Here is a 67,659-nt window from a genome sequence, read left to right on the forward strand (position 1 = left end):
GTCAGGCAGGGGCAGGAGGCTCTGGCCCCTGCTGCAGGGTGGTGTGTGTGTGGGTGGGTCACCCCCCTGCAGTCCAGCAGCCCCCACAATCTCGGCCTCCCAGGGGCCCTGCCAGAGCTCCCACTTACGGGTGCCCAAAGGAAGCTCAGGGTGAGCGGGAGGTGGGCATGGGCTGCCAAGTCCTGTGGTGGGAGCCCTCTCCCCCCGCTATGAGGGCTCTTTGCTGACCTGCAAACACACCAAATGGGTCAGGGATGACAGTGGTAGGGGTAGGGCTGGAGGTGGGGTAGGGATGAGTGACAGTGGTAAGGCTGAGGGGAGTTATTATGGGTCTGGCACTTTCCTAAGGCTTTGCATTAACTCAGTAATCCCGAAAGAGCCCTTGGAAGTCGTGCTGAGTATCCCTGATTTACAGGTGAGGAAAATGAGGCACAGAGAAGTGGAGTTAATCCCCAAAGTCACAACGCCGGGAAGTGGCAGGGCGGGGATTCCGACTCGCACCTCGCATTCCGGAGGCCGGCGATGGACACATGGGCGCTCCCCTACACACACGCACACGCACACGCGCTGGGCACGCCCCCGGCGGCGCCAGGCCCTCCCCTCGTGGAGGAGGTGCGCCCCGGGGCGGGGCGGGGCGAGGCAGGTCCCGGCGCCCGGAGGAAGTGGTGGTCCGCTGCCGGACGAGACCTCCGGCTGGTCCAGCCATGGAGGCGGAGCCGCCGCTCTATCCGGTGGCGGGTGCCGCGGGTGCGCAGGGCGATGAGGACCAGCTCGGGGTCCCAGACGGGCCCGAGGCCCCGGTGAGCGGGGACGGTGAAGGCATGGCGGCGCGGGGACCGGGAGGGCCGGGGTCTCCCCCGCGGGAGTGGGATGCGGCCCCAGGGCTGGGGTGACGGGGGCCGGGGGCCGCCGAGGATGGACGCGGGGCTCCGGGGGTGCAGTGGCCGGGTGCGAGCGCCGTCGTGCCCCGCAGCTGGACGAGCTGGTGGGCGCGTACCCCAACTACAACGAGGAGGAGGAGGAGCGCCGCTACTACCGCCGCAAGCGGCTCGGTGTGCTCAAGAACGTGCTGGCGGCCAGCGCGGGCGTCATGCTCACCTATGGCGTCTACCTGGGTAGGTGGCCCGCTGCGCCCCGCGGGTTGGCGGGTTGGACCTCTGGCCACGCCATTCCGCCACGGGCCAGGCGAGGTGGCATGGCCCGGCGGGTTCTGCGCTGGGACCCATGTCTTTCCCCCTTCACTCGCGTTCCCCTCCCCAGACCTGAGGTTTCTCAGGAAAAGAGAAACCTTGGGGCCAGTCGGCTCCCTTCCTCTTTCACTTCTCCGTCTGCGCCCTCACAGTTGCAGCTGCGGCCTCCGCACATGGGGGGACGGTGCAGTGTCCCCGGGGCCCAGCCACAGGCTTCGTGAGTGTGTGGGCGGGCCCTGGGCGCCTTGGGCAGGTCTGCTGCCTTCGAATCAGGGGCGCTGGGGTCCAAGTGGCTGGCGGAGGGACGGGGGGTGGGGGGGCGGGGCGGGGGTCTGGATTCAGGTCGCTGTCGTGGCCACTGGCAGGTAGGACTTTTGGCCCAGCCTGGGCTTCCCGTCTGTCCTCATAGGCATTGGAATCGGGGATCCCTTTGCTGCCTGGAGCTCCCTGCCAGGCTTGCATTCCAGCCTCTGCTTGGCTGCCCCCAGAGCCAGGTCGCCCCCTCCATGCCTGCTCCCTGTTCCCAGGCCTCCTGCAGATGCAGCTGATCCTGCACTACGACGAGACCTACCGGGAGGTGAAATACGGCAACATGGGGCTGCCTGACATCGACAGCAAGATGCTGATGGGCATCAACGTGACCCCCATCGTGGCCCTGCTCTACACACCTGTGCTCATCAGGTGCGACGCTGCTGTCTCTATGAGAGCTGTCTCCCTGATCTTGAAGGGGTGCAAGGGCTGTTGGACATGGGGTCTCCAGCTGCCCTGGTGTTCTTGGGGGGTGGGGTGGGGAGAGAACTTGCCTACCTGGAGGGGTGAGAGAGAAGGGGTGAAACCAGGTTTGGGGAAGAAACAAGAGCTTTGCAACCGAGGCACCTTGGGTTTCAAGCAACAGAAATTCACTCAGGCTCCTTCCCTCAGATTGCCCATACACCATGTGGCATCATCTTCATGCCCTCCTTTGTGGCCTGGAGCTACAATGACCTTTTGAGATCAGGGCTGTGGAGTTTCTGGAGAGAATCTGATCAGCCAGCAAAGCCCAGGAACGCACCTTGAGCCCAGTCAGCTGTGGCAGTGTTGAGGGACATTTCTCGCTGAAAAGGGTGTGGCTGGGCAGGTGCCCCAGGGGGTCTACTCCATACCTGAGCCTTAGTGGCATCTGGTGCAGTGCAAAAAATGCCCTCCACAAGTACCCTACCGCCAGGCAGTAGATCTGTGCACAGATGGGACCCAGAGATCAGTGGACACATTAGATGAGTTCCCCTGTCTTTCCGAAACAATAACAACCCCCTCAAACTCTTTTATCACAATCGCTCAAACGACATTAGAATCATAATTGAAATCAGAAAAAAGAAAACCCCTCCCAAGCCCTCCAGGCAGTCGGCTGACTTTGTTTCCCACACATGCATGGATAACGTTTCTGTCCTTGTCACCTGGAGTACGTGTATGGGCGTGCATGTGCAGTGTCACTTTTGCTTTCTTTTCACCGCACACATCTTGGCCTGCTTCACAGTGGGGACTTTCGTGATGTGAGCATCTTCTGCAGACGTGGGGGCACTGAACTGTGGCTCAGGGCTGGACATTGCGGCTCCCTCTCCTTTTTTGCATGTTCTCTTTATGCTTCTGGCTGTTTCCTCATCTTAAAATTAAAGAAAGAGAGAGAGAGAAAGAAAGGGAGGGAGGGAGGAAGGAAGGAAGAAGGAAAGAAAGCAAGCCTCCTAGAATAAACTCTCAGAACTGCCCTTACTAGGTCAGAAGCATATAAAAGGCTTTACGGCTCTTGAAACCTAGCAGTATTATTAATGGCAAACTCATTTCATTTCCTATGTGCTGGGCGCTTTATAAGCGTATCGCATTCCCTACAATCCAAGGTGGATGCTCTGATCTGAGACACAGGGAGACCAAGAGGTTGAACCCATTCCCACAGGCAGCAACTGGCAGATTGAAGGTCTGAACCCAGGCAGTGACTCCAAACCCCATGCTTGCCCCCCGACCCAAACTACCAGGCTGACTTTCCAAAGGGCCGTACCATCTGCGTGACCTCTGGCTGTATGTGTCATTTTTAAAACCACAGCCTCACCAGCAATGAGTGCTAGTATTTTTACTTTTTGCTGTTTCAAAATTTACAGTGCAGTTTGGGTGCCCTTCCCCAAATAGATCTGAGGAGGCTGCCTGTCAACTTATTATATGGCAAGATAAAGATAATTAAAGAACCAGGACCCTGCAGTAGAAGAGAAAGTAATTGTATCAGAAAACCAGAGTCATTGAGCTTTGAGCTTCCTGGAAACTCAGACAAAGAAAGGAAATAATGAGCACAAATACTCAAAACAAACCCAAAGATAGCAATGGTTGTGTCTAGCCTGATCAGCCTCCAGTGCCCTGAATGGGGCCTTATCCTGTCACTCGTCAACCTGCCTCTAACACAGCGCAACATTTTCCCAGAGCCAGTGAGCCCGTTGTTCTACAAAAAACTCCCCGACTGACCACAGCGGACTGAAAGGGCAAAGTGCAGAGGGGAAGGGGCGCCAGGGTTCCTCTCTCTGGTCCTCAGTCCCAGCTTGGGACAAGTCCCTCAGCTGTTCACCTGGGTCCTGCAGTCACTGCACATGGGTGGAGAAGGGGGGCTGGCGAGTCAGCCCAGGACACAAATGAGGGTTGCATGTGCCCAAGGGCCACTGACTCATGACACCCTCTCCCCGCTTTATCTCCTCTATCCCTGCAGTGGCCGTGAGAGGCTCAAGGTTGGGGCAGAGCCCACGTTACAGGTGTCTGGTTAGAGTGGCTCCCCTGAGGCCACCAGCAAGTCCATGTCTCTGAGACTCTTATCTTAGGACCCTCGACTCCAAGGCCAGGGGTCCCTCCCCACCTTATACAGCCTCGGGAGCTGGGGCCTGGAGTTGTGGCCGCACTGCTTTCGGGCTGCAACAGTCTGGATGGGCCCGTGGTGCCCGCATCCTCATCCTCCCTACTGCTCGCAGGTTTTTTGGCACCAAGTGGATGATGTTCCTGGCTGTGGGCATCTATGCCCTCTTTGTCTCCACCAACTACTGGGAGCGCTACTACACGCTTGTGCCCTCAGCCGTGGCGCTGGGCATGGCCATTGTGCCTCTTTGGGCCTCCATGGGCAACTACATCACCAGGTGAGCCTGGTGGGCAGCAGGGTGGGAGACTGGAGACCTGGCAGAGCCTCTCCTGTGTTGCCCACCTCATCTTGGGGACCTGGGACCAGACCCATCCGCCCTCCGGGCCTCAGTTTTCCCATTTGTGAGACATTGGCTGGCCAGTCCATAAGCCTGGGTGCAGAAAGTGGAGGCATCTGGCAGACATTGGGCTGGGGAGAGCCTTCTCTCCTTTGTGGTCCAGGATGGCCCAGAAATATTACGAGTACTCCCACTACAAAGAGCAGGATGAGCAGGGCCCCCAGCGGCGCCCGCCTCGGGGCTCCCACGCACCCTACCTCCTGGTCTTCCAGGCCATCTTCTACAGCTTCTTCCACGTGAGTGCCATGTATGGGGACACTGCAGGGGCGGGGGGTATTCCAGGCCCAGAATCACATATTGGAGCCCATTCCACAGTCCTTTCAGCCCTCTAGTCCCACTGCCCTTTCTTGGGCCGACTCCTGTTTGCTTACCTCTGGTGACGGAGACCTCATTCCCTCCCTGTCTACAGTGCTGACCAGGAGGAAGTCTTCCTGCACTGGCCCCCCCCCACCAGGCTGACCCCCGAGAGGTGGGAGGGCTCCTGTTCCCCCAAGGCTGTGCCCAGACCCCCTCCCAGATTGTGCCTGTGCTCCTTGCCCGGTTTCATGCCCCAAGCCTGACCCAAGCTGCTCTCCTGCCCACAGCTGAGCTTTGCCTGCGCCCAGCTGCCCATGATCTACTTCCTGAACCATTACCTGTATGACCTGAACCACACGCTGTGCAACGTGCAGAACTGTGGTTAGTGCTCATGGGGGTGGGGTCCCTAAGGTCTGCTCACCTCCCCCACTGAGTCACCCAGCAGACACTGGGCCCTCAAGGGCAGAAAGGATGCCCTCGCTCACAGGGCTCAGAGCTGAGAGCCTGGTGTCCTACAGCTCTGATGACCGAGGCACAGGGCCTTGTCATTAGGACATCTGATCCAGCCTGGGGTGGTGGTGGGGTGCGTCAGGGAAGGCTGCCTGGAGGAGGCACCATCTGGGCTGAGGCTGCCTGTGGGATCTCTCAGGGCCAAGTATACCCTCAATGCAGGGCAAATGTGTGGAGGTGGGAGGTGGACTGGCTCCCACGGCAGCCTCGGGGCAATAGGGCAGGAGGGAGGGGAGGTGCTTTCAGCCCCAGTGGCCCTCACCTCCAAAGTGCTTTCCAAAGGAACCCTGCCTTTGCCGACAGGGTCCTCACCCACCCCCTCTAACCCTCCCCTCACCCGCCTGCTTTGCTGCATTTCTTTGTGGCTCAGCTGACAGTGTGCCCTGCTCCCTGCCTCACGATGCCCCCCACCCTCCCCTTTCCCAGGCACTAACAGCCAGGGCATCCTCATCGGCTTCAACAAGACGGTTCTGCGGACGCTACCGCGGAGCCGAAACCTCATCGTGGTGGAGAGCGTGCTCATGGCCGTGGCCTTCCTGGCCATGCTGCTGGTGCGGCCCGGGATGGGCGTGTGACGGGGTCAGATCTGGGGACCGTGGCGGGGAGAGAGGAATGCGGGCTGGGAGCACGGAGGGCGGGCTGGAGGCTTGTTCTGAGTCCAGAGTTAGGGCTGAGTCCTGGGGAGGGGGCCTGAGCCGAGGAGCTGGGCTTGAGGCTCGGAGATGTGGCTGGTGCCTGCGGGCTGAGAGGAATTGGAATCCCAGAGGCCAGTAAGAGGGGCTCCAGGCCCGGTCTGGGGTCGAGCTGAAGACAGAGTCCTAGAGGATTGGCTGTGACCCAGGCTGGAACTAGGGCCGAGGGTCGGAAGGTGTGGCGCCAACCTGGGGGTGGGACCAGGAGGCAGCGCTAAGGCGTTGGGGGCGTGACTTCGGGCTGGAGGCGGGGCTGAGAGGCTCATCTGTGGATTTGCCTGGGGGCGGGGCTGGGGCTGAGGGGCGGGGCCAGGATGCCCGGCTGCTCGCCCCCACCCTCACCTCCTTGCCTGCAGGTGCTGGGCCTTTGCGGCGCGGCGTACCGGCCCACGGAGGAGATCGACCTGCGCAGCGTGGGCTGGGGCAACATTTTCCAGCTGCCCTTCAAGCACGTGCGCGACTTCCGCCTGCGCCACCTCGTGCCCTTCTTTATCTACAGCGGCTTCGAGGTGCTCTTTGCCTGCACTGGTCTCGCCCTGGTAAGGGCAGCCTGAAGAGCGTTGCCAGATAAAATTACACGACGTCCGTTAAATTTGAATCACAGAATAACAACGAATAAGTTTTGAATAGATAAGTATAAGAATGTACAAGTACAGTGGGCCCTCTGCATTCGCGGATCCGGAGGGCCCACTGTACTACCCCATTTTATATAAGGGACTTGAGCATCCGCAGGTTTTAGTGTCCGCGAAGCGTCCTGGAACCAATCCCCCGCAGACACCAAGGGACAATTGTAGGCCCAGATATTCCCCTCCTTCTCCTTTTCCCTCTCTCCCCCCATCCCGCCCCTACCTTGGGAAAGCTACTTTCACCTCTCTGAGCCTGTTTCCTCCTCTGTGAAGTCTCTAATGACTATGCTCACTTCCAGAGGAGTTACACTGTTGAGATGGGATAACAGCCGTAAAGTGTTTGGCTCCATGCGGGTCTCAGCCTTGGTGTCTGGGGACACTGTCCAAGCATTTTCTCACTGTCTGTCCCCGAGGAACCTTCCCACAAGCCTCGGAGGAAGCTGGCCCTGTGGTGGCCTAGAGAGGGCAGGACGTGGCCTGAAGTGAGACCTCGTGGTGACGGCCAGAGCCTGGGCCGGCTGACCTCCAACCCTCACCCCTGTTCCCCCAGGGCTATGGCGTGTGCTCGGTGGGGCTGGAACGCCTGGCGTACCTCCTCGTGGCTTATAGCCTGGGCGCCTCGGCCTCCTCTGCGCTGGGCCTGCTGGGGCTGTGGCTGCCACGCCCGGCGCCCCTGGTGGCCGGCGCTGGACTGCACCTGCTGCTCACTCTTAGCCTCTTTTTCTGGGCCCCCAAGCCCCGGGTCCTGCAACACATCTGGATCCTCTATGCAGCAGCCGTGCTCTGGGGTGTGGGCAGTGCCCTCAACAAGACGGGGCTTAGCAGTGAGTATAGCCGTGGGCCCTGGATTGCTGGGCAGGGGACCTTGGGGCTACCTCAGGGCGGTTGAGGGGAGCACAGACATCCCAGGGACAGACAGATGGGGTTGATGGGCACACTGGAGGGCTGTTATGGGGTCCCGTGCACTTGGTGGAGGTAGGTGGGGATCCCTGTGCGCACTCTAGGGGTGGCAGGAAGTCCCGTGGACACTGAAGGAACAGATGAGGAGGGCTGTGAACACCCTCGAGGCACGTCATGGACATCCTGTGGACCCCCAGGGTGGGCATGGGTGTCAGGGTGAGATCTTGTGGCTCCATGGGCTGGATATGGGGCTCTGTGGACACCTCTTAGGGACAGTGGAAAAAAACACATTGGGGATGCCTCATTTCATACTAGGGGATAGGGCGCAGCCTGGCATAGTTTTCATGACACTGGAAGCAGATGTCAGGGTGTGTGCCCCAGGGAGCATGGGACGCAGCAGGTGGCCCTGTCCATACCCCAGGGGGTAAGTGCAGATGTGGCATTTTTATGGAGAGGAGCTAGAAGCAGGCTGTAAAATCCCAACAGCAGTCTGCAGAGTAGCGGAGTCCAGGCCCCAAGTCTGGGCTGCTAGGGAGGAGGCACTGGGGCCTGGGGCCCTGCTTGCAGAAAGGAGGGGGTGGGACAGACTTCATCTGTGTGATGTTCTGGGCCCACAGGTGAGCCTTTGCCAGTGACATGCAGCTGGCACACATGGGTGCAGCCATTTGGGTCTCCCACATTGGCATCTGTTTTGATGGGCCGGTGCCGTTAGCAGTTTTGAGCATCACCCCTATATGGCATGGTGGAGGTTATGCCTGCTGCGGGCTGGGCAGGGGATGGTTCAGGCAACCCCAGCACCCAACATCCGAGAGAGAGAGTCAGACACTATATCTGCCATAGGGGGTGGAGCCCCACACCCTGGACCACACTGTCTTGGCTGTTTTGCCTCTGGACCTTGAGCCCATGATATGTCTGGACTTGGGCCAGATCCCAGCGTCCTCTTCTGCCCAGCTCTGCTTACTCCCTCCTCATGCCCCACCCCCGGGGGGGGGGGCTCCGTGTCTCTTCACAGCACCCGGATGGGGTACAGTCGCACTGCAGGACCTCAGGATGGGAGTGTCAATGTCCTGAGTGGCTGGCGAGGGTACAATTCGCCAGGTGCCGTGCAGGCTTTCTCCCATTAAAACCTCACAGCACAGCATATACGTGTCATCTCATTTTACAGATGAGAAAAGTGGCTCTGGGGAGTTCACTTACCCCGAGTCACCCACAGACCCAACATCTGAATCCACATCTCTGTGCCAACTCTCTCCACCTTTCAGTCCTGAGAGTGGAATCTGAGTCTCCTGATTCCCTGTCCGATGCTCTTTCTGCCCCACCCAGGGGAGGATGCTTTGGGAAACAAATTCCTCCCTCCCAGCTTCAGGTTTGATTTGCAGAAAGCTTGTTGCTACAGCGATTTGCTCTCCCTGAGCCCTGGGTGAGGAAAAACAGCCCCTGCAGGCCTGGCACTGCGTGCCTGGGGTTCGGAAGAAGGCAGCATGTGACTGCTCACAGAACTTCCCACTTCTGAGGCCACAGATGGGTCCCAGAGCAGGCCCATTGCATCCCAGCAGGGGGGCCCGCTGCTGCAGCCTCTGCTCAGCTCCCAGGCAGCGTGATAACCAGTGTGTACACTAGGGGGCCAGCCAGGACCGGTTTACAGCGGCTTTCTAGGCGCTCCTGCCAAGGGCTGGGACCGGCACAGGGCATCGGGGGGTCACTAGTGGGAGGACAGCAGCTCTGGGCCCCAGCTGGCACCTCTCGCCTTTCTGCCCTGTCCTGCCCACCTGCAGCACTCCTGGGAATCCTGTACGAGGACAAGGAGAGACAAGACTTCATCTTCACCATCTACCACTGGTGGCAGGCCATGGCCATCTTCACAGTCTACTTGGGCTCAAGCCTGCCCATGAAGGTGAGTCCCCCTCCCCCACTCGACCCCCTAGACAACAGAAACTTCCTGAGTGCCCGCCCTGGCCTCACAGCCCCTGAAGGGCACCACTGCCCCAGGCCAGGCCCTGGGCCAAGTCCACTGGGCGGCCCCACACCCATCACTGGCTTATTACTTACCGCTTCACCTCCTGCAGGCCTCAGTTTACCCATCTCTGAAAGGGTTCACAGTTTGCTCTCTACTTGTGGGCACATCCCAGCCGCCTTGTGGGTAGTTTGGTAACCTGTTCTCTAGACGTTGGGCTCTGAGCTGGATGCCGAGGGTCTGTCTCCCTTCTTGGCTCTCGGGTCCTCGTCCTCTGCTCTCACCTATTGGTGGGTCAGTTTAGCAGGTCCTGACCAACTTTATAAAAAATGAAATGGAATAGGGAGTAGCAGGGAGTATGCCTGTGAATATGTGTGTACGTACTGAGTTATGATTTAAAATTATTTCTGACTGCCTGTTACAGTCAAAACCTCTAAGAAGCATTACTTATGATCCCACATGTAAGGGACACAGTATTCTAAGCTCTGGTAAGGGAGGGCCAGGCCTCCCTTCACATCTACCCTGTGAGGCAAAGGGATTATCATTACAGTTAGGGAAACCGAGGCCCTGATGGATAGGGTGACCATAAGGGACAGGGCTGGGCAGGAGGGTGCCCAGGAAGCATGGGCGGCTCCCAGGAGGAGGGAAGAACAGCAGAGGAGCTGCAGGGCTCGAGTCCCAGATGGGAGTGGGCCTATCGGGGCGAGGGGCTGGGCGGGGAGGGCGCAGGACTGGCCGCCCGCGGGTCCCCTGCATCCCTCCCTGTGTGCCCAGGCTAAGCTCACGGTGCTGCTGGTGACGCTGGTGGCGGCCGCAGCCTCGTACCTGTGGATGGAGCAGAAGCTGCGGCGGGGAGTGGTCCCGCGCCAGCCCCGCATCCCGCGGCCCCAGCACAAGGTACGTGGCTACCGCTACCTGGAGGAGGACAACTCGGACGAGAGCGACACGGAGGGCGAGCACGGCGGCGGCTGGGGGGACTGCGCGGAGGAGGAGGCGCCGCCCGCGGGGCCAGGGCCCGGCCCCAAACCAGCCGGTCTTTGCCGCCGGCCCTGCCCCTACGAACAGGCGCTGGGAGGCGACGGGCCCGAGGAGCAGTGAGGGGCCAAGCCTGATCGCCGGCCTCGGTTTAGCGCGTCTCGGGTCGGGGCCCCTATGATTCCGCGCCAACTTCTGGAAGGACCCTTGGCGCACCCCGGGTTCAGGAACGGCCCTCCCAGAGCCCCGGGGCACCGGGAGCTTGGGATCCTCCCCGCAGCCCCCTCCAAGGGAGGGTGGGGCCTTGAGACCTCTTGGCCAGGCCCAGGGTGCGAGGGACCGACCGCACAGCTGAAACCCTCCTCCGACCCCAGGGACCGCTCTCCACGACCCCCTGCCGGGCCCAGCCCCGGGTCTGGGACCCCGCCAGTCCCGTCCGAGCTCTCGGCTACAGGCCTGGGCCGTGCGCGTCGCCCGCTTTGCACATCCTATCCCCATGGTCCGCCAAGAGGTACGACTTTGAGAAAATGAGCAATAAAGAGATTTGTATATTGTCCTGATTGGGAAGTCTCCTGCTGTGGAAGGACATTGATCGCCCGGGGTGTATGCCTGGCTGACCCTGCCCATTGGGCACTGTGGCCGTCTGCCTTGATTCGGAGTTGGGGAGGCGGGGGTGGGGGGGCGCGGTGGTCCCTTAAGCCCCGCCCACCAGGCTGTCCTGGCTCCTGGAGGCACCGCCCCTCCCCACACCCGCAGGCTTTTGCCAGTCGCACCAGATCCGCTCAGGACAAAGAAGCGCTCTGGGTGGTCTGTAGGGACCTCAGCGGAGTGTGATGGGGCTGCCAGTCCCTCGTCAGTCTAGAGGATGGGACGAAGTCCAGAAAACCAGGTCCCGCTGCCCCTTTCTCAAGCGTCCCCAGCCCTCCTGCCCACCCCCATCCTTTTTTTTTTTATCCCTTGGGACGCTTCTGCCCACAGCTCCCCAAGGGACTCCTTTGGGGGCCAAGTCCACTTCTGAGCCGAGTGCAGGTCACCCGTGTCCAGTGTGGGCCTGGGGCATATAGACGTCTGAGCCCAGGTAAACTTGGCGACTGATGTCTCTGGGCTACAGCCTCAGCTGTGATGCCTGTGAGGGATGCAGAGGCTGGTGGGAGGGGCAGACCCCTACAGCCCGAGGGCGCCCCCCACCGTGGGGAGAGGGAACTGAGATCCCACTGCGAAGAGCGGGGTGAGGACAGGCAAGGGGGCCACAGGAGGGTCCTGGAGCCCCCAACTGCGCCCCAGATCCACACCACAGAAGCTGGGGGCCACACCATCCCTCACTCCTCACACGCCCTCCATCCCTGGCTGACTGCCAGACTAGTCTACACCCACTTCAGCGTCAGGTCTCCTAGGTTCTTCCACCTGTAAACGGCGGCCCCCTCTCTCTGCCCCATACAGTCCTCACTTGAGTTTGGTTCCAGAAGCCTCAGCGGGGGCCCCAGAGCCAGGCTCTGCGACCTCAGGCAGGGGGTCGGCCCGTCTGAGCCACAGTTTCCTCCTCTGTAAAGTGTATCTGTGGTGGCACCAAGGTCCCCAGGCCCTGCAGGAAACTCACAAGGGCACAGAGGATATTTGAACTTTTCTAAAATTTGGACATCTACCCACTGTGAGCAAATTAATAGGTTCAGGTGGTTCACAGTTTCACTGTTAGATCACACCACGATCCTTTCATGTCTATCTTTGAGAAGCTGGGTTTCCTGTGGTTTGGGGATAAAAAGTGAAAATCACTGTGGAATAGGAAGTGATAGGCTGGGCGTCTCCAGTCTGATTCCAAGGCTTGAGAAGCTGGCCGGTGCACACAGCCAATTATTAAGTCGTGGTGGTTATTAAAGAATGAAGTAAACACCGGTTTTCTTTCTCTTGGTGTGTGTTATATTTTCTAAGTGACTACTAAGTTATTAGAACCTAAGTACTTATTGGTTGGACCTAGAATAACTCACAAACAGAACTATTAGATATTTCTTTTGGCCTAGGAGCACCATGAAAAAATTCCTGAGACACTGAGGGTTCCATGAACAGGGCAAGTTTGGCTCTGTTAGCCCAGGGCTGGCGCAGAGTAACTTACAGTGAGTCCCTCGTTGGACCCCGTGCCTCCGTCCCCACCTTGTCCAGAGAACCAGCGGGATCCTTTTTGGACCCAGCCTAGGGAAGGTGATTAAACCTATGGTCTGTGATGCCTGGGAAGGGAACCCCCAGGGTCCGCTGTGAACCAACATGAACTAGTTGCCAAGTTGTTTTTGGCAGATTTGGGGGTCTTGCAGTCATGGGGGACAGTGAGGGCCACAAGTCTCCTCTCCCCAGCCTCCCTACCAGGTGGTCTCTAGACTCAGACAGATGAAGGGCTGAAAACTGCCTGCCTCATACACAGACTTTCAATGACAAGCAGACCAAGACTGGTCATGTGGTGTGACCAGCACTCTGTGCTTCCCGTTCCCCACAAGCCTCTGGCATGGAACGGAACTTCTCTGACGGCAGATGTGGCAACATTCTCCTGGCAGTTTTCCAGCTAAATTCCGGTCAGAGATGGGCAACGAGATGCTTGGGTAATAGGCCTCTGAATGCAGGGCAGGGTGCCATTTGGAAGCGTGTGGGCCCCTGGGCATGCCGGGCAAGGTGGGGGAGGGGATGAGGATGGTTCTACAACTGGTCTCATTTCAAAGTCATTTCCGGTGATGAGCAAATAAAAGGGTGGCCCAGGCACACGGAGGGAGCATGGCTTCTGATCACATGCCTCACACCAAGGTAAGTTCCCCATCAGAAGACTCCATACCTCCTCTCGCTGCTCCTGGCACATGGACAAGACCCACAGACAGACACACATAACAGGCCACGCCCATGACAAGCAACACACACACACACACCCCCAGGACAAGCAGGGTAACTGTCACCGCAGCAAGCCCCAGCAGGCCGGTTCTTTTGGAAAGCCTAATTAAGCCATCAGATGTGAATGATGGAGCCCCTTGGCAGCTCCAGGCCTGGTTGTAAAGTATGACATTGATGTCTCTGTCACCTCTGGATAAGGTGATTGGGCAGAGGTCTGGATTCCTAAGTGGAAGATCAGACTCTGTGTCATGGTCTCAGCTTCTGTGATTTTGTCAATCTTCCCCAGGGTAATTTTATTTTATCTTTTTTTTTTTTTTTTTTTTGTGGTATGCGGGCCTCTCACTGTTGTGGCCTCTCCCGTTGCGGAGCACAGGCTCCGGACACGCAGGCTCAGCGGCCATGGCTCACGGGCCCAGCCGCTCCGTGGCATGTGGGATCTTCCCGGACCGGGGCACGAACCTGTGTCCCCTGCGTCGGCAGGCGGACTCTCAACCACTGTGCCTCCAGGGAAGCCCTCTTATCTTTTTTTTTTTAAGTGAACACTTTTGTGACAGTTAGTACATTCACAATGTTGGCATTGAATGTTTTTTTTTTTAATATTTATTTGTTTGGTTGTGCTGGGTCTTAGTTGCAGCAGGTAGACTCCTTAGTTGTGGCATGAGAACTCTTAGTTGCGGCATGCATGTGGGATCTAGTTCCGTGACCAGGGATCGAACCCAGGACCCCTGCATTGGGAGCGTGGGGTCTTAACCACTGCGCCACCAGGGAAGTCCTTGCCCCAGGGTAATTGTAAAATTATCTGATTCCAAGACTCTACAGTGTAAGATTTTAACTATCTTTAACTTCTCGACGGCGTGTTAGAGAGCCTGAAAAGTCTCCTGCTAGAAACACCTAGAGATCCTGGATCAGAAACAAACTGATTTTCAAATACATAGCTGAGCTCTCAAGAAAGTAAGCAGTCGCCCAGGGGAGGGGCTGGGCTCTGAGACTGAAAGATGGCCCACTGAGTATTTCAGTCATGAGCAGGGTGCCCCGATGCGTGGCAGAGTCCCAGACCCAAGACGTATTGAAGGAATAGCCAGAAGGCTGAGCAGCGGTTCTTGTGTAACCGCCTGGGTTTAAAGATCTGAGGAAGTGGAAGGCCTGGACTTGGAATAGTCCTTGTTTGGGGTGTGGGTGGGGGCTTGCTTAATATCTGCATATTCAGGACTTGGGAGCACCTCCTACTGGAAGACACTTTATGATGTGCTGATTTTGATTCTCACCTGTACTGTGAGAAATTTTCATTAGAATTGTTAATTATGCATTTTATATTTTTGATAATTTTTTTTTTTTGCCACACTGCACAGCCTGTGGGATCTTAGTTCCCCGGCCAGGGATCGAACCCGTGCCCCTGCAATGGAAGCTCGGACTCCTAACCACTGGACCGCCAGGGAAGTCCGTATTTTTGATAATCTGCAAGTTAGGTTGATCTATGTCAGCAGGATACCAAAAGTAAAAGTCGATATTTAGAGGGTCTTAGGGTTTATATTTAGAGGGTCAGTCTGGTCTCCATCCCTTACAAGATGCGGAGCAAGCTTGTAAACGTGGACATTTTCCTGAGTGTCTTGTTCAGGCTATGAGACTTTTATGAGAAGGTGAGACCTTCTGATAGTTGTTGAAGTTTCAAAATTTGGCACACAGGCAAGTCATTTTGTGTTGTATATTACGGCTTATGAGGCAGCAGATGTTGTGGTTTTGCTTTTAGAGACAGCCAACCCATCAGCACAGCCCAGGAGTCAGGAAAAGTGCACATGAGACCCCGGCTGGTCAGGGTCCTACTCTGGTGCCAACAGTAGCACCCACTTCGTCCAGCTGAGCAGCCCCATGTTGATCAGGGAAGGCCCACGAGAGAGGGAACCGCCGAGCCCCTCAGTGAGCCCCTTTCTTGTTTACTCACTTATTCCTAGGGGACCCCAAAGTGGTTAATGACTCTGGGACAGGGGTGGCCTCCCCCAGCATCATAGTCTCGGGCAAGGGACCAAGGGCGGGGGTGGGGATGGGGAAGGGGTGGGGAGAGACTATGCCAGATGACCCAGGTCTGGCTTTATCCTAAAGATGTTGTCTTTACTGTAGCAAGGAAGCTTCTGTGGCCCACCTTCCTGACCCGACATATGCGCAACTGTCCGAAAGGTCATCAGGTCAGAACCAGCGAGCTGTTATGACTTGCTCTATTACGATACTTGCTTCCTTGTGGGGTCTGGAACAGAACCTGCAGGGTCTCTGAGGTCTGCCTGTAGGTGATGGCATGGCTGGTCAAGCTCATACCCAAGACAAGGCCAAACCAAGGTCAACCTGACTGGTTTGGCTGGTAAAGGCCCAATGAGCCACTTTTAGATTCAAGGCATATTATTTCCATGGACAGTGAAAAGGAGAATAAGCCCAATCTTGTAGACTGGGGTTCCCACCTACCTCTTACAGTTGGTGTGAGTGTTAATGGGCTCATATGTGTCTGGGGCCCAGGGGCCCCCACCCCGGACATAGTAGAGTCCAGACTCTCATGTAAGTTAAGCCAGCATTGGGCAGAGGCCCTGGCTGCAGAAGTGCCACTGGCCACACACATCCCAGAGCTTCCCAGGGCTCTGTCACAGTCACAGTTTTTGTGACAGCAGCCTCTGCTTGTCCAGCAATCATGGCATGCTGCTGTCCCAAGGCTTGGGGGTGGTCCCAGGGTCCCTTAGATGCTGGTTCCACTCTGGGAACAGGTCACAGTCCAGAGTGGGTCATTAAGAAAAACAACAGTATGGGGTGAGTCCTCCTCGCACCCCCACCCCAGGACACTAGGCCAGCAAGAATGAGTGGGCAGGGTGGTCCTGGGGGGCATAAAGGAACACCTGATATGAGGGCGCTGTGAAAGGCGGACAGGAGGGGGTGAGCAGAGGCCAAAGTGGGACTCAGAACCCGGTCAGGATGGTAGAGGGTCAGGCAGGGGCTCCAAAGCCCCTGGACAGGGACTTCCCTGGAAGTCCAATGGTTAAGACTCCATGCTTCCACTGCAAGGGGCGCGGGTTTGATCCCTGGTTGGGGAACTAAGATTCCGCATGTCGCGGCGTGGCCAAAAACAACAGCAGCAGCAACAACAAAAACCAAAGCCACTGGACAGTGGCCCTTGGGTGTGGCTCCCAGGTCACGTGGCTCTCCTGAGCCAAGACTTACAATTTTGTGGGATGGTTCAGGTTCTGACCCCTCTCTGGGCCTCAGTTCCTCAACTGCAGTGAAGAAGTTGGACCTTTGGATACTCACGATGCCTCTGCGCTCCATCAGGCTGGGGTCTGCTGTGCATGTGTCCGTTCTCCAAGCTTGCACCTGCCCCTTTGCTCCCTCACTCCTCACAGCTGCCTGGACCCAGGAGGGAGCCTCATTCCCATTTCACAGGCAAGAGCCAAGGCCCAGAGAGGGCACTGACTCCCCAAGTCACACAGCTTGTCAGGGAGGGGTGTCAGAGCCAGTGGGGGCTGGGGGTCCCCTCTACTTCCTGGGGCTCAGAGGTGTGACTCAGCAGGCCCACCTCCAGACTGTTCTCACTGCTGTGGCTCGCACACACGTTGGTACACACAGCACAGACATGAATACACAGATCCTCAGACACACAGACACCAGCGCACACACGCACGAGCTTGCACACTCAGTTGGGATTGGGGGCTGCTGTTCCTGGGAGCTCTTGCCCCGGCTCCCAGATGCCCTTCCATTCTATAAACACTTTCTGAGGGTGTGGAGAAAAGGGGAGCCTCCTATTCTTTTTGTGGGAATATAAATCAGTGCAGCCACTATGGAGAACAGTATGGAGATTACTTAAAGAAACAAAATAGAGTGACCATATGATGTAGCAATTCCACTCCTGGGCATATATCTGGAGGAAACTTTAATTCAAACTAATATATGCACCCCAATGTTTGTAGTGGTATTATTTACAATAGCCAAGACATGGAAGCAACCTAAATGTCCAACGACAGATGAATGGATAAGGAATGTACAATGTAATGTACAAATGTACAATGGAATATTACTCAGCCATAAAAAGAATGAAATAATGCCATTTGCAGCAACATGGATGGACCTAGAGATTATCACACGAAGTGAAGTAAGTCAGCGAAGACAAATATCATGATATCACTCATATGTGGAATCTAAAAATTAGTACAGGGGCTTCCCTGGTGGCGCAGTGGTTGAGGGTCTGCCTGCTGATACAGGGGACACGGGTTCGTGCCCCGGTCCGGGAAGATCCCTCATGCCGCGGAGCAGCTGGGCCCGTGAGCCATGGCCGCTGAGCCTGCGCGTCCGGAGCCTGTGCTCCGCAACGGGAGAGGCCACAACAGTGAGAGGCCCACGTACCGCGAAAAAAAAAATAATAATAATAAATAAATAAAAATAAAAATTAGTACAAATGAACTTATTTACAAAACAGAAGCAGATTCACAGACATAGAAAACAAATTTATGGGAACTTCCCTGGTGGTCCAGTGTTTAAGACTCCGTGCTCCCAACGCAGAGGGCCCAGGTTCGATCCCTGGTTGGGGAACTAAATCCTGCATGTATGCCGCAACTAAGAGTTCGCATGCCGCAACTAAGACCCAGCACAGCCTAAATAAATAAATAAATTTAAAACAAAAACTAAAAAAACACACAAATTTATGGTCACCAAAGAGGAAGTGGGGGAGGGATAAATTAGGAGTATGGGATTAACATATACATACAACCATATATAAAATAAAAAACAAGGTCCTATTGTATAGCACAGGGAACTATATTCAATATCTTGTAATAACCTATAATGAAGAATTAATTTAAAAATCAAAAGAATTTTAAAAAGAATATATATATATATAACACAATATTGTAAATCAACTATACTTCAATTTAAAAAATAAATAAATTAAAAAATATATATATGTATATACCTTCTAAGACGGGGACGCTGGACCCCAGCCAGGGGAAGTGAGACTTTCCAGGACCCCCTAAGGCTGTCCTCCCCAGAGCTGGGGGCCCACCACCTCCTGGCAGGAAGCATTCTGGTCTCCAGCGACCCCCCAGATAGCCAGGGCTGCTGCTCAGACCCTTCCTTCCTTCCCAAGAGGCCCAGCACCGAGAGAATCAGCAGAATCCCGGCAGCCTGGGAGGGCCTCTCAAAGACTGCGGCTTCTGCCTTAGAAAGCAGGGCCTCAAGGCCCCCACCCTGAGCGGAGCGGGGAGCAGGGACCCAGAGGGAGGCAGACACCCCACTGACTCGCTCCACCACCCCTGGCCAGGGGATCGGCCGAGTCACTCAACCTCCCAGAGCCCAGGTCCAGCCCCACGAACAGAGCGAATGACGCCAGGGCCAGTTGCCCATGAAGATTCAGTGACCCCACCCCCCCAGCTACCCTCCTGAGGTACCAGCAGGCCTGACAGGTCCCATAGCTCCACCTATGAGGGTGAGCAGGAGAGCAGGAAAGTGCAGGGTGAGCCCAGCCCTCACGAGCAGCTGCAAAGAGGGCTGGCCTGGAGGGAGCCCCAGCTGCTGGGCCTGGTTCTGGAGCAGGACTGATACCCCCTGGGAGGACTCAGCCTGGTCGTGAAGAAGGCCTGGGACAAGACGCCTGGGGGAGGCCCAGCTTCAGGGCCCCAGTGCTGGCACACAGTAGGCACTGGTGACATGACGGTCACTGCCCAGCAGCGCCTCTCTCCTCAGGGACCACTGGACCGCCCTCGGCTCCTGGGGAAAGGACAGGACTTGGGGCCACGTGCAGGGGACTTCGTCTTCATGCTTCCCCCCTTGTCCCTTGAGAGCAGCAAGAGGAGAGTGCGCTCAGATTGGACACCCCCCAGGTTCCAATTCCAGTTCTGCCTCTAGTGTCCTGGGTACCCTTGGACATCCGATCTGAGCCTCAGTTTCCACATCTATAAAATGGATCTGAGGGTCATTTCCAAAACAAAGCAAGTTGAATCATTTGAGTCATACCTGTCCCTGAAAACGATCAAAAACAATGAAATATTTTGAAATTCTTTAAAGCATCAAAGAGCTGTAAAGCTGGGACCCCACAGCTCATAGCCCTTCAGGGTAAAGGGTGACCCAGGAGTGACCCTGGCCCTCTGAGGGCTGCAGGGACAGAAGCATGTTGCTGAAGGGATGGAGGGAGGGGGACATTCCTCATCTGGGTGGCCACCAAGGCACCGTCTCAACAGGCAACTTGTAGTGGCCTGGACTGGTGGTGGCCCATGGCTCAGCCAGTGGTGGATTCCAGGCCTGCCCTCCCTTGGCTGGACACCTGGGCAATGAACGGCCTGCACTTGGCAGCCCTCCAGGGCGCTCTCTCGGGGAGTAGTCTTCATCCCAGGCTTTAAAGAGCCCCTACAAGCAATTTCCCAAAGCCCTGTGCAGCTCCCCAGCGGGAGGCCCAGCTGGCCCCAGGAGGCGGGGATGTTGAGATTCCCAGAAGAGGGACCAAGGGCAAGAGCAGGGGCCTGGCCGCAGGACATGGACTCAATGGACCATGGCAGCAGCAAGCAACAGTGTGAGGTAGAGGCAGGCAGGGAGACCCCAGCACTACTGACCTCTGGGTGGACCTCAGCCCATCACCCACTCCTGCCCCCTGCTCTCCACCAACTCAGCACAGACACTTCCTGCCCAGGGATCTCCTGGCCCATAAATACCCATCGTTCCAGGAGTGCACATCCCAGCCCTGGTGGCCCAGGCAGCTGAGACCTGCGTTAACAGGTAACCACCCCTTCCCTAAGGCCCCTGCACCAGCTCAGAGGAGCATGGGGGAGGGGCAGGAAGGAATGGGAGTCGCCTGGAACCTGACACTCCACAGCCAGCTCCTGTGACACTGTCCACTTCCCCTGCTGTGCCCGGTTTCCCCATCTATAAAATGGGAGCACAGCCCTCTTGCTAGAGGGAGTGTGCCTTGGTGAATCCATCTTCCCAAGTCTGGGCCCCTTTTCTCAACTTGGGAGAAAGAAACTCCTTCTCTCCAAAGGGAGCAGAGAAATGATCTCCTCAGAGAAAGGCAGGGGAGGGCAATGCTTACCCTCAAGGGAAGGGGCCCAACGGAGGGACCAACCTGGACCACTGGAGGTGCAGGTGGGACACCGCTGAGCTAACATCCAGCTGCGGCTTTGGACAAGCAACTGCCCCGCCTGGCTTGGGCTCCTCAGGCCTCAGGGAGCTCACCACCACCAGCCCAGCTCTAAGCACTGGGTGTTGTGCTGGTGCCAGGGTTGCCTAAGCGGGTCCACCCACCAGGTGCGCCACCCCACACGGCGATGTGCTGGCTGCTGGTGCCCTGAGAGGCCCTGCACCACGTGGCAGTGACCAGGGCCACTCACGGCAACGAGACAGCTAGCGCCTATCTGGCCTGGCACTGGCTGCGGGTCCCAGGGGAGGTGCAGAGACTCAGCCTCTCCACCATGCCTGTGCGGCTGGCCAACCCGGTGGCCTCAGCCGCCTGCTGCCGCTACGTGGGCCATGACCTCAGTCATGCCTTCACCGGGTCCTTCCTCAGGTGAGCATCCTGCCCTGCTGCTACAGCTCCCGCTGGGGAGCTGCACAAGGCTTTGGGAAATTGCTTGTAGGGACTCTTTAAAGCCTGGGATGAAGACTACTCCCCCAGAGAAAGCCCTGGAGGGCTGCCAAGTGCAGGGCTGCCAAGGGCCCCCACCTGCTAAGCTGGTCCAGTCCCTCCACCCGGCAGGAGGCACCCTTCTGCCTGTGATGCCCATTCCTCCCTTTTCAGTTTAGAGAAATTCAGATTGATGTCACCTCCTCCAGGAAGCCCTTCCGGATCCCAGGCTGAGACGGGGCCTCTTCTGGGTTCCCCAGACCCTGGGCTTGCCTCAGATCAGCCCCCCACAGGCCGCGTTTACACAACCACTGTTTATACCTTCCTTCAGTGGATACTGGCCGAGCCCCATCTCTGAGCCCCATCTCAGGCCAGCTCAGGTGAGAGAATGGGGAATAGGACTGAAGCACTGTCCTCAGCTTACTAAGGACAGAGAAAGGACAGAGACAGAGAAAGGACTCAGCGAACACAAACCAGGAGGCTAAATGCAGGGGTGGGGGCTACACGAAGCATCTAACTTGGTCAAGGGCAGTCAGGGAAGGCTTCCGGAAGGAGGCGGGATCTCAGCCAAGCCCCAAAGGGTGAGCATAAGTTAACCAGGTGGAGAGGAGAGGAGTTTCAGGGAAGGGCCCAGCAGGTACGAGGCCTGAAGGCGAGACCAGCACAGTGCTTGGAGGTGTGGCCGGCTGAGAGCTGATGAGGCGGGTGGGCAGGGCCAGGCCGAGGGTTTGGGGCCGTGCGAGGAGGCAGGCATCCACATGAGCCCCTGAGCTGCTCTGTCCCTCCTGCAGGGTCTCAGGGGCTTCAGTCCTGTCGGGCAGCACAAGGCTGCCCTCCTCCGCACCACTCACACACTCTGACCCTCTGATCACTGACGGAGACTGTCAGGGGCTGACACTACGTTTTCGCCCCTGAAATGCCAGGGCCAACGCGGATGACCCACACGAGGTGTCAAGGGCCAGAGACCTGAACCAGCTGCTGGGGCCCAAGACCTCGGGCCGGCCTTCTACTTATCCCAGACCTCCACAACACCACGGCCTCACATGGAAGGCACCTACAACGTTTATGCCATGCACCTGTGCCACCACCTACAGGTGGCCCTAGCCTCCCAGAGTACACAGCAGGGGAGGGGGGAAGGGGACAGAGGCCCTGCCCGGCCACCTCTTCTGGGCTTCAGTCCCCGGGGCCTGCGGTACGCCGAGCCCTGTGGTCCCTCTCTCCCCTCCCCACAGGAGGGCAGAGGGAGGCGAGAGCTCCCTCCAGGCTCTCCCCCCTCACCGCACTCCCACCTCATCTTCCACTCCCGAGTAGCCTGGGGCCCTGACCCGCCCCTCCCAACCCCCGGCTGCAGAGCCCTGAGCTCCCGGCCGGGTCGTTCGGCACCAGCGGCGGGGAGAGGAGAGTTAGAGCGAGCACACCGCGAACAAGAACGGAAAGGGTAGGTGGTGACCTCAGAAGTGGGCGGGCCCTGGAAGGGCGGGGCCAGACGATGGGCGGGGTCGGGGCCTGAGGTCTGGAGCGCCCCCTCTCTCGGGCGTCGCCTGACCCCTCCCTTCTCGGTCCCCAGCCCTGGAGCTGCGCCCCGGCCCCAAGGGTGCTGCGGGCCAACCTTTTCACCAGGATGAGGGTCCTGGTGGCCGCAGCTGTAGACTTCATCGAGCTGTTCAAGAGACCCCCGGGGTCTTGCTGGGAAACTAAGGCCCAGAGAGGAGAGGGCGTGGCCCCGGGACCAAGGAGCCAGGCTCCCCACTGCCCACTCTGCCCTGGGCCTGGAGGGAGGGACGGGCTCACAGACCCAGCCTCCTGCACAGGCATGGAGATGGAAGCATATGGAACCGTGAGCAGCGTGGTCTTCCCACGCACCGAGGCCGGGGACCTGGCCGGCACCGTGCATCCTCAGCTGCGGGTGTATGAGACTCCAGGGTCACAGCCTTGGGGTGTCAGGTGAGCCTGAGGCCCAGAGGGAGGGATCACAGGTGCCTCCCTCAGGGTGGGTCATCAGCACCTCAGAATCAGGAGCAGGACAGGAGGCTGGGCCCCCCATGCCCGCCCCTACTGCCTCCCGGGGAACCCCACACGCAGGCCTGGCACTCGGGGCCACAGTGATCCTCACAGCGCCTGCGGAGAGCAGGAGGGGGCTCCTCAACAGCCTGGACACGCCTCCCTGGCTGCTGAAGGCGGAGGAAGGGAGGGGATGTGGAGCAGGCAGGACCCAATTCACCTGCTTAGAGGTGCAAATACAGAACCCTCTCTTTAATTAAACCCTTCCAATTAATTCCACGAGCGTCCCTATGCACGTTAGCAGGGAGTCCAGCATCTCCATCTCCAGGCCTCCGTTTCCTCGTTGTCACAGGAATGGGGTAATCCTGCTTCTACACCTAGCGAAAAGGAGGTGGGGAAGAATGGGCGGCCCACCAGCTGCTGCTCTACTTGCTGCCACATGGGGTCGCTGTTGAGCAGTGCCCATGCCCTCCAGTGGCCTTTTATGTCCTGCAGTCCCGGGCGGCAGGGTCCTAGCCTGCTTAGTACCTGTTTCCCAAGCCCCTCAACCTGGCCTTCAGAGGTGGGAGGAGCTTCAGAGAGAGCCACCAGCTCTGTTGACACCGGCCCTCCCCGACCCACCGCAAAGCCCTGACCATCCAGAGCACCCTCCATAATGAGTCTTTGTGGGCTCTTATTACAGCTTCATGTTTTATTTTGAGGTGTTATTTTACTTGTAACAACATTATGGTAGAGGGGGCACCATCCTTTCAGTGTTTAGGGCTAGAGGCCCATCTTCCTCGTGGCTGCTGAATAAAGTCATTTTGAGTGATTTCTCCCACAATTTAAAAATTTATTTAATAAACATATTATATTCACTATGTGTCAGGCACTGTTTTAAGCACTATTAGCTGTTTAATTTAGACTTCAGGATAATAGGAGGAGATAGAATAATCCCTATTTTACAGATGGGGAAGCTGAGGAACAGAGAGGTTAAGTGACTTGCTCAAGGTCACACAGCTAGCAAGGCTTTGAACGCAGGCTTCACTATCTGTGCCCGTAACCACTAGGGTATACTTCCACAATGACAAGTGTCTTTCTAAGGCGACTGGTGTCTCCATTTCTAGACACAGAGCCAGTTGGCATCTCAGCAGACACCCTGTTGCATTGATCGAGGAAGTGAAGGAGCAAGTGGGCAGGGCCATAAGTGAGGGGCATCTCTTAGGCAGTCCCTGCTGGGGTCGCCCGCACTGAGGCCAGGGCAGAGGTCGGCCCCAGCAACCTTGGCTCTTGGCTCTTCTTCCAGGACAGAGACTTCGAGCCACTGCGGCCTGGCGCACCCATCTTCCAGATTTCAGCGGCGAGGACGTGCTATATGAGGGTGAGTCCCCCATGGACCCTGTGTTCATCAACGAGCTTGCCTACTATGAGGAGGGCATTGCCTTCCTCCAGACTGAGAGGCTCACGTTCTCCGTGCCTGCCCTGCCCACACTGGCCTCCCCCCGCCAGGGTTCCTGATCCAGGCCACACCTGCCCGGCCTCAGCCCTCCCTTCTGAACAGGGGGTCGTGGGGCACAATCTCGAGCCCAGGGCCCCCCCTTTGCCACCCACTGTGTACCATGTTTCTTGCCATATCCCCACACCTCCCTGCCTCAGTTTCCCATTCTATAAAATGGAAGATGTCCAGGGGTCCGTGGTTCATGTCCTCTCACCTGCATGGCCCCTCTCTGTGACCTCAGGATCTGGGGCAGGTCTGGCTCAGGGTGGTCTTGGACATTCTGTGTGTACTGGGGCCGGGGATGGCTGTCTCTGTGCCCACGCTTTTTCATCAGTGCCCAGGGGGAAGATCCCATAGTGTGTGTGTGTGTGTTGGGGGGAACTTGGAGAAATACTGTCCTGGGGCCAGCAGAGGGGCTTCCAGAGGAGGCCATGACCCAGAGGAGGGCTCCAACCCCTTTGCGTTCCCAGGGCCAGTAAGTCGATCTCTGTGTGCCCGTGTGTGTGGGTGTCCAGGCGTGTGCCTGCCCCAGGTGCTCCGTGGTTGTGTGTGTGTGTGTGTGTGTGTGTGTGTGTGTGTGTCTGCACACACATGTGTTTCTGAGAGCCTCAGTACCTTGGGCATTCTTCCAGGGGGATCCATATGTGGCTGGTGGCACAGCCCAGATGCGCATTTCCAGGTGTGTAATGAGCTCAGGGCTCATGGGGGCTCAGGGGGCGTCAAGGCTGGGGAAGGGGTGCAGCTCGACAAGACTCTCCCCACCCAGGACAGCCGTCCAGGCACAGGGATGCAGGGAGGAAGTGCAGGTAGGGCAGGTAGGGCGGGCGGAAGTCTCCTGCACCACCCAGGACAAGAAGTCAGTGTCGGGGAGGGAGCGGGCACAGGGTCTGCGGCTGGGGTCCCCTCAGTCCTGCCCCAGGCACTCTCTGCAGGGTGTCCACAGCAGGGCTGAACTGGATGGGGTGGGATGGGGCCTGGACACAGCCTCACACTTTCCATGCTCCACCCCCCGGGCCCGCACCCCACCCCGCCCCCGTGCTGAGAGCATCGCTCCTGCCTGACAGTGCGGCTGGTGGAGCCCAGAGCTCCGTCCCCTCCAGGCATCACTCTCTGGCCCCTCTACACGCCCGCCGCCTGGCTCATCCATCTCCCCGCGGGCACAGCTGCCACGCTGACTTCTGCTATGGAGCAGCGAGATGAGAAGGTGTGAAGGATATGGGGGCACCAGGGACAGGCTGGCAGGCAAGATGCATGAGGCGGCAGGGGGCCAGCAGGCGCCTCCGGCAGGGAGGGCAGGCTGGCCGGGGAGGACGCGTGCCTGTGTGCGTGGTGTGTATGTGTGTGTCTGTGTGCGTGTAAGAGGAGCTTGTGCACATGTGCACAGGAGTGGTGGCAGGTCATCAGGTCTTGAGTTCGTTTATGCATTTGGGCTGACATGTGAGTGTGCCCACGTATGCATGAGCATGTGTGTGTGTGGGGGGGTGTCCCATCACACAGACCAAAGGCATGTGCAAGCACACACTCATATCAGGAGCCAGTAGAACCCCGGACCCCTGGGAGTCCGGGTGAGGGGGAGCCACTAGGACTGGTGCAGATCCCCCAAACCCCTCCATCATCTGCCTATTTCTCACCTGCCCCACTGTGCATCTTGGGACGGGGTGGCACCTGGGAGCTGCTGGGACCCTCCATCACAGGCGCAGAGAACTCTCCCCCATCTTGCCCAGCAGCAGACCCCAGTGCTGGTGCAGCTCCCAAAGCTGGCCGTGGGTCTATGCCAGGGGTTGGCCCATGCTCTCCCCGAGGGATTCCTCCCAGCCTGGCAGGCAGGGACCGGGGGCACAGGGGGTGGAAGCAGCAGGCCTCCCTGAGCTGAAGGGAGGAGAGGTCTGCCCCCGACATGCGACATGTGGCTCTGGGAGGGCCCAGGGTGTCACACTCAAGAGGAGCAGCCCCTCTCTGCCCCCTGTTAGGTATGGCCTCTGCCAACCCCTTGTTCCCAGTGCCAGACTCTGGAGGAGTTGCGGGGGTCCAGCCGCCTTTGGGGACCCCAGTCGAGCACGCCCAGCTTGGTGTGCGCTCACCTAGTGCTCCGGCCTGGGGGCTAGCCTGCGATGCTCCCTCCTGGAGAGGGCTAACCGGGGTCTAGCCCCATGACCCTCCTTGCACCACATGGCAGACACCAGCTTCGGGGAACCCCCCTCCTCTGCCTTCCTGACTGGAGATGTGTGTTCCCTGAATGCGCAGCCCCAGACAGGCAGGGGCCACCTGGGGAAGGTGTCTGGTCAGGACATGCCCCAGAGGCCTCTGACCTGGGCCAGTGTCCCCCACTGTGGGGACTGTGTAGGCACCGTCAACCAGGATGGGGACAGCTTACTGCCCCCCAGGCTGGGCCAGCCCATCCCAGGCAGAAGCGATTATGTACTTAGTTCAGTTGGGAAAACTGAGGCATGGAGATGTCAGGGTCTTGCCAGCGTTGCATAGCTCATCAGGCCGAGTGGTCAGGAGGACCTGGCTTCCTGCCATCCAGTCCTGGGGCTCTGCCTCTGCTAGTACTTGCGGCTGCTGCCCCTTTGCCTTTCCTGCTCAAGCTCCCTGGTGATTCCACTCCAGCAGCCCCAGGTCAGGTGTCTGGGTCCTGGGGAGAGAGATTCGCCTCTGCCATTCAGCCCTCCATGCTCCTGCCACCACCACAGCCCCCTGACCTCCCCAAGGCCCTGTCAGCCCCGGCTCCTCCAGTCAACCAGGCGAGGGCCCCTGAAGATCACCCAGCCTGTCCTCGACATGGGCCCCTGCCTTGTGCCTGGGCCCATTGATCAGGAATGGCTGGGGGGCTCCTAGCTGGGGAAGGGAGGAAGTCGGGAGGGGGGATCGGGAGAGGGAGAGGAGGCTTTGCCACGTCAGAGCCTTCCCACCTGTCCTCCTCCCCCACGGCATCGCGCCTGGAGCTGGACCAGCCCAGCCAGGTGCCTTGCACAGTCCAGTGCGAGGGTGGCTTGGAGAAGGGGCTCTGCACACCCCAGAGCCAGGGTCCTGCCTGCAGAGACTAGGTGCCTGGCTTGGGTGGAGAACCAAGACCTGGGCGATCGAGGAGGGAAGGCCAGTCCTGCCAGGAGACTGGGGACTGAGTGAGGGCCCGAGAGCTGAGCCGTGCTGCTGAATGGACCGGGAGACCGGGAGACACTGACCACAGGCGGGACAGGCAGGGACCCCAGCTGAGCCGCCGTTCTCCAGGAGCCGGAAGTCCGGGCTGTCCCCATGGCAGGTAAGGGGTGGGCAGCCAAGGGAGCCCCATGGGTGGGCTCAGGCTCTGGGGTGAGTGGAGTGGGGGGCAGGGACTGGGCGTGGGGACCAAGGAAAACCCACTGGACCCAGGGCCTGGGCAAGAGCATGGGGCAGGGGCACCCCAGACTGAGGCCTCAGATCCCCCAGGGCAGTGTCGATGGGCTCACAGCCACCCAAGTGCAAATATAGGGGTGCTGACAGGCAGGGAGACACAGCCATTTCTGGGAGGTGAAAGCCTTATCAGACGTGGGTGACCTTGGGCCTGGCCCCGCCCATCTCTGGGCCTCACCCCTTGAGGATCAAGGTTGGTGGGGGGGCTGGACAAGGAGCCTCTAACTTCCCCTCCAAACCTGACTTCTTGCCGGTGGGAAACTGTCAACTCCTGACCCCAAGAAGTGCTGGCTTTTAGAGGAGCTGGGCAGAGGACAGGCCCCTGCCCAGAGTTATTGGGGGTGCTCAGGGGTGGCACATTGACTGGGATGGGCAGGGTGTAGGCTTGTAGAAGACTTGAAAGCCAGTAACCAGCCTGTGAAGCCCCCAGGCCCAGGCCCATGAGCCTCCCCGACTTGGGACACATCACCACGGACCCTGGGGGCTGGCATCGGTTACCTGGATGATGTACATGCTCCAGCAGGACAGCTGGGTGACGGGCAGTTGCCCATGTGATGGCCTGGTCTAGGTGGTAGGGGACATTAGCCCATCCACCCTTCACGCCCCTCTCAGTGAGACCCACCCACCTCCAGACTACAGAACTCCCAGGGGCTTTAGTGAGGTGCCACTTCTCACACGTGGCTCTCAGGGCTGCTAAGGATGGGGCCGTGGGCCCGGAGCCCCACACTCTCACCAGGCACCTACTGTGCACTGACTCTGGCCAGCACATCACACGCTATACCATCCCAGGAACCTCCCTCTACCCATCTGTCTATCCGTCCATGCATCCATCCATCCAACACCAAAATTCTACCTCTGCCCAGAGGATCTCATGGTTTTACCAGGTCCTCAGCCCCTTATGGGGCTGCTAGAAACTAACAGTTTGTTTTTCAGGATATTTTTCCTAGTTTTCAAATTGTAATTGTGTTAAAATATATGTAACATAAAAAATGATCATTTTCACCATCTTTAAGTGTTCAGCGGCATTAAGTACATTCATACTGTTGTGCAACCACCACCGCCATCCGTCTCCAGAACTTTGTGCATCTTGCAAAACTGAAACTCTGTCCCCATTAAACATTAACTCCCCTTCCCCTCCCCCTGTCCCTAGCAACCACCATCCTACTTTCTATGAATTTGACTACTTTAGGCACCTCTCATGAGTGGAATCACACAGTATTTTTGTGACTGACTTGTTTCACTTAGCGTAACAGCCTCAAGAATCATCCACGTTGTAGCCTGTGGCACAATTTCCTTCCTTTTAAAGGCTGAATAATATTCCATTGTCCGTATAGACACATTCTGTGTATCCATTCATCTGTCGATGGGCACCAGGGTTTCTTCCACATTTTAGCTATTGTGAACAATGCTGCTATGAACCCCGATGTACACATATCTGTTCAGGTCCCTGCTCTGGATTCTTTTGGGTTTATACCTAGGAGTGAAACTGCTGGATCCTATGGTAATTCTATCTTTAATATTTTGAAGGACTGTCAGCAGTTTTCCAAAGGGTTTACACCATTTTAGATTCCACCAGCAATGCACGAGAGTTCCAATTTCTCCACATCCTCGCCAACACTTGTAATGTTTCATTTCTTGTTTTTGTTATTGTTTTGGATTTTGGTAATAGCCATCCCTGTGGCTGTAAAGTAGTATCTTGTTGTATCAATAGTTAGGATTTTTTTTTTAAATCAGAAGGGTGGAGCTGTGGCAAAGCTTTTGGCCAAGCCTTGTGCCAGGACTGCAGATCAAAAGGTGGGCTCCGGGCTTCCCTGGTGGCGCAGTGGTTGAGAATCTCCCTGCTAATGCAGGGGACACAGGTTCGAGCCCTGATCTGGGCGGATCCCACGTCGCGGAGCAACTAGGCCCGTGAGCCACAACTACTGAGCCTGCACGTCTGGAGCCTGTGCTCCGCAACAAGAGAGGCCGCGATAGTGAGAGGCCCGCGCACCGCGATGAAGAGTGGCCCCCGCTTGCCACAACTAGAGAAAGCCCTCGCACAGAAACGAAGACCCAACACAGCAAAAATAAATTAATTAATTAAAATAGGTTTAATTAAAAAAAAAAAGTAGGCTCCTTAGAAAAAAGTGAGGAGGCCAGAGCAGAAAGATGTTAGAACCAGCTTCTGGAGGCAGGATTTGGGCCAGTTTTTGGGGTCAGAGATGGGTAAGAGTTGTTCGTAGTAATTCGGGGATCTCCTTCAGCTCAGTATTCCTTAAGCAGCACAAGGCAGCCAGGTCTCCCCAGAGCTGAGAAAGACCCCCCACCCCCATGACCCCATGTGTCGCGTCATCCGTAACAGATGTCCTTTATGAAGGGCCTACTGTGTGCCAGGCTCGTGCGTGTCCTCACAAATCCTCACATCAGCCCTATAAGGCAGATATTAAGAACCGTTTGTGACATATGTGGAAACTGAGGCTCCGGGAGGTGAAACAATTTGCTCAAGGCCACTCAGCCTCTTGATGGCTCAAAGATTCCCTTGGGAGACTGACAGGTCCTGTCTCTGGTCTCCAGGAGCTTTAAGTGAGCATTTACCTCATGAAGTGATGCCGAGTTGGGGATCCTGTGGGAAAACAGGCCTGGCAGTCAGGGAGAGCTTCCTGGAAGAAGAGGCATCTAGGTGCAGCCTGAAAGATGAAGGCTGGCTGGGTGGAATGGGGGTGGGTGAGGTGAACAGGGGCCCACGCTCCGTCCTCTCTCTCCAGCCTTCCTCTCTGCTGGCCTCGGGGTATTTGCCCCCTCGGAGACCTACCCTTTGCCCATGACGAGCTCCAGCTGGGAGCCCCAGCTGGACTCCCTGTTACCATCAGGCCCTTCCACCAGCTCCACAGGGGCCCAAGCCATGGCTGAGCCCACAGAGCAGGGCCCTAAGAACCCACGTGTGTCTGGTGTGATGGTTCAGCTGGAGATGAAGGCTGTGTGGGAGGAATTCAACCAGCTGGGCACAGAGATGATGGTCACCAAGGCGGGCAGGTATGAGCAGTGGCGGGGGGAGGGGGGCGGTGGCGGGAGCTGGGGGCAGGCCGGAACCACAGTCGGGCTGCTGAGCACCCCCTCCTGCAGGAGGATGTTCCCCACCTTCCAGGTGAAGATCCTGGGCATGGACACGCTGGCTGACTACGCCCTGCTCACGGACTTCGTGCCTTTGGATGACAAGAGATACAGGTCCGGGCCTGGCTGGGGGTCACAGCTCAGACCTCAGGCACTTGGTCAGGGAAGTAGACCCCCACCAGCACCCTGAGGGAGGCAGGGGCCAGTTGGAGCAGTGTCGGGGGTGGCCCATCCTGGACAGCAGTGGGCGCACCTGGGCAGGTAGGGTGGGCTAGCCCAGGGCAGCAGATGCAGCCACGGTGAACCCAGGCCAGACAGTACTCTGGAGCCTCCGGTTCTTCATGTGCTGACGGGGCCAGTGCATGGGCAGTAGGAGAGATGCCCTGCCAGTCTTGGCTCCGGGTGGGCGAAACAGATGAGGTGCCATGGGCTGCAGTCAGGGCGCCCTCGCCACCTTGCTCTGTCCCCAGGTATGCCTTCCATAGCTCAGCCTGGCTGGTGGCGGGCAAGGCGGACCCGACCACGCCTGGCCACGTGCACTTCCACCCCGACTCGCCGGCCAAGGGCACACAGTGGATGCGCCAGATTGTGTCCTTCGACAAGCTCAAGCTGACCAACAACCTGCTGGACGACAACGGCCACGTGAGGCCCAGGCCACAATGGGGAGGGCTTGGGCCAGGGCAGGGGACACTGGGGCCTGATTGTGATGAAGCCCGAGCCAGGGCTGGCTGGGCCTTTGGTGCCCAAGTTCACCTGGCCGGGGGTCGGAGAGCAGAGACTGCCAGGCGGGTGGGCCAGGCCCACGTAGGTGCAGGAACCCGGCACCACTGACACCATGTCAAACAGACAAAGATCCCTGCACTCACGGGGGCTCGCCTCCTGGGGCTCCAGGCAGATGGTATGCAAAGAATCCAGATGGCAAAAGGGTGATAAATGCCAGGAGAAAAAGGAAACAGGGAGCGGGGCTGAGAAGGAGGTGGCCGTTGAGTTCAGGGGGCTCAGGAAGCAGCTGAGGCGCTATTTGAAGAGGGGTCTGATGGAAGTGGAGGAGGGAGCCTGTGCATGTAGAAGGGGGAGCCGTTGCAGGCAGAGGGAACAGCAAGTGCAAAGGCCCTGAGGCTGGAGAATGCTGGGGAGTTGAGGAAGCTGTGAGGAGACTCCCGTTTGGCTGGGGTGGAGCTCAGAGGGGCAGTGGGAGGGGAAGGGATCCTAGGGGCATCCAGCGCTGCACTTCAGGGCCAGCTGGCTGTGGAGAGGATTCTGGTCTTCACTCTGTGTAGCTCGGGAGCCACAGGAGGGCTCTGAGCTGACTCACTGGGGCTGCTGTGTGACGGGAGTGCAGCCAGGAAGCAGCTGCGGAAATCCAGGAGAAAGATGACGGTGGCCGGGCGGGGTGGAGCCAGTGGGGTGGGAAAGGTGGTCAGATCCCGGATAGTTCCGAGACAGCTGGGGCGTGGGAGTGAGAGACACCAGGCAGCCTGGATGCTCCGACAAAGGGGCCTTTGATACAGAACTGCAGACTCTCAAGTTCAGACCCGGCACTGCTGCTATCAGATGGGGGCAGCGGGCCCTGGAAGAAGGGCTTCAGCCTCAGAGGGGGTTTGCGGCTGCCCCACCCTTTCCGCACCCCCCGCAGATCATTCTCAGCCCCATGCACCGCTACCAGCCGCGCTTCCACGTGGTCTTCGTGGACCCACGCAAAGACAGTGAGCGCTATGCGCAGAACTTCAAGTCCTTCATCTTCACGGAGACCCAGTTCACGGCCGTGACGGCATATCAGAACCGCCGGGTGGGTCAGGCCACAGCTCGTGAGGCAGCTGCCAGCCCACCTCACAGGGGGGAAACTGAGGCGCCAGGCTCTTAGGCCCCACAGGCACACAGACCCCTGCCCTTCTCTCCTTCCCGGACTCAGTGGGCATCTACCCACAGTCCTTCCCCTGCCTTCATGCCCACTGGCTCTGTGGTTCCTGGGCTGGGGGGCCCAGGTCCCAGGGCCTCCAGATTGGGGACGGGGTGCTCCAGGGAGGAGAGGGTGGCTGAGCCTGGGGCCTGCAGCCTTTCCCCAGCTCAGGGCTGGTCCATAACTACCCTTTCTTTGCAGATCACCCAGCTGAAAATCGCCAGCAACCCTTCTGCCAAGGGCTTTAGGGACAGTGACCCGGACTCCTGGTACCGTCTGGCCCCTGACAGTCCCGCCCAGCTGCCCTAACCCACCCTCTCACCCCATCCCTATCCCCAGGCATCTCCTAAGGCCTCCGACCCTTCTTTCAGGGTCACGCCCACTGGCTTGTCCTGGGTCCCACTGTCTGACTCTGACCATGACCCTTGGCCTGCGTTCTCCGTCTTGACCCCCTGTCCCATTCCTGCTTGCCCCACCTTCAGGCCTATATCTCCACGGCCCCTGCTCAGCGTCCCGACCCGGAGTCGCAGCAGCCTCTGCCCCTGCCTGCTGAAGGGCTTCACAGAGCAGGAGAAAGGTCAGGCCCCAGGCCCACAGACACAGTGGGACCAGAGCCTGCATAGTGGACAGGGCCACGGGGCCCCCAGGAAGGGGCTTCAGCATGCTCAGCAAGCTCCCTGGGCATCTCTGTGGACAGAGAGGGGGAGGCGGAGATTTCTGAGACAATTTGGGACCCACGGCAGAGAGAACAGGGCCGGGACAAGGTGCTGAGAGCAGGGGCAGGGGGGTCGGGGAGACTTCCTGGAGGAGGTGGTTCCCGAGCTGGGCCTTGGAGGACTGGGAAGGGTTTGGACAGAGGGAGAAGGTGGGGAAGAAATTCCAGGCAGAGGGAAGAGCAAGCGCAAAGGCTAAGCGGCGGGCAACTTGGGGTGGGAGGGGCAGGGAAGGGGGAAGGAAGGCTGAAGGTGTGAGGGGAGGTCTGGGGCCCACTCACACCATTTCCTCCCTCAGACCCCAACAAAGCTCCAGCCTTCACCTCCAGGATCCCTGCCAGGCTCCACCATCAGCTGCTGGCTCCCCATGAGGCTCTGCTGGCCTCAGCCACCCACCAGCCCCTCACCTACCAGGGCCTGTACCCTGGAGCCTCAAGCCCCCTCCGAATCCCAAGGGCCCGACTGACACCATACCCCCTACCCAATATCCAGGCTGACAGGGATCAGGGGGGCCTCCCCTTCCCAGCTGGGCTGGGGCTCCTCTCCCGCACTGCAGTGTGCCTGGGGCCTGGCCAGGACCCGCAGTGATGGTAGGGCCCTGTGGACAGAGTCTTCTTACCCTGGAGCCCCGCCTCTTCAGCCTCACCTCTGCAGAGACATCCTCCCCTCACAAGGAGAGCAGGGCAGGTGGAAGCCAGAGAGGAAAGCTACCTGCCCAGAGTTCCAGCAAAGCTGGGATGGTGTCAGGCTTGGAACCAGAGCCCCTACCTCCCAACCTGCCCCCTTCTGCCTTGGAGGTGAGTCCTCCAAATCCTGCTTTACCTCTCTCTTCCCTGCAACATTAAACTGTTTGGAATGGGTGGTCAGCTGCACTTCTGTCCTCGGAGGCCAAGGCAGAGGGCCTCAGGAACGCCCACACCCCAGAGTCTGGGCTGCAGACATCGCAAAGCTCTGCCCACTGCTGCTGGCGTCCCTGGGAGCACAGAGTGATGGTAAAGGTGGCGACACATGCTGAGTGGCAGGGCTGTGAAGGAGGCTGCGTTCCTGCCCTCTGCCTTGTGTGCCCAGATGAGGACTGAAACTGCAGCTCAGGGAAGCACCCGCTCAAAGTCGAAGCAAAACATTGGACACCTGCCATTCCACGTTTAGGTGCTAAGTGCGAGGCTGAGGTGTGTGGTCCTCGAGGGGCCAGAGTCTGGCCGAGGGGTGCACACCACCACAGGCAGTGATCACAGGGATCAAGGTGAGGGTGGCGGGAGGAGTTTGAGAATCCGATCAACACTCCAGGTAGGAGAGCTTCTAGAGAAAGTGACATTTAAACCAATACCTATAAGAGTAGAAATTGCAGAGGACGAGGGTCGGGAGGAGAGACGAGCTCCCGGCGGCGGCGGGAAAAGCAGGGAGAAGGCCGGGGACTGGAGTGGGACCCTTGGAGCGAGAGGGCGCGGCGCGTGCCACCCAGTGGAACCAGGAGAGAGGGCCCGGAGGGTGGGGAGGGCCGGGCACTCCTCCCGCGGCCCCAGGCGTCTCTGCCCCGTAGACCCCCTAAACGCCGACTCCGAACATCCTGGAGCACTTCCTTTGAGGTCCCGGACCCCCGCGGGCGCGGAGAAACGCGGGTCCCGGCGGGGCCTCAACAGCCAGACATCCCGACTCGCGAACCCCGCGGTCAGCACGGCCGAGCCCGGTCGCCGGGCCAGGCGCGACCCCAGCTGCTCTAGGCATTCGTGAGGGACACTCTCCAGACCATCCACGCCAGCTCCGCCCCAGGCCCGCCCCTCTACCGGAAGTCCAGGCTATCTAGTGACGCCCCTTCTGGCCACGCCCCACAACTGCGGAGAGGCCCCTTCCCGGCCTGGGCCCCGCCCCTCAATCGGGCCCCGCCCCTTGGGCAAGGCCGGTGCCGCTACGGAGCCCCACCCTGCGGGCAGACTCCTCCCACGGCCCGCCCCCCAGATTCCCGAGACACCCTGTAGTGTGCGCTCTGCCCCTTCCCTCTCGCCGCCCGGTGACCTCGGTTTCCCGGCCGCTCTGGGCCGGACATGCTGCCCGACTGCCTGTCGGCGGAGGGCGAGCGGCGCTGCCGGCGGTTGCTGGCGGGGGCCACGGCCCGGCTCCGCGCGCGACCTGCGGCGGCCGCGGTTCTCGTGCCGCTGTGCTCTGTGCGCGGGGTCCCGGCGCTGCTCTACACGCTGCGGTCCAGCCGCCTGCCCGGGAGGCACAAGGGTGACGTCAGGTACACCGGCCGGGAACTCCTCTCCCTTCTAGGAAGAGGCCGCTGAACCCGGAGACCGCAGGGTCGTGGGCAAGGCACTTAGACTTTCCGAGCCTCGGTTTCCGCCTCTGTAGAATGGGTCTGGGTCTGAGAGACCGTCCGGCAGAGGGCTATGGCGGGAGTCAGCAACCCACGTCCCTCCGCCCCGAATCTGGCGCCGCAGGTGGTCCTGCCCGGGCGCCGAGCGGATCGCTCGACACCTCGCTCAGATCTGTGTCCCCCTCCAGAAAGGCAGGACTCCGCCCCCTTCCGGCGACTACTGGGAGATTCGTGTCCCCGAGCCTAGGAAGCGTGCGGGGCGGGGCTACCTGGCTTCCCGCCCTGGCCCCGCCCCCGGCGGGAATTGGGGACACCCTAGGGTCAATGTCAGCGCCTCTGGGACCACCATAAGCAGAGTTTGCATATCTGAGCCCCAGGGCCTCTCTCCCTTACTCCCGTTGTTCAGGGAAGTAAACCGGGCCTGGAGAGGTCGTGTGGCTTGCCTAGCCCTCTCTGCAAACTAGGGGCGGAGACGCTATTTAGGTGGGTCACTGCCACAGCCTCCACCCCCACCCTTCCACGGCCCCAGCAGCCCAAGAACCAGGCTCCCTGTGCCTGTTCAGTTTCCCAGGTGGCAAGTGTGACCCCGCTGACCGCGACGTGGTGCACACGGCCCTGAGGGAGACCCGCGAGGAGGTGGGCCTGGTTGTGCCTGAGGCCCACGTGTGGGGTGTCCTGAGGCCCGTGCACGACCAGGTAAGCCCGCCAGGCCCTGAAACCACCACCGGCCCTTGCCCCATTCAGCCCCTCTGCTTGCCCTGGGCTAGGAGCAGGGACCCCAGGGACAAGGAGGGTGGTCGTGGACTGTGGCAGTCACGGAGTGCAGTGGGGACACCTGCCTGACAGTTGTGTTCCATCCTCACACAGCCCGTCAGGAAGGGGCCAGGGGTATTTTATCCCCTTTCTCGAGGGATACTGAGGCTCAGGTCCGGGGGTGGAGGTGGCTCCAGGGTGAATCAGCTCTGCTCTGCTTGGTGGGCAAAGGTTGGGGAGGGCTTTGCAGGGTAGGCAGGGACTGAATGACCACTGGGGGATTTTAGGGTAGTAAAAGTAAGGAAAAGCGAAGGCCCAGAGGCCTGAATGGGTCTAGTGTGTTTGGGGTGCCTGAGTCAGTCAGCGTGGCTGGAGCAAGTCCAAGGGCAGGGGCCGGGTGGACCTGGCCTACACTGCTAAAGGCCCCTGGAGTCTTCCTCTCAGGCTCCCTGCCCCAGCCCCAAAGTCCCGTCGAGGGCCTGCCTCCCCTGACTGCCTGCCCTCCTCCTGCCTCAGCAAAAGGCTACTGTGGTGCCGGTGCTGGCCGGCGTGGGCCCACTGGATCCCCAGAGCCTCAGGCCCAACCCCGATGAGGTGAGTGGGGAGATGCTAGGGGTGGAGTCTGGGTCCTCCGGATGGGCGGAGGCTGCAGTGGCCAGTGCTCTGTCTACCCTCTCGCTGCCTCCTGCCCACAGGTGGATGAAGTGTTTGCACTGCCCCTGGCCCATCTGCTGCAGGAACAGAACCAGGGCTATACCCACTTCTGCCATGGTGGCCACTTCCGCTACACACTGCCTGTCTTCCTACACGGGCCACACCGGATCTGGGGGCTCACAGCCGTCATCACTGAGTTCACCCTGCAGCTGCTGGCACCTGGTGTCTACCAGCCCTGCCTGGCCAGCCCTGAGCTGCCCAGGGGCTGATGACCTGGCCCTGAGCAGCCCCTGCCTTTGTCTTGCCATGCCAGCTCCTCTCCAGGACTGAATAAAGAGCCTTTGCCAACTCCGTGGCGACTGCACCTTCTTCACTGGAGCCCTGACCTTGGGCAGACCCCATGGGACAGCTGGCCTCCTGGCGGGGGTGCCTATGGATAATCACACTGTTACTTGCTGTGCCCACTCACTGTGTGCCAGGTGCCTGGAGTCTTTTTTCTCATTTCACTCTCACCACAACCCTGTGAGATGGGGCCAACGCTGTCCCTGGCTGGTGAGACTGAGGCTCAGGGAGGGTAGACACCTTGCCCAAGGTCACCCCAGTTTGGGATTTGAACCAGGCCCTCTCTGACTCCAGAGACCAAACTCCTAGCCACTACACTGTACGAGCTCCTGTTCCACCTTCCGTGCCTGGCTGACCATGTGCTGGGCAGTAGGCATCCAGAAAGGAGCCCTGCATGCTACTGCAAACCTCTAACATGCCAAGCTCCCACCATGTGCCAGCTGCTATGCTGGGGTCCCATCTGTGCACCAGCCAGATGCTACTCTGCCCTCTGTGGGTGCTCAGTCTGTGGGAGATCTTAGACCAGGTCACACAGATAATCATGTGAGTGGACATTAATTACTCACAGATATGTAATGGGATTATATATCAATCATGTAAATCTCTGTGAGAGAGTTGAAGGGGTGGGCAGTCTAACCTTGACATGGTGGACTGGGCAGTATTAGGCAGGACAAGTGATAGAAAACTCCACCCACTAGCTGACTTTGCCAAAGGAGGAATGGTGATTACAAACGCCAGAGATAGATCAGCTTCAGGCATAGCTGGATCCAGGAGCTCAGGGACTCTCTTCTTTCTGTGCTTTCCACTGTATTGGCTTCACTCTCAGGAGCATTCTCTACTCCACAGGGGTGAGAGGTGAGGAGAGGGCAACAGCTCTAGGATGGCACGGTACCAGCATCCCATCAACAGAAAACAGCTTCTCTTTCTGGGCCAGTCTATCCCAGAATTGTACTTTATTGGCCTGCTTCGGGTCACATGCTCTTCCCTGAACCTGTCACGTGGCTGCTGGATTTGGAATTCATTGATTGGCAGGGTCTGGGGCACAGGCCTGGGGAGCAGGGTGAACCTCCTAGAGTGAGAGTAGCGAAGGGGTGGCCCCCAAAGGACCCCTGGGAAAAGACAGGGAAGGTTGAGCAGGTAAAGGCAGCCACGTTCCCCTGCAGAGAGTGACCTTGAGACCATAGGTAAGCAGGAGCAGGCCAGGTCAAAGGGCAAGGGAGGAAAGTCGGGGCACAAGGAGCAGCATGTGCACACAGCTTGGGATGTTTTAGGAAACCGAGAGGGGCCATGGGGACGTGGGGGGAGGGGCCCAGCACTCAGGGGGCCCCAGTGAGCGGCCAAGGGGACAAGCCTCAGCGATGGGTTAGGATTTTATTCCAGGCTGGCAGAGGGGGAGAGAGGTGCCGAAGTGATCGGATTCAGGTGTTAAGAAGCTTGAGCTCCAAGGGGACCAGGTTGCGGCGGCACCCCCACCCCGTCTCCGCAGAGCCCTTCCCGCCTGCCCATCTCCCTCCCCCGCAGCCTGCCCTCCACACCCCTCCCCCTTCCCCCACGCCTCCCCACACGCTCTCCCCCAGCCCCTCTGTCTCACCCACCCCTTCCTCCCCACACTCTCCTCCCACTGCCCCTCATACCCCTTGTGTCCCCTCTGGCCCTCCAGCCTCACCTGGGAGCAGGGCCACGTGATGGCGGTAAAACTAACTCTCCGGCTGTGTGTAAATTGGGGAGGGGTTGGGGGAGAAGGAGGGAGGCTGGGCCCCAGCACCAGGGAAGGGGCCCTTGGGGTGGAGGGCAGGGAGCTGCTGGTCTCCTGGGCCCCAGAGAAGCGTTCTGAGCCCCACCCCTTCCCCCGTCCCCAGGGCCACACTCTGGCTCTCTGGGTCACCTCCCTCAGGCGCACACCCAGCACCGGCAGCGACTCAAACCAGGTGGAGGAGCTCTCAGAGCGGTAAGTAGCCCAGCCGGCCTACCTGCCAGCCCACGGGGTCCCCCTCCAGGCTGGAGGCCCCCACCCTGCCGGCCTTGACCTTGCGCTCTGTCCTCAGGTCCCAGCTGCTGCCCAGGATGCTCCCCCGCCCCCCGCCAACACCCTCAGTGATGCCTCCTCGCCCTGTCTGGTTGGCCTGATGCGGTGCCCTCATCTCCAGTCGTCAGGGGCTCCTCTGAGTGCCCCCTCCATGTCCGGGCCCCCATGGCGGGCACGGCGGGCCGGGGGCAGGGGAGCGTGCAGGAACACATGGCTACTGACGTGAGCCCGGGCCTCATCCGGCCCATCCACCTCATTTCCCACTACTTCCCACACTTCTACGCCTTTGCTGAGCCCACCCCGTGCACCCGGGACCTACACCCTCCAGTGACCCCCACCATCCGCTCTGCATCCCAGTCGCAGCCGGACCCAGAGCCAGAGGGAGACTCGGACAACAGCAGTGAGTGGGCGCGGGGGACAAGGGGGACCCTCTGGGCTCAGCCCAGCCAGGATGGGGTCTGGGGAATCCCAGGCTTCCGACCGGGGGAGGGGCAGGGCAGGAGGCATGGTGCCGGGGCGGAGGTTGATGTAGAAGCTGACCTGCCAGCCACCTGCCCTTAGCCATCCTCGGCACCCTCGAGTTCACGCTTCTTTTTGACACGGACAATAGCACCCTGCGCTGCACAGCTCACCGTGCCAAGGTGAGGATGGGGCGGCATCCCTGGGTCCCAGGTGTGGGCCCTGGGCCTGTCCCACATCCACTGTCTCTTCCCAGGGCCTCAAGCCACCGGCCTCGGGCTCAATGGACACCTATGTCAAAGCTAACCTGCTGCCCGGGGCCAGCAAGGTGAGGGCGAGACACAGGCCCCTACTGCTGTCCCTTGGCCGCACACCCAGCCTGAAGCACCCACCTGGCCTGCCATGCCCCTCTTCCCCAAGGCCTCGACCTCAGACAGGGAGCCCCCCGTTGCTGGGATGTGCAACTAGAGGCTATATGAGGGAGGGGGACCAGGCTGGGGCCCTGGGGCCCGACAAGGCTCTGACCCTCCCTGCTCGGCCCCCAGGCCAGCCAGCCGCGGACACGCACGGTTTGGGGCACAAGGGGGCCTGTCTGGGAGGAGACACTCATGGCTTCACCCTCCAGGACGCCCAGCGCAACACCCTGCGGTGAGGATAGGGCCTGGGCCACAAGGGGGCAGGGCCGAGGTGGGGGTGAGGGCTTGCCTGGCCAGGTCCGACCTGCGTGGCCACCAGGCTGTGCGTCTGGGAGGACCCACGGCTGCGGCAATGGCGGCAGGCAGCGGGCACCTCCCCTGGGGGAGCTGCAGGTGCCCTTGGGGAAGCTGGTGCCCAACCAAGCCAGGATCTTCGATGTGTGTCTGGAGAGGCGGAGGCTGGTGAGTGGGCTGGTGCACAGGGTGGGGCATGCAGGGAGGGAGACCTGGGCAGTGTCCAGCCAAGGGGACCGGGCTCTCTGCTCTTTCAGACCAAGAGGCCCAAGAGCCTGGACACAGCATGTGGCATGTCTCTGTATGAGGAGGTGGGTGGGACAGCGGGACCCAGTGAGGGCTGGGGGGCCAGGTCTGGGGTGGCCCAGGCTGAAGTGTGTCAGGCAGGGACTGATGTGGGCTGGACAGGGGTCCAGGCCCAGGCAGGCTTGGAGAATCTGAGGCCATCTCGCTCACCGGCCCTGTGAGCGCTCAGTCTCAGGGAACAGCCAGGCCCCAGGGGCTGGGCAGACTTCCCCTGCCAGGGCAGCTCAGGGGAGCTGTGGGGCACTGGCACAAGCCCTCAGGGGGCAGAGACACAGGCCAGCTTGGGGCAGAGGCTGGAGCCAGTGGGATTTGTCCCTGGCCTGAGCTGGGAGGGCAGGTCAAGGTCTGGGAGAGAATGGATATGGTGGGGCTGCACGGCTGCTAGATCTGCCCGAGGCAGTGTGGGTACCACACTCCTGGGGCTGGTAGCCATAGACACAGGCCCTTGGCAGGAGGCAGTGATGGTGACCGCAGGGGATTTGCAATAGGAAACCAAAGACCTGGGCAGAACCCCTGCAGCCCAGCAGGCCCCCCGGCACCTGCAAGGCTGAGGCAGGGCCCTCCACAGCGCCTCTGGGGCTGGAGGGCCAGGTGCTGCTGCCCCGCCCCCTAGTGGAGCCGCATGTTGCTGCGACTGTCAGTCAGTCAAGGTGAAGCTGCGGAGCCCTACCGGGTCGGGCAGGGACCTGCCACGAGCACTTCCTGGCCCAGACCCCGCACAACAGCCCCTTGGCTCATGGAGCACTCCGTTACTGAGAGCTGAACGCCAGCAAGGTGGCTGGGCTTTCGGCAAATCAAATCCCTCGTTAAGTGTGGGAGAAGCACATTCTCTCCAAGGCATCCTCCCAAGTCCTTTGGAAGCAACAGGGGCCGAGTGTGGCAAAGGACGTTCAGAATCTGGCCGCTTGGGCTGTGGGGTGTGAGGAGGGTGGGCTTTGTGGCTGAACAGACCTGTATGTCCCTGGGTAGAGAACAGCCTCTTGGAGCTGCTTCTGTGGCAGCAGGCTTACCCTGCGGGAGGGTGGTGACGGGTACCTAATGGCAGGCCACCTAGGAAGCTCCTAGCATGTTTGTGGCCCTTAGGGACATCAGTTCCCTTCCCCTCCACGACAAAGATGCCCTGAACTGGCCAGTCACGTGGCCTGGGCAAGCCCGTCCCCTTCTCAGGCCCCGAAGGATAGAGCTGACCTGGAAGTTTCCTTCCAGGGCACTAAGCCAGTGACTGTTTTTGTAAATTGAATCATGAAATCAAACCACTGGCCCCTGACTTCTCTGCAGCTGGTTTGCATTCTCATGTCCAGGCCAGCACTTGTGGGTGGCTGGGCGGCGGGCCACACAGGAGCTGACCCCAAGCCTACCCCCTGCCCAAGGAGGTGGAGGCTGAGGTAGCCGGGGAGGAGCGTGGGCGCCTCCTGCTGCCGCTGGGCTACAGCTCTCAGCGGGGCAGCCCGCTGGTGGGTGTGCTGCGCTGTGCCCACCTCGCCCCCATGGACGCCAACGGCTACTCAGACCCCTTCGTCGGCCTGTGAGTGTGAACAGGGGTGGACAGGTGGACAGTGAGGGTTCCTCAGAGCCGCTCTGGGGCTCACCTCTCCAGGGCCACACCTAAGCTGACCCTGTTCTTCCCGATCAGTTACCTGCATCCAAATGGAGGGAAGAACTCGAAATATAAGACCAGTGTTCGGAAGAAGACCCTGAACCCTGAGTTCAACGAGGTAGGCCAGGGCTGGGGGGAGGCAGTCCTGGCTGCTGGGGGTGGGAGGAGGGGGTCAACATCCCACCTCCGAGAGCACAGGCCCCAGCTACCCTGAGCCATTCACCTGTCTGAGTCTGTTTCTGAGGCTGTGAAGGACCCAAGGCCGCCTCCCTCCTGCCTTTCTGCCCCCTTCCCTGCAGGAATTCTGCGCAGGCCCACGGGAGGAGCTGGCGCAGAAGACACTGCTGGTGTCTGTATGGGATTATGACCTGGGCACAGCTGACGACTTCACTGGTGAGTGGGAATGTCGGGGAGCTGGGGGGTGGGCCCAATGGACTCCCATACGGCTCCTGACCTGTCCCTCAACCCAGGCAGGGTGAGCTGAGTAGCCAGGCCAGCAGGGAGCGCCAGCAGCACTGGCGCGAATGGCTGGGCCGCAGTGACCACCAGCTGGAGCCGTGGCACCCGCTGGACGGCGTGCCCCTCCAGCTCAGCGACTAGCGGGGGCACCCGGCCTGGCCCTGCTCACTGCCCGTCCCCCAGACTGACCCGCGGCCGCCTCCATGGAGCTGCGAGGACCTGGGGCTGCCTCACCCACCATGTCCACCCCTAGTCAATTGCTTCCTTCCTTCCCCCCTTTCAAACTCACCCCACTGCCAAATCATGAAGCAAGAATAAACCTCTCCTCCAAACCAGACCGGACAGCCGGTTCTTTCCCTGCCCATCGCCTCACAGGGCAGACTGGGCCCTGTCCTCTTTGCTCCCACCCTCCAGAGGCCTGCACTGGTCTGCACCCCAGGCCAGTTTCCCCCTCCCCACCCCTGCTTCTTGCACTGAGGGGTCAATGCTCAGGATGGTCTACGACAGACTGACGCACAGGAGGCCAAGTGTAAACTCACAATGAGAACTTGTGCTGACCTATCCCTCCCAGACCTCCACCTCTGTCTGGGAAATAAGCCTCCAGGAATAATGGGCCGCAGAGGCAGAGTGAAGAGCAAGGCCACAGAGAAGACGCAACGAGTGGGCAGCACTTGCTTTATTGTCCAGCCGTCCAGGCAGATGGATGCCGGCCCAGCGCAGCGGGCTCAGGAAACAGCTCGCCTGGCCTGGTGCTGCTGGGCGAACTGTTGCATCCGCTCCTCGAGCGCCGGCCGGAAGTGTCGGATCAGGCCCTGGGGGTGAGGGTCAGGGTGCTGGGTGCAGCAGGGCCTGAAAACCCCCCAACGCCCGGGCTCTCAGCACCACCCCCGGCACCACGCAGCAGGGCAGCGAGTACCTGCACGGGCCAGGCAGCTCCGTCGCCCAGGGCACAAATGGTGTGGCCCTCTATCTGCTTGCTGATCTCCCACAGGGAGTCGATCTCAGCCGGCCGGGCGTCCCCCTTCACAAAGCGGGCCATCACCTTGTTCATCCAGTCCACACCTGAGCCGTGGCAGCAAGAGAGGGCCTGATGATCTCCCTAAGCCGGGGGGGCGGGGGATGGAACTCGAGGGGTGTGGGCCACAGGGAGGGTGGGGCTCAGAGCAGCCACAGCAGGCTGGGAAGCAGCAGCTGTTTATTCAGGGTCCAGTGCCCGGCCCAGGCCTGGCGCGAGCCACAGAGAAAGCCCCCAGCCTGCCCAGCGCGCTTACCCTCGCGGCATGGGGTGCACTGGCCACAGCTCTCGTGCTTGTAGAACTCGATGAGGCGGGCGATGGCTTTCACGATATCCGTCTGGGGAGACAAGGGACAGTGAGGAGGCCCCCAAGGCCCGAGCCTCAGCGCCCCCCCGGCGGCACACCCTCCTGATTCCAGCGGCACCCTGTCTCCTCCCCCCGCCCTGGGCATCCTGCCCTGCCCAGGCTCCACGCGCGTTCCCCAGAGAAGCCTTGCTCCCCGCCTCTCCCACCTCACTGTATCTCAGGTGACACGAACTGGGACCCAAGAGCTGGCAGTTGTTCTCCGAGAGGCCCCGGAAGGGTTACTAACCAGGCTGGCGTAAGGCAGGGACTGGGTGGGGAGCGTGGGCCAGCCCTTACCGAGCGGTCCATGACGATCACGGCAGCCGTGCCCAGGCCTGTCTGCGCCTGTACCAGCGCGTCGAAGTCCATCAGCACCGTCTCACACACGGACTTGGGGATCAGTGGGGTGGACGAGCCGCCAGGAATCACAGCAAGGAGGTTGTCCCAGCCACCCGTGACACCCCCTGGGGCCCCAGTCAGTAGTCAGTCCCCAAAAGGATGGATGGTCAGGGCTGGGGCTGGCACACCTGCCTAGCCCTGAGCCCAGGACCTCTGCTAGCCCCAGCCCCAGCTCCTGAGGCTCTCCCACCCTGCTGGCTGGCCCCAGGCCTCACCGGCGTGCTTTTCAATCAGTTCCTTCAGCGGTATAGACATCTCCTCCTCCACTGTGCAAGGGTGGTTGACATGGCCAGAGATGTTGAACAGCTTGGTGCCTGAGTTGCGTTCGCGGCCAAAGCTGGCAAACCACGCACCCCCGCGGCGGCAGATGGTAGGGGACACAGCCACTGTCTCCACGTTGGCCACGGTTGTAGGGCAGCCGAACACTCCTGTGGGGGAAATGGGATGAGAAATCGGTGGCTTCCAGTGGGTGCAGACAGGTTGTGGCGGGTTTCCTGGCAATGGGGTATGTCCAGGGTCCTGCTCCAGTGGCAGAGAGCCTGGCTTTCACCCCTTTGTCATTCTCGTCCCCCACTGGACCCCAGATTCCAGCAGGAGCTCTGCTGCCTTTTCACCATCCTGCCCCGAGTTCCCGGAGGGTTGGAGAGGACTTGGGTATCTGACGTGGGAGTTGAGGCAGGATGAGGGACTGCAGGTGGCACTGGTGGAGCCTCTGTGTTGTTCCCACCCTGCTCTCTGTGTCAGGCGCCCAGTGCAGAAGGGACTCAGAAATTCCCTAAGAATGACCAGTGGGGACCTGAAACCAGATCCCGGACTCCACAGGACACAGGACAAGGCCCAGGATCGGGCCAGGTGCCAAGTCTTACCCACGTCTGCAGGGAAGGGAGGCTTTAGGCGGGGCTTGCCCTGCTTGCCCTCGATGGACTCGATGAGCGCTGTCTCCTCCCCGCAGATGTAGGCCCCAGCCCCGCGCACCACAAACACGTCCAAATCGTAGCCGGAGCCGCAGGCATTCTTGCCAATCAGACCAGCCTCGTAGGCCTCTCGGACGGCTACCTGTGGGACAGGGGTGTGAGGACACGGTCCCCAAGGGCCCAGGAACACTGTGTGGGAGGGAGGGGCACTGGCCCAGTGAGCCCATCACCAAAGTCCAGAGCAAAAGCTCCCTTTGGACACAAGCAGAGGACGCTCTGGGAGGGGGGTGGGGATTTTTACGATGATGTGCTACTTCTGTAATAACATTTAACAAATTCTCCAACTATATATTTTTGTTTGTTTGTTTGTTTTTGCGGTACGCGGGCCTCTCACTGTTGTGGCCTCTCTCGTGGCGGAGCACAGGCTCCGGACGCGCAGGCTCAGCGGCCATGGCTCACGGGCCCAGCCGCTCCGCGGCATGTGGGATCTTCCCAGACCGGGGCACGAACCCGTGTCCCCTGCACCGGCAGGCGGACTCTCAACCACTGCACCACCAGGGAAGTCCTATATGTATTTTTAAAGACTTTAAGAAAATAATGAAAATTTCAGCTAGTAGTTTCTCCAGGTGGTAGATCTGTGGGAGAGTTTCCTTTTGTGTGTGTGTGGTTTCCTATCTTCATAATGAGCGAGTACTGCTTCTGACTAGAGGAAAAGACCCTGGAGGCTTATTTTAAAATATGTAATAATAATAATAATAATAATAACACTTACGCATAATGCTACCATGTGCCAGGTTATTATTCCCACATCCTTCATCACTGTTGTGTAGCAGCCTAATAGAAAGGTGAGGCTTTGGCTCTGGACCAATTACTACAGGCGTCACTGAGCTGAGAATTACTGAAATGACCCCTTGACCCTTCAGGAAAAATGTCCATATGGGAGTTCTCCAGCCTATCCCTGCCCCAGGAGTCATGGAGCCCTGGAAAGAGTCATGGAGCCCAAGTTGAAGCTCTGGAACATAGAGAAAGAGACGGAGGCATTGGGGGCCACGTCCCATTCAGGACACAAGGCATACAGGAGTGATCACCGCTCTCCCAGTGCAACCCCAGACAGATCAGGAGTTAAAACCCAAGAACAACTCTGCCTAGGCCTGGGGCATGTAGTGCACACTGAGCGCCTTCTCCTCTGTTGACGCCCCACCTCTGCCCACCTGCAGATTGGAGGCCTCATTGTAGAATTCCCCGCGGACGTAGATGTAGGCGGCGCGGGCACCCATGGCCCGGCCCCCCACTAGGCAGCCTTCCACCAGCTTGTGGGGATCGTGGCGCATGATCTCCCGGTCCTTGCAGGTGCCCGGCTCCCCCTCATCCGCGTTCACCACCAGATACTTGGGCCTGTGGGGGCCAGCAGGTCAGTCAGGCTACAGGGCCACCAGGGTTGGGCCTTCAACCACGTGCCACCCCACTCCACCCAGGGAAGCCTCCTCTGACAGCCAATCCCTCTTTGTCCTCCTGACATGTTCCCAGGGGCTCTGCTTGCTCACCACCGATGACAGGGAGCTCACTGCCTATTCTGTGTTTGGGTGGCTATGACCACAGGAAAAATCTTTGTTCCGTCCAAATGTCTCTCCTAGTGCTTTCCCAAGAGCCCAAATCTGCTTTTGGTCACAAAGAGCATTCCATGAACCTCCACCATATCTCTGGAGCCAAAAGGAGGCAAAATAGCTGACATTTAGCCTTTGCTTTCTATGTGCCAACCAAAGTGCAGGCCAAAAGCTGTACGAACATTCTTTCATCCCTGCACAATATAATATCCATTTACAGAACAGAAAACTGAGATTCAGAAAGGGTCGGAGGCTGCCCAAAGCTGTATGATTAAAAGGCAGAGCTAGGAATTGATCAGTTAAGTCTGACTGAGTCCAAGTTTTGTGTTGATTCTGCTACCCCTCAAGTCTCCCCTGAGGGAGACCAGAGAGAACTGAATCCCACCTACTTGAGCTCTGGTTATGTTTTCCCACTTCATTCACTCTTAGTTTCCAAGGAAACAGCCCAAAGGCCCATGTAAGCCACAGCCACCCCCAAGGTCTCTCCTGCAACCCCAGTTCTGCCTGCCTACACACACCTGCCATCTGAGGGCTTATTCATGAAGCTCCATTTAAGGCCAGTTGGGAAGCCAGCACCTCCACGGCCCCGCAAGCCCGACGTCTTGACCTCACCCAGGATCCAGTCAGGCCCCTTCAGCAGAATCTCCTTTGTCTTGTACCAGTCACCTCGACTCTGGGCACCTTTCAGCCTGGACAGAGTGGGGAAGGCAGTAAGGGGGAGGCCCTGCCTCGGGAACCACCAGCCTAAGGGCACCATCTCACCTCCAGTCATGGCGGCCATACAGGTTGGTGAAGATCCGGTCTTCATCCTTCAGCGAGCCAAATGAGGTTTTCTTGGGTGCTGTCTGGGGACACAGAGGGTCAGCAGGCCCAGCAGAGCTCTGGGGTCATGAGGGGCCAGGCCAGAAGGTACAGAGTTTTGAGTCCCCCTGATTAGAGAGGGCTGGGCTGGGAGGAGGGCAGGGGCCCAAGCCTCAGAACCCTTCGTAGCATCATAGCTGCCATCACCACTTAGTAAGCACTTCCTGTTAGCAGGCACGAAACTCAGTTTTCTATATCCAAGACCCCATTTCATCCTCAAGACCTTGAGACAGGAATGATTTCCTCCATTTTACAGAAGAGGAAACTGAAGCTCAGAGCAAAATGAGCTTGTGAAAGGCACACAGCCCAAAGGAGCAGATGGAATCTAAGCTCAGGTGTGTCCGTGGCCAAAGCCCACACCTGAACTGTGCACAGCACATACTACTCCCCTGAGCCCAGTGTGATGCTATGTCCATTTACTTGTCTGGCTGTGCTGCTGGACCAAAACTTGGTTAGGCCAAAGCCCTGTGTTACTAAACTCTGCTGGCGACAAAATGCACTTTCTGAAGGAAAAGAAATGCCTCACTGCGGCTGGGACACAAGATGACGGAGGGAGACCCGCTCGGGATAAAACTGTTGAGGAGAGATGGGTCTGGAATTCCACGTGACCCAGTGAGGAGCACCCCAGCTGAGGGCTAAGGGGACCTGGCTTCCAGACACCCAACCCCTTAAAAGCCAATACGGGGATCGGAGCGCTGAACGAAGAATGAGGAGGCGCACGGCCCTCTCCAAAGCTATCGTCTGCATCTGTAAAATGGGTCAGTGGCCCCTTCACGCCCTACAAAGCTGTGGCGGGAAAGGAATGAGACAAGGACGCTTTGCCACCTGCAAAATTTTTCCGCTAAGTCGCGTGGCTGTTAAATAAGGGAAGCCAAGGTGCCGGAGGGCTGGGGGCGGGGGTGAGTCAGCCTCCCGTTTGGACCCGTTCCCCTTCTACACCCAAGCCGGATCGGCAACCTTCCTGCCGGGCTGGGGAGATGTGAATGTTCTCCAGAAGGCACTACAGACCCAAGGGATGAGGCGCGCACAGGCGCGGCAGCGAGAGCCGGCCCGTGAGCACCCCTGGCCCGAGCCAGGTCAGGCCTCACCGTATCGCCGCTGAATCGCACAGACACCCGTGCGGGGAGCGACCCGCCGAGCAGCCGCCGTGCCGCCAGCATCGCGGGGGCCAAGCCGGTCAGCTCCCGCTGTCACCTTCACGGCTCTGAGGCTGAAGAACCGGCGCGACCTAGACGCTAGGCGGCGCACAGGAAGAACGTCACGCGCCCTGGCGCCGGCGGCGCGCCCAAACTTCCCGGCACGGCTCCCGTCCCGCCCTTGGCCCCGCCTCCTCGTAGGAGGGCGGAGAGGCCGGAAGTGCCCTGTCAGGCGCTGAGGCTGCTGGGAGATGCGGTCCCGGGGCCTTTCGGACCTCCTTTCTCCCTTGGCGGGATTGGTATTTACTCTCTTGCTCGCCCGTGCTGCTCCATCACATTAGCCCGTGGACCCTCAGCCTTTCAATCCCCAAGTAAACAAACCTCGCATGTCACCTTCTGCTGGTTCTGGTGTTTTCTGCAAGTTCCGCATTTCGCGTGCTCCTGTTGTATGCACAAGCGTATGGGGGAAGGAGGAGAAATCAGATCGGTGACAGCCCGACCCTCATGACCGCCTTGTAATTATTCCGTCCCCGTCCAAGCCCTCCCAGACTATGACTTTCCCCTCACCCACTACGGGCACCCCTGGGCTCAGAGAAGGATTGCTCATTAGCCGCAGGGAGCCGGGGCAGACTGGGGGTTGTTGGCGGAGGTCTCCCCAGAGGAGGTGTGTCTAGAGTCCTAGGTTGGGGTGAGGCCAAGAGGGTGGAGATAGTCAGTGGGTGGCACATCCTCTTGCTATAGTGCTGCTAAACTCTCCCAGCCATTCCTTCCTCAGCCCCTGTCAGGAGAGTTTGGCACTTGATGCTCCTGCACAAAATCCTGGAGCGGCTCCTACTGCCTCGGCAACCTGGCATTTAAGGACTCAGCCACTATCGTGCAGGTCGTCAGGCCCAGGCCACATCATGCTCACTCTCCCCAGGACCTCTTCCTCTTGGGGCTTTAGGGCATTTCTGCCCACTCCCTCCCCACCCCGCAATGCTCCCGTGACCTGAGGAGGGCCTCTGTTCTTTGCCTTCTCTTGAAGTCTTGGAAGCCTGATTAACTCTTGTTAATCAGTTTGTCAGTTCTCTGGAACCCTTTGGCTCTGAGTCCCATGATAAGCATGTCCGTTTTGGTCTGCCCTCCCCAGCTCCTCTATTCTTTTGTCCTGTAACCATCCTTTCCTATCTCTCGAGAGATGTGCCATTTACAAGTAATATGCCCTTATTTTCTCATATAGTCCCCACAGTAGCCCTGGATAGTGTTAACTCCATTTTCTACATGAAAAAATTGAGGCCTATGGAGGTTTCATCTCTTGTCCATGGGTATGAAGCTGCTGAGTGGTGCCCCAGACACAGCACACATATGACAGTCATTGCAGGATGTCAGTGGTGTTTCCAAAAGAGGCGGCAAGAGCCTGGGCACCTTGTCTGAGGGCTCACAGGTGGGTAGGGCAGTACAAGACCCAGGGCCCAGCAGTCCTGACTCCCAGCCCCAGGCCCCCTCTCCTGGGCAGGGAAAGAGATTGCCCAGACAGAGCTGGGGATTACACAGCTAATCTGGAGCTCAGACCCGAGTCCATGGATCCCTCCCTCTGGGGTGGCAGAAGCGGGGCAAGATGGAGCCAGAGGGTGGATTCTCTCCTCATCCCTATCTAACGGGGTCAAGGGAACACAAGGCCATGGGGAGAAGGCAGCCGGGGGATGCCGTGGATGGGAGATGCTGGGCATGGGCCCGTGGGAAACTAAGAGTGAGGGGCAGAAGCTCCAGTTCGTCCAGCGCCAGGCTCTGTGCCAAGCACTTGCCATGTGTTATCTTCTTAATCCTCCCACAACCCAGGGCATGGGAATGACGAACCCCATTTTCAGAAGAGGACAGAGTATATTAGCCATGCTGAGCTGCCTGCCCAAGACGGCACAGCTGCCAGAACTCGGCCTGAGGTCTCCTGACCCTGTCCCCCACTCAGTCCCCACCCATCTAGAGCACCCACTTGCCAGGCTCCACTCAGTATCACCTCCTCCAGGAAGCCCTCTTCCAAGACATCCCAGACCCTGGCTCTCACCTGTTTCATCCTATGCCACTGTTCATGTCTGTCTTCCCTACCAGCCTCCAGGCCAGAAGCTGGGAGGCATCAGGTTGCCTCCCTGTCTCCATATCACTGCATCCTGCCAACTCTGCCTTCTGAACACACCCTGTTCCTGTGCCTTCAGGCCCCGCCCCATGGCAGTGACCCATCAGCTTTCACCTGGAATTTTGCAAAGCCTCCTTGAGGTCCCCCAGCCTCAAGTCTCAGCCCCCACAATCACTTCTTTGCACCATGGAACGAGCAGAATTGTTGTAAACTTTGGATCCATTTTGCCCCTCTCCTGCCTGAGACCCTTCGTGGTTCCCTCGTGTCCTCAGGACAAAGCCCAAGTCCCCGGGCCTGGCACTCAAGGCCTGTGCTGACCTCTCCAGCTCCGGCTCAGATTTTCTCCAGGGGATCTCTTCCAGTTTTGTTAAAATGAGGTGTGCCCCTTTCCACCTTTTCCTATACATTGCAGGAGTTTTCTGAGGGTAAAAGTTATCGTCTCCTGAAGTGTCACTAGAACTAACTGTAAGGCCATCTGAAACTGGGGGCTCTGCTTAGGAGTGATCTGATCACCATTTCCATTTCTTTTATGGCTATTTGTTTATTTCCTTGAGCAAATTTTGGACACCTATACTTTATTTTATTTTAGTTTATTAAATATTATTTATTTATTTGGCTGCATTGGGTCTTAGTTGCAGCACGCGGGATCTTTGTTGTGGAATGCAGGATCTTTCGTTGCAGCATGTGGGCTTCTCTCTAGCTGTGGTGCGCAGGTTTAGTAGTTGCGGCGTGCAGGCTTAGTTGCTCCAAGGCTTGTGGGATCTTAGTTCCCCAACCAGGGATTGAACCCACGTCCCCTGCATTGGAAGGCGGATTTTAAACCACTGGACCACCAGGGAAGTCCCTGAACACCTGTATTTTAAAGACTGTTTTCTTGATGGATCGTTCCTTTTTCTAATATAAAATATTTCTCTGCATCTCTTTTAACAATTTTGCCTTGAGGTCTATGATCTCTGATATTACTATTGCTACACCAGCTTTCTTTTTATTAGTATTTGGGGTTTTTTTTCTTTTTCTTTTCAATCTTTCTCTTGTTTTAGGGATGGCTTTTGAAACAACATCTAATTAAATTTCATTTTGTTTTATTTTAACTCAATCAATCTCTGTCTTTTAAAAAGAGAGTCTGGCCTGTTTACATTTATTGGTATTGCCATTGGAACATATATCTACCATATTATATTGTGTTTTCTATTTAGCATTCTTTCCCTTTATTTCTTTTTCCTCTATTTTCCGGACTTCTACTGAATTAACTGAGTTTTCTTTGTGCTATTCCCTCTTCCCTAGTATTGGTTTGAAAGTTATACATTTTATTTCTATTTTTAGTGGTTTTCCTTACATTTTTTTCCTTCCTTTTTAAAAAAAATTTATTTATTTATTTATTTTTGGCTGCATTGGGTCTTTGTTGCTGCGCGAGGGCTTTCTCTAGTTGCGGCGAGCAGGGGCTACTCTTCATTGCGGTGCGCAGGCTTCTAACTGCGGTGGCTTCTCCTGCTGTGGAGCACAGGCTCTGGGCGTGCGGGCTTCGGTAGTTGTGGCGTATAGGCTTAGTTGCTCCGCGGCATGTGGGATCTTCCCGGACCAGGGCTTGAACCTGTGCCTCCTGCAGTGGCAGGCGGATTCTTAACCACTGCACCACCAGGGAAGTCCCGTCCCTTACATTTTTAACAGTCATGACAAAATTTCTTTTTCCAGCAAAAGCTAGTTCATATGTCTATCCTCCTGCTGAATATGAAACAAAAACAGGTATACTACTTTCCTCTGTACTTACTTACATCCCAAATTCTGCACTCCTGTTTTCTGAATTGGCCCTGTTTGTGACCTGGCAGGGAGGGCATTTCTGTCCCCCTACCTCATGCTCCTGGTGGAGACCTAGCCTCAGTCACTAAAGGCTCTCAGCCTTGCTCTCCAGCACTGGGTACAGACTGAGGACTTGGCCCCAAGCCTGTGCATTTGGCTTGGCTGTGTTCCTGCTTCCTGGCTAAGTCACAAGGCTTCAGCTCCCGCCCCAGGCTGTGGGTTTCTTCCTATTTCTTTCCTTCAAAGAGAGCCTTATTTCAAGTCTACCCAGAATTCCCCTTTTCATTTCTATGTGGTTGGAATGTCATTATTAACGCTTTTTTTCCTTCTCTGATTTTGATGTGTTTGAGAAGGACAGGGTGCATTTCAGGTTCTACTCTAATATCTTGAACAGGAAATCTCTCTCTTTTTTTTTCCATTAATTTAAATTTGAAAAAGTAAAGTCGATCAGTCATGGCTGGTGAGGTACACACAGGACAATGTGAGTGCACTTGGGGCAAGCAACACAATTAACGATGCATGTGACCCAGCCTCCTTCCCTGCTCTCCAGGGCAGGGTGCCCTCACATGCTCTGCAGACTCTCGTGCTGGCGTGAGAACCACTCCCTGTCAGGCTGCCCGTGTCTCAGGGTCTCTCTTGGGCTCATTCTGGTCCTGAAGCACTGGGCAGCATCTGTAGTCTCCAGCAGGGAGGACCTGTGAAGTCTCAGTTGGGCACAGGTCTCAGGGGCCGGTGCAGTCCCATCAGCCCACCCACCCCGACACCTCCCTGGCAGCAGATCCACACTCAGACACACAGTAGGTCAGGTCTAGGTGTCTGGAGTGTCTCCACGTTGGTCCTCTGCCCATCCCCAAGTTGTCCCTTGGCATTCTCCCTATACCCACTTTGTCCCTTAACACAAAAGCTCTAGACTCGTCTTTGCCCCGTGTAGCCCTTGACGGCTATTTGGGAGGACAGATACCAGGAAGAGCTTACACATCCCCTGACTAATCCCAAGCTGTTAGAAATGTGAGACTCAAAGTTCAGTTTTTAGAAACACCAGGCCCTACCTTATAAATCAGCAAAAAGAAAAACCAGTTGAGTGTTTATTAGAGACAGGTTGAGCTATTCATCTTCTGGTACATGTTCTTCTTCCCGTGACCACTTTGCACCTTCCAAAGACAATTTCCTCCCGATACACAAAACTCAGAGCCACAAAGGACACATGGAGGGGCGCCACTTCTGCAGTGGGTCATGACGCCATAGCCAGTATTTACGGCTGCCTTCGTCCTTCAAGAATCCCACGTTCCCTTTGCCTCTAGCCAGTACTGCAGCTGTTGAGGGGACTTTACCAGGTGGGTGACTTAATGTCATAAAGATGTCACATCTTTCCAAGTTAATTTACAAACTCTTTGCGATTCCAATCAAAATCCCATCAAGGCTTTTCATGGAACTGGGAAAACTGATTCTAAAATGGATATAGAAGAACAAAGGGCCAAGAAGGGCCAAACCAATTTTGAAGAGGAACAAGAGGGTTGGGGGGAATCTGCCCTGCCAGATAGCAAGATTAATTATAAAGCTAGAGATAATCGAGACAAGCAGACCAACACTTCCAATTTATGGTGCTTCTTTATCATAATTAGCTAGAAATTCTGCAATTCTGGTTTTGATTTCTTTTTTGACGTGCCTTATTTTTTTCTTTTTTTTTTTTTGGCCTCACGCATCACGCCATGTGGGATCTTAATTCCCCAACCAGGGATCGAACCCATGTCCCCTTAAGTGGAAGCGTGGAGTCCTAACCATTGGACAGCCAGGGAAGTCCCATGCCATTTTAAGAGAGATTTATAAATATACTTATAAATATTATAACTGTAAACATTGCAGTCTTTTTGTTTCCTGGGTTTTGCTATTTTTCATTTTATTGCCTTATAATGAGAGACTGTTGTCTGTACTGTTCCTCTCTCTCCCCCTGGAATGTTCTAAAACTTTCTCTGTGCCATGACATATGGTTACTATAGTAAATGTCCCATGAGCAATTGAAAGGACAGTGCCTTCTCTGTTTTCTTATGTCAGAGTTGGACATTTGTTGTTTCCAGTTGCCTAAGTCCCTGTCTTCCCATCAGCTTTTGCTTTAGGAACGTCAGGGTATGTTATTTGGTGCATTGAAGCTCATAACTGTAATCACTTCAGATGTCTCCTACATACGTGAGAGATGGAGTGTGTGTTTGGTTTTTTATGGTCTTTGTGGCTTTGGGGTTTTTTTTTTTTTTTTTTTTTTGGCTGTGTTGTGTCTTCGTTGCTGCGCGGGCTTTCTCTAGTTGCGGCGAGCGGGGGCTACTCTATGTTGCAGTGCGCAGGCTTCTCATCGCGGTGGCTTCTCTCGTTGCGGAGCAGGGGCTCTAGGCGTGCAGGCTTCAGTAGTTGCCACACGCAGGCTCAGTAGTTGAGGCGCACAGGCTTAGTTGCTCCGTGGCATGTGGGATGTTCCCGGACCAGGGCTCGAACCCCTGTCCCCTGCACTGGCAGGCGGATTCTTAACCACTGCGCCACCAGGAAGGCCCCCTTTGGGGGGATTCTGAAAGATTAGTGGGAACACCATCTCCAACATTATAAACCACTGGTCCTCCCTCCCCCGTCAGATGTTGCAAATATATTTCCTTTGAGTTTATCATCTATCCGATAATCTGATAAATAGTAATCATCATTGTACAAGAGAAATACTCAGTTTTGATGTAGTCAAGTTCGTTCATTTGAGGGCCTTGTTTAAGGAATTCATCCCCAGTCCAAGGTCATAAAGAAATCTCTTACTTTTTTCCTGTTATTATTTTATTTTTCTCGTTCACATATAGGTGAACCGTATGGCAGGGTTTCTAAATTTTGACACTATGGACATTTGGGCCTATACAGTTCTTTGCTGTGAGTGGCTGTCCTGTGCATTGTGAGATGCTTAGCAGCATCCCTAACTGCCAGCAGCACCCCATAAGCTGGGACAACAGAAATATCTCCAGATGTGGCCAAGCATAATCTGGGGGACAAAATCACCCCCAGCTGAGAACAACTGATCTATCTAGAGTTTATTGTTGTAAATGGCGTGAGATGAGAATCCAGTCATTTTTCTCAATACGGTGAATCAGTTTTACTAATACTAAATAACTCTTCAAACTTATTCAGTATTTGTGATGTCACTGCTATCACGCATCAAGTTCCTGTATATGTATAGATCTGATGTTGTATGTGGTAGGGACTGACTAGATATGACAAACTTATTTCCTCCTCCTGGGCACAGAGCCCCCTTGTATCTGGATGGGGCAGAAGTGAAGAGTGTCACTTCCAGGGCTGGGCAGCTGCAAGCAGGTGTGTCTTCATCACTGCTCCTTCCCTCCCTCCCTCCCTTTTCCTCCCCATCTCTGGTCTCTCCACATGGGCTCTCTCTGTGGCAGCCTCAGGATGGCTGGACCTTTTGCACAATGACCGAAGCAAGTGTCTTGAGAGAAACTGCAAAGCTGTGTGACCTTCTCAAACTTAGCCTGGGAAGCCCCATCGTGTGGCTTCCACTGTTTTCTGTTCACTGAGGCAGCAGCAAAGTCCTGCCCAGCTTCCACGGGAGGGCATAGAGATGCCGGAGCGTCAAAGTACTTGTGGACATGTTTCATCACCACCACAAGATACCTGACGCGATTTCAAATTCTTTATCCCTCGTGTGTGGTGCTTTTCTCTCTCCGGAAGGTTGCAGGGTCTGCATTTGCCTTCTGGAGGCTCTGGAATTTCACCATCTGCTTTTGTATCAGTCTCTGGTCCTTCTTCATTCAATGCGCTGGGCACTCATTGTGCCTTTCAACGTGAAAGCTCATCTTCTTCAGTCCTGAGAAAATGTATTATTCATTTGATAATCTGCTCCCTACGATTTTTTTCTACCCTCTTCTCTCCCTCTCTCTAGACTTCCTCAAATAATAATACTCTGTTTTTCTCATCTTTCCATGCTTTTATCTTTTTGTTCTATCTTCATATGTATTTTTCAACTTTATCTTCTGTGATTTTTCTTTTTTCTTTTTTTATAAATTTACTTATTTTATTTCTTTATTTTTGGCTGCGTTGGGTCTTCGTTGCTGCGCGCGGGCTTTCTCTAGTTGAGGCGAGCAGGGGCTACTCTTTGTTGCAGAGCCCGGGCTCTAGGCGGGCGGGCTTCAGTAGTTGTGGCTTGCGGGCTCTAGAGCACAGGCTCAGTAGTTGTGGCACATGGGCTTAGTTGCTCGTCGGCATGTGGGATCTTCCCGGACCAGGGCTCGAACCCGTGTCCTCTGCAATGGCAGGCGAATTCTTAACCACTGCACCACCAGGGAAGCCCCTGAGATTTTTCATTTCTGCTATCATATTTTTAATTTTTCCGGGAAACGCTCTTTTTTTTTTTTTTTTTTTTTTTTTTTTTTTGCAGTACGCGGGCCTCTCACTGTTGTGGCCACTCCCGCTGCAGAGCACAGGCTCCGGACGCGCAGGCCCAGCGGCCATGGCTCACGGGCCCAGCTGCTCCGCGGCATGTGGGATCTTCCCAGACCGGGGCACGAACCCGTATCCCCTGCATCGGCAGGCGGACTCTCAACCACTGCGCCACCAGGGAAGCCCGAAACGCTCTTTTTAATAGACTCTTTTTATCCTCCAGATGTAATAACTTTTCTTATTTCCCTGAAGATACTGATTAAAGTTTATTTGAAGTTTTCTCATGCACAGCCTGCACAGTCTCTATCTTCTCTGAGTTCCTTTTCCCCCTCCTGTTTATTATTGTTTCTCTCTTTTATGTTAGAGATTTCCCTCAAATATCTGGCAATTGTTTGTTGTCCATTGATATTTGTCGTGTTAGGAGCGAGCAGGAAGTTTGACGGAAGTTCTGGGTGACTGAGGGGACTGTAAACTTCGTGGTAGGTTTGCTGGCTACAGACCCTGTCATTGGATCAGTTTCCACTTCTCGCGGAGGCCTCCGCTGCTCTCCCAGCCGGATACGGACCTCTCTGCGCATGCTCCGGAAGCTGGGCGGAGGCGCGAGTGGAGCTTGGGGACCCGCCCGCGGCTCGCAGGCTGCTGGCCCCGCCCACTGCATGTGGCCAAGGGCGGGAGGCCAGATCTGGCCTGTGCAGCGTCAGGCATACGCCGGCCGGCCTGGATTCCTGATAGAGAGTGATGCCACCAAGTTTGTTCTGCATCAATAGGTGCCTGGAAACCCACCGAGTAGGCACTGGGTCGGCTGGGGTAGGAGGAAGCAGCGAGCCTTCTAGAGGTCAGCACCCCCGATAGTTTGGAGCCTTGTTCTGCAGCAGGGTCATCCCACTGGCCACCCTAAGGCCCTCCCTTAATCCTTTATGCCAACAACCTCAACGCCAGCTCCTACCTACCCTGCTCCCCGCCCCGTCGCATCTTGCCCCTTCCAAGTTCCTGAGCACTGGTCTCTGCCCAGGACTTTGGATGCTGACCTTTACCTTCTCTCTTTCCTGGGAAAGTGGGCAGTGAGAGATGCCACTCAAAGTTCTTCCCTGGGGAGAACTTCTTTCTCCAGGGCCTTTCAGGGCTGCCCACCTCGGCCGGAGGCAGCAGCCCTGCACAGAGCCCTGGGGAAGCCCAGCTCCTGGTTAGCCCCCAGGGCCCTCCAGGCCAGGTGTGGCAGGTACAGGCACATTGGCAACGTGAACCACGAACTCCTGCAGTTTCCCGAGTCCCTCACGTGTCCTGAAAGCAGTGCTGTCTGGCACACCATCTCTGACTCGCTGTTCTCATGGGCAACTCAGACTGATCCTCTGGTGCCCCCTGAGTGTTCAGTCTCCTTCAGGGCCCAGAAATGAGCCAGGGACTGTTCCTCAAAGGAGAATGTGTGGGCTCCTGCTTTCCCCCTACAGGATTTCTCCACTCAAGGTAAATGCCTGAGGAAAAGGCTTCCAGTTGCTGTAGCTGGGGTCATCTCTCTGCAAGAGGAGAGTGAACACACAACGGACAATGGCCAGACCGTGTATCGATAAAGATCTGACCCACGACCTGCAGCAACCTGCCTGGAAACCAACCTCTTATCTACAGTAACCCGACAGGAAGCCAGCCCATTATAGGTCAGACTTGTAGGAAGTCAGACTGCTATCTCTAGGAACAATCTGGGAAGCCGACGATAACCCTTGTAAATAATCACCCCAAATGTCCAGGACTTGATTAATAAGTGACAGCTTCCTTAATTTTTATCCCCTTTTCCAACTTAGGACCAACCAGAGGAAGCCAAATCTGCTCCCCTAAGCAGTGACATACAATGCCCCCACTTCCAGTTAGCCCACCTACAGCTTCCCGGGCCGACAGCCTCCATTCAGGGCACAGCTGAAGTCTCCCTTTTCCCCCATAAAGCTTCCTCACTCCTCTGCCTGCCTTTGAGCCAGCCTTTGGCAGTGGCCGATTCCCTTGCTGGAGCCAGCTCTGAGTATACAGCTTGCTGTCATTTGCTGGTCTTTATTTTCACAGAGGGCAGCTAGAACCAGCTAGGAGGGAAGTGGAGTTTCCAAGAGAGGTGAAGGAGGTGCTGAGGTCAGGAGATGGTGGAGCGCATTAGGTCTCTATCAGTCCGTGGGGGCGGGCCTTTGGGATGCAGTGGACTAGGTGTGCAAGTGCAGTGTGCTCCCAGGCAGAAGGAGCAGGCCCGGCCCGGCTCTGAAACCATCCTTCGCGCTCCCCAGTGGCCAAAGTCACCTAGCCATCGTCTCCAGGTCCAGGTGCCGTCTCCAGGAGAATCTGTCCCACTTTGGCCCTGCAGCCAAATGTCCAGGCCAAGGAGAGGGCTGGGCCCTTTAGTCTCTCTCTGATCACCTCCCCCAGCTTGGGTGTCTTCCTCCACTCCCAGATGAAGACATTTTCTCAGTTCCCCATCACTGACAGCTCTCAGGGGCTGGTCTGGGAGAGCCAGAGGGGTCTACTGTTGGAGTGGGGAGAATACCCCCGAGTCATAGCCCCCTCCCCTTCCCTGATCACCTTCAGAAGCAGGACAAAATTGGGAGGTGACTGGATTCCCTTAGCCTGAGCTGAGAATAAAGGATAGATCAGACAGGATGGGTCAGGTTATGCTGCAGTAACAAACAACTGTAAAATGCCAGCAGTGTAAAACCACAAGGCCACTGCTCAACCACACCACGTGTCCTGCTCCGTGTTGTCCTTGGAAGTGATTCACCCACTCTGCCCACAGTCCAACATGACCAGAACATGTTATATGCCACCCCCAACCACAGAGGGGTCAGGAAAGTGTCATTTTCCCAAATTTCATTGGTGAGCAATACAAAAACGTCTCTTGCAAAGAGGGCTACACTCTGTTGGCTCAGCCCCGTGCTCCCAAAAGGCCTGATCCAGGCCTCCTTGCTCTTTTTCACAGTGCAAAATCCCTTGTGTGTGTGCACCTAATGTACTTAGGCAGCCTCCTGTTGATGGACACCCATTCTGTTTTCAACCTGTTGTGATCACAAGCAATAGTATGATGATAACCTTGCTGGTGCCTCTATTCACTCTTCGGCAAGTTAAACGTTCTGGACTCAGTTACCTCATTCATAAACAGGGATGAGAGTACCTACTCAAGGGTGGTGAGGACTAAGGAAGGTAATATACTAAAGCATTTAGTATAATACCTGGCATCGAAGGTACTCCATTAGCTTTAGCAATTATTATCCTTATTTGCAAGGGCAGCTATAGATGGTTCAGGGATACATGCCTCTTAGTTTTGATCCACACTTCCTGAAGCCAATGTCCCCCACGGGCAATGTCTGTTCCAGCCTCTAACCCGTTTCCCCAGCCACCTGCCTAATGACACTGCTCTCAGCTGTTCTGTACTCCTGGGGTGCTCAGAGGGTGTTCAGGCACAAACTGAATCATGGCTTCCCTGGTGCTGGAGCCATGATTGCTTTGACACCATGAATGGTCCCTAAACTGGGGCTCTCTATGTGGGATGGGTGCAGGTACCCCTCTGCCAACCCACCACCCCTGCAGCATGCAGGCAGGACACCTTAGTCACTGCAGAGCTGCTTCCCTCTGGGCCCTCAAATAACATTTCCTGGAAGTCTCACCTACTTTGAGTTCTCTCAGCAATGAGAGAGGTTGACTTACTGAGAGGTTCCCCGCTTTGGGCAGGAAGCTCTGATGCTGGGCAAGGCTCCCCAGAGAAAGGTCTGCTCCTCCAGGCTGCACCAAGGGGCCCTCCTCCCACAGGCCCTCCCCTCCAGCCATCTGTGGGAGCCCCGAGAGCCACAACCTGTTTGCACCCCGATGCCTCCCCACCGTGGACACGCCACAGCCAGCTCGCCTAGGCTGGGTCATTCTCTTCGCCCAGCTAACAAAGATGGTGAGAGGAGGCAGAAGGCGAGCCACCTGGATCGCCCAGTGTTGCTCCCGGGCCCACGATGCACAAGGAAGAAAGGAGAGCCCCATCTGAGCAGAAGTGACTGACCCTCCCACCGACCCAGCCGGGGCTGCTCTGAGCGGCTCAGCTCCTCCCCACGCCCCTCCTCAGCCAAGGGCCCCTCAGCTCCTGCAGTCCTGGATGGAGGCCCTCTGGCAGGTGGCCTGCTGAGAGCAGAAAGCATGTTTATTTAAGTGAGCCTGTTCTCTGTAGACTATGGAGATCTCCAGAGCAGGGACCATGGTTGATTTCTCTGTTTCTTTTTTTTTCTCTGTTTCTGGAGTTCAGTAAACACAGAGCTGGTTGAGGGCTCCAGGAAGACACTCTGTGTTTTAGGATTCAAGTATCCTGTCCAGCTGCCTGTCCCTCCCCCAAGCGTGAGAGGATCAGGGAGCCCCCTCCCCAGAAAACTCAATGCTCACAGCACTGCTTCTCTCTTGGAAACTTTATTGGTCCAATAGGGAAAGGGAAGCAGGCAGCTCCCTGCCTCTTGCTCAGAGTGCCACAAGCCCTCACTGTTTCCTGTTGCCATTGATGGGGCGGTTCACGTGCTCCGGGGAAGCCAGGAAGGCCTGGAGCTTGGGCCGGGCGCTGAGGCGGGCCACGTAGGCCGAGAGCAGGGGGAAGGAGTCCAGGCAGCTGGAGGCCAGGACCTGGTGAATCCGAAGCAAGTCCAGCAGGTTGTAGTCGGCAAAGGAGATCTGCAGGGCAGAGCGGGGCAGGGACTCAGTGGGTGTGGGAGGTGTGAGGCAGGGAGCCTGAGCCGGTCCCTTGGTCTGCCCAGCGTTGCTGAACCGATGGCTCAGGTGCTCGCTCTGCACCGGTCTGCCATCTGTAAGAAAAGGGTGGTGCGGAAGGGGCGGGCCAGGGCCAGCTCACCTGGTTGCCCACGATGAAGGCCTGGCCGCCCTGGTTCTCGGACAGCAGGGTCTCAAAAGGCTTCAGGTGCTGGGGCAGTGCCTTCACATAGTCCTCCTTGCCCGCCTCCTGCCAGAAAGATGCCACCGTGAATCATCCTCCTGACCCTCACACTGCTGCACGCCCTGCCTCTGCCCTGAGATGTCCCCTCCTGTCTGCCCCGTCTCAGTGAATCGCCACTCACCCAGCCCCCACCCCTCCTCTCCTCACTCCCGGCCCCAGGCTATTGCCATGTCCTGTCCATTTCAGCTGCTGATTCTTCGCTAGGCCACTCTTGCCCCGATCACTCCCCGGACTGTTGCAAAAGCCTTGTAGGATCTTTCAGGATCTCACAGACACCGCCCTGCTTAGACTCCCCAAAGAGAGCATCCAAGCCAGCTGGTTCAAGGCCTCCAGGACCTGGGCCCGCTGCCCCTCCAGCTCCATCTCCTGCCGCTCTCCCTCCCTCCCTCTCTCACACACACAGGCACACACGCCTTGCCTCTGCTAAACTGGTCCCAAGTCCCTGAACGTGCCCCGTGCCTGATACCTCGTGCACCGACAGTGCCAGCACCCCTTCTAGAAGCTGACTGTAGACCCCCCTCCTCTGCACCTGGCTCTAGGAAGTGCTCCTGACCTCCCCCAGCTGCGGATCAGGGACCACCTCTGGCTGGATGTCTCTTGTCCTCACGCAATTCTGCCATCGCCTGCTCCTTGACTGGGTCCCTCGCCCAGGCAGGGAGGCTGAGTCTTGTGTCCAGTCCATAATGGCTCTTGACACCCCCGCAGAGCCAGAAGCAGCCCAAGGGAAGGATCCGTCAGAGCTGCATGAGGGGTGCTGTGCAGGGTGAGGAGGAAGCCAGCCCCTTTCTTTCTTTGCCCTCAATGACCATCCCCGTGTCCGTGCTTACGTAGTTTGTGTAGATGAGGGTGCCGTATTTGCAGCGAAGGTCCTCCACGCCGTCATTCACCACGTCCAACAGGGCCGCCTCCCGCTGGTCCTTCCCATACAGCCCTGGGGTGGCGGGAGAGCAGACAGCATGACGGGGAGCCTGACTAGCCACTACAACCTGACCCACCAGACAGGCCACGTGGCTGCCTGTGAGCCTCGGCCAGGGAGGAGGATGTGGATGAACAAAGGACCGTCTGAGTCCATGCTCAGAATTCCGTGGGAGGTGGCCTGCTACAGGGCAAGGATTGCTAGACAGACCCGGGCCTGAGCTTAGGCAAGTTAGGTAACCTCCACTCACCTCCGCTCCACAGGGTTGCAGGACAATTTGATTTAAATGGAAGAGGCTCAGGGCGCCAACACTGAGCAGATGCTCAGTAACGCTGACTGATGCCCGCAGACCCCTACCCTGGACTGGGCCACCTGCAGCCTCAGGACTCACCGAGGGAGCGGCCCAGGTGACGCAAGATGGCATTGGACTGGTACAGGGTCAGGTCTCCATCCTGGAACTTGGGGAGCTGCCCGTACAGCTGGGGGAATGCACAGCTCTGTCAGAGGTGCTGAGCTTGGCTGCCCCCCACCCTAGTTTTGCCCCCCAGTGCCCAGCCCCTGACCCGGGATACGACAGAAGTACTCACACAGGAGGCCTTGAGTGAAGGCCAGGTCTCCATGGTCACCACCTCTTCCTTCCAGCTCTGGTCCTGGTCGGCCAGCAGCATGCGCATGGCCTCGCAGCGCCCTGGGGGAGGGGAGGACGGGGTGTGGGGACGGGCAGAGACCCCAGCCTCGCAGCGCCCTGGGAAAGAGCCAAGGAGGTGAGGACTCCCCCGATGATGTCCCAGCACACTGCGGAGGGACGGGCCAGGGCAGGGAAGTTGCGTACTCTAGCAAGGGGCAGCTCCGGGGCACAGGGAAGGCGGAGCTAGTAGCCACGTGATGGAGGGAGAAGGGAGGTTGGGGACTCCCTCAGGTGGGTGAGGGGCGTGGGTTGCTGCAGCCCCAACCTCTGCCTCCCCTCCCTCCCCGTCACAGGCCCCTACCTCGAACAGGGAAGTAGACGATGGTGTACGGCGGCACTGCAAGATGCAGAGAGGTCTGTTAGCGTCTGGGAGGAGCGTGTTACGGGGGAGAGGGCGCCCGCTCGTCCTCCCTGGGGTCGCATCCCCTGTTCTGGGCGCTGTAGGCCCCCCGAGAGCCCCAACTGCTCCCCAAAACCCTGGGAGCCCCCTCGGACAGGACTCACTGATGGCGACGCAGAACCGAGCAGCAGCGGCGGCGGCGGCGGCAAAACTCCGACGCCAGGCGCCGCGGCCCGGAGCCTTATATGGGTGGGCGCGCCCCGCCCCGCCCCCGGCCCACCCCACCGTGCTGAGTCACCGCGCTGGCCGCGAGCCGCTCCTCCGCGCCCCGCCCCTCAACCACGCCGCGCAGCCAGTCCCAGCCGGTTGCATCCGATTGCAGAGCGTCCAGCCGGGGCTGATGGTCTCACAGCTAGGGCTGCGTTCCAGAACCTTCCAGAGGCCTGAGAGGGCGCGCAGTCCAGTCCCTTCCCCTGCTGGGGTCGCAGACCCCAGAGACACAAACCCTTGCGAGTAGACACTTGTTCCCAGATGCTGTACAAAGACGGACACACCCCCTGTGCACCTACGCTCGAACACTCAACTCACACCCCAAGTTGGGTTTTCGGACCCATCCGCCGTTTGGAGGCCACCTTCGGGTTCTTGTATGAGTCACGTACCCCGCTGCTCCCTTCTTACTTTTTTTCTCTAAATTACCTCATTTCTTCAACTCAGATACGCTTACCTTCACAGGAAACCTGTTTCACTCCCCTACGTGGAAGCGGGCACCACTTGTGATAAGTAGGTAAAAATCACGACAGGAGAACGATATGGTTTTTGAAATCTATCTAGACAATGGGACACTGGACCCTCCCTTTTCAAAAGTATCACTGGCAAGGTTACACATTTCTGGCACGATAACACCAAGCTGATCAGTGTCCTTCAGTTCCATCAGGATTGAGGGCAATTTTAAAGGATTCCAGGACGAGCACCAACGCTGTTGAACCCCATCTGTCCACCGGGCAGCCCCTTTCTGGGGGTTCAGGCCCTACTCTGGGTCCCCCCATGGCAGTGATGGAGAAAGCTTCAGTGAGGATTGCCCAGGTGGTATTTCGTGAAGACCCCTCTCCCTCCCCCAGTGCTGGCTGAGCGGGCTGAGAGGTGGGGCCTGGGCTGGGCCCTGGACGAGTTCTCCAAACACATCCAGGTGGAAGCTTCTGGACTTGGTGACTGTGTGGGGAAGGAGGCCTCCAGGGAGACCGAGATGGGGAGCCGGGAGGAGAGGCAGCCACTGGGAGGACATCGTATGTCCCGTGTTGGACCTACTGAGTCCAGGCGTCTGTGGGATTGGCAGGGAGGAGGGGGCGTCCAGAGGCAGAAAGAAAACCCAGGCAGGAGTTCGGCGGAGTCCGGAGAACCACACTTCTGCTCAAGGACTAGCGCTCTGCTCCTTTCTTCACTTCTGACATCTCTTACACCACCCAGCCCTCCCCACCCCAGCAGTGATTCTTCAGGGGCGATGCAAAGCTTGAAAAACACCGTCAGTTGATAACTTTCTAAGTGGATAATGAAACGATCATTTCCTGGCTGCACCCTCTGGGACTGGTGCAGGCAAAGGTGGTACAGGCCAGGACAGGCACTGTTCTGAGGCCAACAGTTCTGGACCCAGGGAGGGCTGGGCCAAGCCAGCAGCAAGTGCCTGGGCCTTAGAACAGGCTCCAGGTTCCTGCCCAGGGGGCCAGGACTTAGGGTCTCCGCCCTTCCCCCATTCACAACCCTCTTCCCTCAGGTCCTGCCAACACCCTTTTTATTCCTTAACACACAAAACCCTTTTCCTCTTTTTCTTCCAGAAGAGCTTCCTTTGCTTCTTTGACCTGAGCTAAAAGCAACCTGAAATTTGCCTTCCCCAGTTCTGAATGTCTGGTATTCAATGAGCTACAAAGAGCAAAGAAAAAAATAAAGCAAAGAAACAGTTGCAATTTTATATCAAAAAATAACCTGAACAGTTCCCTTCCTGCTACATTCTCTTTTTGCAGCAAATTCCACAGCCCTAACAAAAACAACACGCCCTCATCTCCAAAGACACACTCACACAACCCTTTCACACAATGTCACACACATTCAAACACATCTGCACACACACACGCAAAATGATAGGAACTGAAGTCTCACCAGGCAGCACTGAGGCCTCCTCCTCTGAGCTCTCCAGGGCCTAACAGGGACAGCCAGACCTCAGGGTCTTCCTGTGTAGGCAGGGTGCTAGGTCTGGGCAATTGAAGGGGAGGGGAGGGGAGGGGGGGAAGTGGAGGAGGGGGCGGTGGCTCTGGCTGGTGTTCCCCTCCCCCACCCGTCCTGCTGTGGCCGTAGCTCCAGGTCTCTGTCCCTTTCCCATCACTCTGAGTAGACATTAGCCCAACTCAACCTCCCTGATGGCCCTGGGTGTGCAGGAGCATTTTTCTACTCCCACCCTCCATCCCTGTGCCCTGTGGACCGTCAGAGACCTCCAGGGTTCATCTTAGCTTGTCTTGTCCCTCTCTCCTCCCACAGCAAGGTTTCAGGGCAGTCCTGGACTGTTCCTGCATGCTGGACCATGGCACAGGGTGTGTGTGTGTGTGTGTGTGTGTGTGTGTGTGTGTGTGTGTAGCACGCATGCTCCTCAGATTCTAGTCCATTGTCATTGCTAGTCCGTGCTCGTCCTGCCCTCGCCATTTGTTTAGTTAGTTAGTTAATGTTCTCTTTATCCCCACATTCCATTCTCACTTCCTGTGGGAATAGTGGGACTGCTGCGTCCCAGGTATGTGAACACTTGAGTTGCATAAGTAGCACCAGGTTGCCTTCCCCAACGGCTGCACCAGCCCACCCCACAGCCCAGCTACTCTTCCAACTCACTCCAGCCCCACATGACCCCAAGACGTGGCATTAGCAGCTTTGGAATGTTCGCCAGTCGAATTGGTATAAAGTTGTTCTAAATGGCGTCTCTCATTACTAAGGTTTTGCATCAGCTCTTCATGTGCTCCTTGGATTTTGTTTTCCTCTTCTGGGAATTGCCTCTTCATATCTTGACCATTTTCTGGTTGATTTGCTGCCTACTTCCTGTTGATTTGCAGGAGTTCTTCATTTATTCGAGATTTTAATGTTTTGGCTTCAGACATTACAA

The 67,659-nt window shown here is 57.5% G+C and overlaps 7 protein-coding genes across 9 annotated transcripts; 5 read left to right on the forward strand and 2 right to left on the reverse strand.

Annotated features, from left to right (window-relative positions):
- Positions 1-704: 704 nt before the first annotated feature.
- UNC93B1 (unc-93 homolog B1, TLR signaling regulator) lies at positions 705-10,958 on the forward strand (the record flags this gene model as incomplete). 3 transcript variants are annotated; one of them, XM_079709272.1, is made up of 11 exons in its annotated part: positions 705-800; positions 974-1,115; positions 1,718-1,871; positions 4,169-4,330; positions 4,554-4,686; positions 5,035-5,128; positions 5,684-5,808; positions 6,306-6,488; positions 7,126-7,399; positions 9,251-9,369; positions 10,204-10,958. In XM_079709272.1, 11 exons carry the CDS (start codon positions 705-707, stop codon positions 10,525-10,527), a joined length of 1,806 nt encoding a protein of 601 aa, XP_079565398.1. In that variant the 3' UTR covers positions 10,528-10,958. The 3 variants fall into 3 exon arrangements, with proteins under 3 accessions (XP_079565398.1, XP_079565399.1, XP_079565400.1); XM_079709273.1 differs by having other exon boundaries at positions 6,306-6,401; XM_079709274.1 differs by lacking the exon at positions 4,169-4,330.
- A 9,591-nt stretch (positions 10,959-20,549) lies between these two features.
- Positions 20,550-26,428, forward strand: ACY3 (aminoacylase 3; the record flags this gene model as incomplete). Its single annotated transcript, XM_079707717.1, is given in 10 exon segments — positions 20,550-20,570; positions 20,574-20,788; positions 21,769-21,895; positions 22,197-22,302; positions 22,413-22,440; positions 22,442-22,751; positions 24,132-24,174; positions 24,177-24,335; positions 25,424-25,527; positions 26,324-26,428. Coding segments are annotated over 10 exon segments (1,218 nt in total).
- A 64-nt stretch (positions 26,429-26,492) lies between these two features.
- Positions 26,493-34,007, forward strand: TBX10 (T-box transcription factor 10; the record flags this gene model as incomplete). Its single annotated transcript, XM_079707718.1, is given in 13 exon segments — positions 26,493-26,604; positions 26,934-27,067; positions 27,555-27,585; positions 29,828-29,868; positions 29,872-29,919; position 29,921; positions 30,461-30,728; positions 30,819-30,920; positions 31,277-31,448; positions 32,443-32,595; positions 32,908-32,975; positions 33,189-33,283; positions 33,718-34,007. Coding segments are annotated over 13 exon segments (1,515 nt in total).
- A 1,454-nt stretch (positions 34,008-35,461) lies between these two features.
- On the forward strand, positions 35,462-37,480 carry NUDT8 (nudix hydrolase 8; the record flags this gene model as incomplete). Its single annotated transcript, XM_079709097.1, has 4 exons — positions 35,462-35,655; positions 36,297-36,429; positions 37,003-37,080; positions 37,182-37,480. The coding sequence occupies 4 exons, from the start codon at positions 35,462-35,464 to the stop codon at positions 37,407-37,409; spliced, it is 633 nt and encodes a 210-aa protein (XP_079565223.1). The 3' UTR covers positions 37,410-37,480.
- A 2,193-nt stretch (positions 37,481-39,673) lies between these two features.
- LOC307055746 (double C2-like domain-containing protein gamma) lies at positions 39,674-43,362 on the forward strand (the record flags this gene model as incomplete). Its single annotated transcript, XM_079707946.1, is given in 12 exon segments — positions 39,674-39,908; positions 40,070-40,149; positions 40,224-40,295; positions 40,513-40,570; positions 40,573-40,615; positions 40,703-40,742; positions 40,744-40,845; positions 40,935-40,988; positions 42,354-42,508; positions 42,617-42,698; positions 42,880-42,977; positions 43,051-43,362. Coding segments are annotated over 12 exon segments (1,149 nt in total). The 3' UTR covers positions 43,181-43,362.
- A 338-nt stretch (positions 43,363-43,700) lies between these two features.
- NDUFV1 (NADH:ubiquinone oxidoreductase core subunit V1) lies at positions 43,701-49,376 on the reverse strand. The gene is made up of 10 exons (XM_079709207.1): positions 49,267-49,376; positions 48,080-48,162; positions 47,836-48,006; positions 46,925-47,108; positions 45,666-45,855; positions 45,015-45,227; positions 44,698-44,864; positions 44,311-44,392; positions 43,956-44,101; positions 43,701-43,851 (listed from the first exon to the last, which is right to left on the reverse strand). The coding sequence occupies exons 1-10, from the start codon at positions 49,336-49,338 to the stop codon at positions 43,765-43,767; spliced, it is 1,395 nt and encodes a 464-aa protein (XP_079565333.1). The 5' UTR covers positions 49,339-49,376; the 3' UTR covers positions 43,701-43,764.
- Positions 49,377-62,028: 12,652 nt separating this feature from the next.
- Positions 62,029-64,732, reverse strand: LOC307056040 (glutathione S-transferase P). Its single transcript, XM_079708457.1, has 7 exons — positions 64,688-64,732; positions 64,485-64,520; positions 64,083-64,183; positions 63,887-63,974; positions 63,407-63,510; positions 62,478-62,585; positions 62,029-62,299 (listed from the first exon to the last, which is right to left on the reverse strand). Coding segments are annotated over exons 1-7 (627 nt in total). The 5' UTR covers positions 64,689-64,732; the 3' UTR covers positions 62,029-62,110.
- Positions 64,733-67,659: the final 2,927 nt, after the last annotated feature.

Source organism: Hyperoodon ampullatus, assembly GCF_949752795.1.
Source record: "Hyperoodon ampullatus genome assembly, chromosome: 7".
Taxonomy (NCBI): domain Eukaryota; kingdom Metazoa; phylum Chordata; class Mammalia; order Artiodactyla; family Ziphiidae; genus Hyperoodon; species Hyperoodon ampullatus.

Bases quoted from the DNA above. Each gene is read 5' to 3' on its own strand.
- NDUFV1 (XM_079709207.1), bottom strand. From the start codon at position 49,338: ATGCTGGCGGCACGGCGGCTGCTCGGCGGGTCGCTCCCCGCACGGGTG. The intron at 48,007-48,079 runs GTGAGATGGTGC...CACTCTGTCCAG, and splicing joins TATGGCCGCCATGACTGGAG to GCTGAAAGGTGCCCAGAGTC. The intron at 43,852-43,955 runs GTACTCGCTGCC...CCTCACCCCCAG, and splicing joins GAGCTGCCTGGCCCGTGCAG to GGCCTGATCCGACACTTCCG.
- LOC307056040 (XM_079708457.1), bottom strand. The intron at 64,184-64,484 runs GTAGGGGCCTGT...CCCCTCCCCCAG, and splicing joins CGTCTACTTCCCTGTTCGAG to GGCGCTGCGAGGCCATGCGC. The intron at 63,975-64,082 runs GTGAGTACTTCT...GCATTCCCCCAG, and splicing joins CTTCACTCAAGGCCTCCTGT to CTGTACGGGCAGCTCCCCAA.